We start from the raw sequence: 72,089 nt of genomic DNA on the forward strand, positions 1-72,089 counted from the left end.
TCTCCTCCCAGTTTAGTGTCATCTGCAAACTTCCTGAGGGTGCAATCCACACCATCCTCCACATCATTAATGAAGATATTGAACAAAACCGGCCCCAGGACCGACCCTTGGGGCACTCCACTTGATACCGGCTGCCAACTAGACATGGAGCCATTGATCACTACCCGTTGAGACTGAAAATCTAGCCAGCTTTCTATCCACCTTATAGTCCATTCATCCAGCCCATACTTCTTTAACTTGCTGGCAAGAATACTGTGGGAGACAGTGTCAAAAGCTTTGCTAAAGTCAAGGAACAACACGTCCACTGCTTTCCCCTCATTCACAGAGCCAGTTATCTCATCATAGAAGGCAATTAGATTAGTCAGGCATGACTTGCCCTTGGTGAATCCATGCTGACTGTTCCTGATCACTTTCCTCCCATGTAAGTGCTTCAGAATTGATTCCTTGAGGACCTGCTCCATGATTTTTCCAGGGACTGAGGTGAGGCTGACTGGCCTGTAGTTCCCAGGATCCTCCTCCTTCCCTTTTTTAAAGATGGGCACTACGTTAGCTTTTTCCAGTCGTCCGGGACTTCCCCCTATCGCCATGAATTTTGAAAGATAATGGCCAATGGCTCTGCAATCACATCCGCCAACTCCTTTAGCACTCTCGGATGCAGCACATCCAGCCCCATGGACTTGTGCTTGTCCAGCTTTTCTCAATAGTCCTGAACCACTTCTTTCTCCACAGAGAGCTGGTCACTTCCTCCCCATGCTGTGCTGCCCAGTGCAGTAGTCTGGGAGCTGACCTTGTTCATGAAGACAGAGGCAAAAAAAGCATTGAGTACATTAGCTTTTTCCACATCGTCTGCCACTAGGTTGCCTCCCTCAGTCAGTAAGGGGCCCACACTTTCCTTGACTTTCTTCTTGTTGCTAACATACCTGAAGAAACCCTTCCTGTTACTCTTAACATCTCTTGCTAGCTGCACCTCCAGGTGTGATTTGGCCTTCCTGATTTCACTTCTGCATGCTTGAGCAATATTTTTATACTCTTCCCTGGTCATTTGTCCAATCTTCCACTTCTTGTCAGCTTCTTTTTTGTGTTTAAGATCAGCAAGGATTTCACTGTTAAGCCAAGCTGATCGCCTGCCATATTTACTATTCTTTCTACACGTCGGGATGGTTTGTCCCTGTAACCTCAATAAGGATTCTTTAAAATACAGCCAGCTCTCCTGGACTCCTTTCCCCCTCATGTTATTCTCCCAGAGGATCCTGCCCATCAGTTCCCTGAGGGAGTCAAAGTCTGCTTTTCTGAAGTCCATGGCTGTATTCTGCTGCTCTCCTTTCTTCCTTGTGTCAGGATCCTGAACTCTACCATCTCATGGTCACTGCCTCCCAGGTTCCCATGCACTTTAGCTTCCCCTACTAATTCTTCCCTGTTTGTGAGCAGCAGGTCAAGAAGAGCTCTGACCCTAGTTCGTTCCTCCAGTGCTTGCACCAGGAAATTTTCCCCTATCCTTTCCAAAAACTTCCTGGATTGTCTGTGCACCGCTGTATTGCTCTCCCAGCAGATATCAGGGTGATTGAAATCTCCCATGAGATCCAGGGCCTGCGATCTAGTAACTTCTGTGAGTTGCCGGAAGAAAGCCTCGTCCACCTCATCCCCTTGGTCCAGTGGTCTATAGCAGACTCCCACCACGACATCACCCTTGTTGCTCACACTTCTAAACTTAATCCAGAGACACACAGGTTTTTCTGCAGTTTCATACTGGAGCTCTGAGCAGTCATACTGCTCCCTTACATACAGTGCAACTCCCCCACCTTTTCTGCCCTGCCTGTCCTTCCTGAACCGTTTATATCCATCCATGACAGTACTCCAGTCATGGGAGTTATCCCACCAAGTCTCTGTGATTCCAATCACATCATAATTCATTGACTGTGCCAGGACTTCCAGTTCTCCCTGCTTGTTTCCCAGGCTTCTTGCATTTGTGTAAAGGCACTTGAGAACTCGCTGATTGTCCCTCTTTCTCAGTATGAGGCAGGAGCCCTCCCCTCTCGCGCGCTCCTGCTCGTGCTTCCTCCCGGTATCCCCCTTCCCCACTTACCTCAGGCCTTTGGTCTCCTTCCCCTGGTGAACCTAGTTTAAAGCTCTCCTCACTAGGTTACCCAGCCTGCTTGTGAAGATGCTCTTCCCTCTCTTCATTAGGTGGAGCCTGTCTCTCCCTAGCACTCCTCCTTCTTGGAACACCATCCCATTGTCAAAGAATCCAAAGCTTTCTCTCCGACAGCACCTGCGTAGCCATTCGTTGACTTCCACGATTCGACGGTCTCTACCCAGTCCTTTTCCTTCCACGGGGAGGATGGACGAGAAGACCACTTGCGCCTCAAACTCCTTTATCCTTCTTCCCAGAGCCACGTAGTCCACAGTGATCCGCTCAAGGTCATTCTTGGCAGTGTCATTGGTGCCCACGTGGAGAAGCAGGAAGGGGTAGTGATCCAAGGGCTTGATCAGTCTCGGCAGTCTCTCCGTCACATCGTGAATCCTAGCTCCTGGCAAGCAGCAGACTTCTCGGTTTTCCCAGTCAGGGCGGCAGATAGATGACTCAGTCCCCCTAAGGACAGAGTCCTCGACCACCACCACCACCCGCCTCCTTCTCTTGGTAGTGGTGGTCGTGGAACCCCGAACCCTAGGACAGTGCATCTCATGCCTTCCAATCAGCGGAGTCTCCTTCTGTTCCCTTCCCTCAGATGTATCATCTAGTCCACTCTCCGCATTAGTACCTGTGGAGAGAACATGAAAATGGTTACTTACCTGTATCTGCGTTGCTGGTACATGGACGCTCCCCTTTCTTCTTCTGGAGGTCACATGCTGCCAAATTTCTTCCCCATCCTCCTGTCCTCGCTGCACAGCCTGCTCTGAATCTTCAGAACGTTGTGCCCATAGAAGCATATCCTGATGTCTGTCCAGGAAATCTTCAGTTTCTCTTATGCAACGCAGGGTCGATACCTGTTGCTCCAGACCTTGAACCTTCTCTTCCAATATGGAGACCAGCTTGCACTTTGTACAGACAAAGTCACTTCTGTCCTGTGGAAGAAAGACAAACATGGCACATCCAGTGCAGATCACAACAGCTGAACACCCCCCGTCCATATTACCTTCCTTCTACGAGCTTCCTCAGGAGTTGTAGTAACTACTCAGAGAAGCCGGCAAGATGTAAGCCTCAGCTGGCTGTTCCCAGGTAAACTCCCAGGCAAACTCCCTCTGTTAGCTGCTCTGCTGTTTGCCGCTCAGCTGGTTTGCAGCTGACTGGCGTTTTATACAGTCAGGCCCACTCAAGGCTCATCTGGAACAAAGCACTCCCAATTCACACTTTTCAAACCACCAATCAAGCATGAGGATGATGGTGTTGTCCACAGTGATTGAGAAAGGAAGTAGCGGGTTGGGGCTGGAGCAGGGAAGGGGAAGTTTAGCACTTGAACACTCTAGGGGGTTCAAAGATGCACTCTGAACATGCCATTCATGTCTCCTTTTGGCCATAGGTCAGGCTTCCTGTTAGGCTGACAATTGACATGAACCAAAGACCTGCCCGAGAGCACTGGCTACCAAAAGGGAGAAGATCACCCTTATCTAAGGACACCTGTTGTGCTGTGCTATAAAGTCGAAGCCCTGGTCTACACTAGGAGTTTAGGTCGAATTTAGCAGCGTTAAATCAATGTAAACCTGCACCCGTCCACACGATGAAGCCCTTTTTTTCGACTTAAAGGGCTCTTAAAATCGATTTCCTTAATCCACCTCTGACAAGTGGATTAGCGCTTAAATTGGCCATGCCGGGTCGAATTTGGGGTACTGTGGACGCAATTAGACGGTATTGGCCTCCGGGAGCTATCCCAGAGTGCTCTATTGTGACCGCTCTGGACAGCACTCTCAACTCAGATGCACTTGCCAGGTAGACAAGAAAAGGCCTGCAAACTTTTGAATTTCAATTTCCTGTTTGGATGGTCACCTACAGCTTGCCACACTGGCCAGAGCTTATCAGAAGAGGTGACCATGCAGAGCTCATCAGCAGAGGTGGCCATGATGGAGTCCCAGAATTGCAAAAGAGCTCCAGCATGGACCAAACGGGAGGTACGGGATCTGATCGCTGTATGGGGAGAGGAATCCGTGCTATCAGAACTCCGTTCCAGTTTTCGAAATGCCAAAACATTTGTCAAAATCTCCCAGGGCATGAAGGACAGAGGCCATAACAGGGACCCGAAGCAATGCCGCGTGAAATTTAAGGAGCTGAGGCAAGCCTACCAGAAAACCAGAGAGGCAAACAGCCGCTCCGGGTCAGAGCCCCAAACATGCTGCTTCTACAATGAGCTGCATGCCATTTTAGGGGGTCCAGCCACCACTACCCCAGCCATGTTGTTCGACTCCTTCAATGGAGATGGAGGCAACACAGAAGCAGGTTTTGGGGACGAGGAAGATGATGATGATGATGAAGTTGTAGATAGCTCACTGCAAGCAAGCGGAGAAACCGGTTTTTCCAACAGGCAGGAACTGTTTCTCACCCTGGACCTGGAACAGTACCCCCCGAATCCACCCAAGGCTGCCTCCCGGACCCGCCAGGCGGAGAAGGGACCTCTCGTGAGTGTACCTTTTCAAATACTATACATGGTTTAAAAGCAAGCATGTTTAATGATTAATTTGCCCTGGCATTTGCGGCTCTCCTGGATGTACTCCCAAAGCCTTTGCAAAAGGTTTCTGGGTGGGGGTGGGGGCAACCTTATTCCACCCACCATGGTAGGACACTTTACCACACCAGGCCAGTAGCACGTACTCGGGAATCATTGTAGAACAAAGCATTGCAGTGTATGTTTGCTGGCGTTCAAACAACATCCATTCTTTATCTCTCTGTTATCCTCAGGAGAGTGATATCATTCATGGTCACCTGGTTGAAATAGGGTGCTTTTCTTAAGGGGACATTCAGAGGTGCCCGTTCCTGCTGGGCTGTTTGCCTGTGGCTGAACAGAAATGTTCTCTGCTGTTAGCCATGGGGGGGGGGGCAGGGGGAGGGGCTAGCCACGTGGTGGGGGGAGGCAAAATGAGACCTTGGAACGAAAGCACATGTGCTGTGTATGTAATGTTAACAGCAAGGTTTACCGTGAAAGAGTGTAGCCATTGTTCTAGAAAATGTGTCTTTTTAAATACCACTGCCTCTTTTTTTTTTTTTTTTCTCCACCAGCTGCATGTGTTTCGATGATCACAGGATCTTCTCCTTCCCAGAGGCTAGTGAAGATTAGAAGGTGAATAAAACGCACTCGTGATGAAATGTTCTCTGAGCTCATGCTGTCCTCCCACACTGACATAGCACAGATGAATGCATGGAGGCAGACAATGTCAGAATGCAGGAAAGCTAATGTACTCAATGATTTTTTTGCCTCTGTCTTCACGAACAAGGTCAGCTCCCAGACTACTGCACTGGGCAGCACAGCATGGGGAGGAGGTGACCAGCTCTCTGTGGAGAAAGAAGTGGTTCGGGACTATTTAGAAAAGCTGGACAAGAACAAGTCCATGGGGCCAGATGCATTGCATCCAAGAGTGCTAAAGGAGTTGGTGGATGTGATTGCAGCGCCATTGGCCATTATCTTTGAAAACTCATGGCGATCGGGGGAAGTCCCAGACGACTGGAAAAAGGCTAATGTAGTGCCCATCTTTAAAAAAGGGAAGAATCTGACTAATCTAATTGCCTTCTATGATGAGATAACTGGTTCTGTGGATGAAGGGAAAGCAGCGGACGTGTTGTTCCTTGACTTTAGCAAAGCTTTTGACACTGTCTCCCACAGTATTCTTGCCAGCAAATTAAAGAAGTATGGGCTGGATGAATGGACTATAAGGTGGATAGAAAGCTGGCTAGATTGTCGATCTCAACGGGTAGTGACCAGTGGCTCCATGTCTAGCTGGCAGCCGGTATCAAGTGGAATGTCTCAAGGGTCGGTCCTCGGGCCGGTTTTGTTCAGAATCTTCAAAAATGATCTGGAGGATGGTGTGGATTGCACCCTCAGGAAGTCTGCAGATGACACTAAACTGGGAGGAGAGGTAGATACGCTGGAGGGTAGGGGTAGGATACAGAGGGCCCTAGACAAATTGGAGGATTGGGCCAAAAGAAATCTGATGAGGTTCAACAAGGACAAGTGCAGAGTCCTGCACTTAGGACGGAAGAACCCCATGCACCGCTACAGACTAGGGACCGAATGGCTCGGCAGCAGTTCTGCAGAAAAGGACCTAGGGGTTACAGTAGACGAGAAGCTGGATGTGAGTCAACAGTGTGCCCTTGTTGCCAAGAAGGCCAATGGCATTTTGGGCTGTATAAGTAGGGGCGTTGCCAGCAGATCGAGGGATGTGATCGTTCCCCTCTATTCGACACTGGTGAGGCCTCATCTGGAGTACTGTGTCCAGTTTTGGGCCCCACACTACAAGAAGGCTGTGGAAAAATTGGAAAGAGTCCAGCGGAGGGCAACAAAAATGATTAGGGGGCTGGAGCACATGACTTATGAGGAGAAGCTGAGGGAACTGGGATTGTTTAGTCTGCAGAAGAGAAGAATGAGGGGGGATTTGATAGCTGCTTTCAACTACCTAAAAGGGGGTTCCAAAGAGGATGGATCTAGACTGTTCTCAGTGGTTCCAAATGATAGAACAAGGAGTAATGGTCTCAAGTTGCAGTGGGGGAGGTTTAGGTTGGATATTAGGAAAAACTTTTTCACTAGGAGGGTGGTGAAGCACTGGAATGCGTTACCTAGGGAGGTGGTGGAATCTCCATCCTTAGATGTTTTTGAGGCCGGACTTTACAAAACCCTGGCTGGGATGATTTAATTGCAGATCGGTCCTGCTTTGAGCAGGGGGTTGGACTAGATGACCTCCTGAGGTCCCTTCTAACCCTGATATTCTATGAAAGCACAATATGACTGGGAGGAGAGGTGGCGGGCTGAAGAGAGTAAGTGGCGGGCTGAAGAGAGTAAGTGGTGGGCTGAAGCTCAAATGTGGCAGCAGCGTGATGAGAGGAGGCAGGATTCAATGCTGAGGCTGCTGGAGGATCAAACCAATATGCTCCAGCGTATGGCTGAGCTGCAGGAAAGGCAGCTGGAGCACAGACCGCCGCTACAGCCCTTGTGTAACCAACCACCCTCCTCCCCAAGTTCCATAGCCTCCTCACTCAGACACCCAGGAACGTGGTGGGGGGACCTCCGGCCACCCGTCCACTCTACCCCAGAGGATTGCCCAAGCAGCAGAAGGCTGGCATTCAATAAGTTTAAAGTTTTAAACTTTTAAAGTGCTGTGTGGCCTTGTCCTTCCCTCTTCCACCACCTCTCCTGGTGCTTCTCTCCTCCACCACCCCTCCTGGGCTACCTTGGTAGTTATCCCCCTATTTGTGTGATGAATGTCTAAAGAATGCATGAATGTGAAGCAACAATGAGTTTATTGCCTCTGCAAGTGGTGATCAAAGGGAGGAGGGGAGGGTGGTTAGCTTACAGGGAAGTAGAGTGAACCAAGGGGGGATGGGTTTCATCAAGGAGAAACAAACAGAACTTTCACACAGTAGCCTGTCCAGTCATGAAAATGGTTTTCAAAGCTTCTCTGATGCGCACTGCGCCCTCCTGTACTCTTCTAACTGCTCTGGTATCTGGCTTTGAGAAACCAGCAGCCATGCGATTTGCCTCAACCTCCCACCCCACCATAAACGTCTCCCCCTTACTCTCACAGATATTGTGGAGCGCACAGCAAGCAGTAATAACAGTGGGAATATTGGTTTTGCTGAGGTCTAACCAAGTTAGTAAACTAAAAGCACGCTGGCACAAACGTCCAAATGCACATTCTACCACCATTCTGCACTTGCTCAGCCTGTATCTGAACAGCTCCTGACTACTGTCCAGGCCGCCTGTGTATGGCTTCCTGATCCATGGCATTAAGGGGTAGGCCGGGTCCCCAAGGATACATATAGGCATTTCAACATCCCCAACGGTTATCTTCTGGTCTGGGAATAAAGTCCCTTCTTGCAGCTTTTGAAACAGACCAGAGTTCCTGAAGATGCGAGCGTCATGTACCTTTTCCGGCCATCCCACGTTGATGTTGGTGAAATGTCCCTTGTGATCCACCAGTGCTTGCAGCACTATTGAAAAGTGTCCCTTGTGGTTTATGTACTCGCCGGCTTGGTGCTCCGGTGCCAAGATAGAGATATGGGTTCCGCCTATGGCCCCACCACAGTTAGGGAATCCCATTGCAGCAAAGCCATCCACTATGACCTGCACATTTCCCAGAGTCACTACCTTTGATTGCGTTGGCTACTTGCATCACAGCAGCCCCCACAGTAGATTTGCCCACTCCAAATTGATTTCCGACTGACTGGTAGCTATCTGGCGTTGCAAGCTTCCACAGGGCTATTGCCACTCGCTTGTGAACTATGAGGGCTGCTCTCATCTTGGTATTCTTGCGCCTCAGGGCAGGGGAAAGCAAGTCACAAAGTTCCATGAAAGTGCCCTTACGCATGCGAAAGTTTTGCAACCACTGGGAATCGTCCCAGACCTGCAACACTATGAGGTCCCACCACTCTGTGCTTGTTTCCCGAGCCCAGAATCGGCGTTCCACCACATGAACCTGCCCCATTAGCACCATGATGCCCACATTGCCAGGGCCCCTGCTTTGAGAGAAGTCTGTGTCCATGTCCTCATTACTCACATCACCACGCTGACGTCGCCTACGCACCCGGTATCACTTTGCCAGGTTCTGGAGCTGCATATACTGCTGGATAATGCGTGTGGTGTTTAATGTGCTCCTAATTGCCAAAGTGATCTGAGCGGGCTCCATGCTTGCCATGGTATGGCGCCTGCACAGAAAAAAGGCGTGGAACGATTGTCTGCCATTGCCCTGATGGAGGGAGGGGCGACTGATGACAAGGCTTACAGGGAATTAAAATCAACAAAGGGGGTGGCTTTGCGAGAAACTGAATGGCCCCCTCAAGGATAGATCTCAAAACCTTAAGGATAGAACTCAAAACTGGGTTTAGCAGGCCGTTGATTTCACAGAGGGAGGGAGGGAGGAGAAAATGAATACAAAACAAATCTGGTCTATTTCTTGTTTTGAGCCACTTCATCTAACTTTATACATCTTGCTGGCAGCAGACTGTGCAGTACGACCGCTAGGCGTCATCATCTACTGGGTGCTCGGCAGAGGACGGTGCAGTATGACAACTAGCCATCATCTTCTGCTGGCTGGAGGTTAAAAGACAGTGCACTGCCAGTAGGACTCAATCGCCACGAGACGAAACAAGGGAAATGACCTGGCTGAGTCACTCCCATGTTTACCCAGGCGCCTGGTTAAAAGAGCACCCAGGACGATGTCAATGACGGCTACCAGTCATACTGCACTGTCTGCTGCCAAAAGGCAATTAACTGCTGCTGTGTAGCAATGCAGTACCACGTCTGCCAGCACCCAGGAGACACACGGTGATGGTTAGCTGAGCGGGCTCCATGTTTGCCGTGGTATGGCGTCTGCACAGGTAACTCAAGAAAAAAGGCGCGAAACGATTGTCTGCCCTTGCTTTCATGGAGGGAGTGAGGCAACGGGGGCCTGATGATATGTACCCAGAATCACCCGCGACAATGTTTTAGCTTCATCAGGCACTGGGATTTCTACCCAGAATTCAAATGGGCAGCGGAGACTGCGGGAACTGTGGGATAGCCACCCACAGTCCAACGCTCCGGAAGTCAACGGTTGCCTCAGTACTGTGGACACACTCCGCCAACTACATGCACTTAGAGCACTTGTGTGTGGACACACACAATCAACTGTATAAAACCGCTTTCTACAAAACTGACTTCTATAAATTTGACCTAATTTCGTAGTGTAGACATACCCCTAAAGGTCATTACAAACTGGGAAGCCCAAGTCTGCGAAAGATGGGTGATGGGCATGGCTGTTTGGCTGATGAAGTTTGCTTGACTCTGCAAGGAGACTGGTGAGCAAAGAGCAGGCTGGGCGGATACAGCATGAACACTTTCTAGCCTGGGTCTCCCAAGCTTGCAGAGTTCTTGAATGGTGCTTTTATTCAGCTGCTGTCTCAGAGTTAATCACGCAACTCTAGTTATGAAAAGTGAGGACTGCAGAGCTCTTTGGGCCGTTCAGGTACCGAAACACAGTACTGCTGAGATCCCTAAGGCATCCTTGATAGTAGCTGAGCTGGTCATGACTTGATGGTGAGACAGCTGGCTGGCAGGCTGCATGTCATCTCCTGGTCCCTTCAGTAAAAGAAAACATGCCCTCAGCCTAGACGAGCTTAGCTCCTGGTTGCCCTGGGGCTCAGGGAAGGAGTGGCAAAGAGCCATTTTTCGTCCCCCCCCAGCAGCACCAAGAATTAGCCTCAAGAGATCAGAAACCATGTGTCAGATGTTAAAAATAAACAAGCATAAGACTGGCTTAAAATAAAAAAAATAAAAAATATAAAGTGTCTCCTGTTATTTTTGAGCCTTTAGGGTAGAGGTCAGGGAGCAGGGGGGGTTGGATAGAAGGCAGTGGAGTTGGGGGTGGTGGGCAGGGGGTGGGGGTGTGGATAGGGGACGGGGCGGTCAGAGGGCAGGGAACAGGGGGGTTGGATGGGGCAGGGGTCCCGGGAGGCAAGTCAGGAATGAGAGGTGTGTTGGATGGGACGGGAGGGGGCAGTCAGAGGTGGAGAGTCTGCGGGTGGTCAGGGGACAGGGAGCAGGGGGTGGTTGATGGGGTAGGAGTCCTGGGGGGGGCCGTCAGGGGACGAGGGAGTTAGATGGGGCAGGAGTCCCGGGGGAGCCTTCAGGAGGCAAGAAGTGGGGGGGCATCGGATAGGAGGCGGGTCATGCCTGGCTGTTTGGGGAGACACAGCCTCCCCTAACCAGCCCTCCATAAAATTTTGGAAACCCGATGTGGCCCTCAGGCCAAAAAGTTTGCCCGCCCCTGCTTTAGGGGAATGCCCCCGCGCACACTCCACTTTGTGTGATTCTTTTAGGTTAAAAAATAAACAACCTTGAATGCACATACATAAAGGAGGGCCTCCCCTCTAGCTGCTTGTAGTGGGCCTCCACGTACCTGCTCCTAACCCCTGGGGTGGGGGGGCTCTGCCATTCTATAGGCTCCATACTCTTCCCTTATCACAGTCCTGTCTCCATATCCATCTCAGGGCATGACTATACTGCAATTACAGGGTATAATTCAAGCTCGATTAGGCATACCTGAGTCAGTTTAATTTAGCTGGCTTGTGTCCTGGAGCAGTGAAGCAGCATGGGATTCAGTGTAGGGTGCCCTGACGATAATTACCAAGGGTTATGGGTGGGCTTGTGTAGCCCAAGCTGAAGCACAAACTGCTGCAACTTCACTACTCTGGAACGCAAGCTAGCTATGTCTACTCAAATTGCAGCCACATTCTGAGATTGCACTATAGACATACCTAGGGTGACCAGATGTCCCATTTTCAAAGGGACAGTCCCATATTTAAGCCTCCCTGCAGATGTCCTGACTTTTTCTTAAAAACAGACAAATTGTCCCTTATTTTCAGTCTCCCCCATCAGTACTGGTGGGTCCTGCTACTAGCCAGATCCCTACTCGCCAACTGCCTGCCCACCAGCGGTGAATGGGGGGTCCAGTGGCCAGTGATGGGGGTAGGTGCCCCATCCCTTTTCTGGTTGGCATTGGCTGTGTGCTGCAAGCTGTGGTAGCTGGTGAGTGCGGGCAGGTGACAGACGGCGGCCAGTTAAGTGTCGTCTCTGCTGTCCACCCATCGACCCATTACGTGCTTTCCCTCTTGCTGTCTTCTCCATGCTTTGCCCCTTCACCCCCCTAGCCCCACTGCTCCCCCATCTCTTCCGCCCCCCACACCCCGTGTAGGGCGCATCCCGCTCCCAGCGCTGTGCGGAGAACCAGCTCCTGATTGGAGCACTCAGCTCACCAGCAGTCTGACTGGCAGGCTCCCTCCTTCCCAAACTGCCTCTGGCTCTGCTGGTGCCCTGGGAAAGCCCAAGACCCTGCAGCCCAGGGTGCTGGCCAGGAGGAGCTGAACCCTACATGTGCCAAAGCACCACACAGTGATGGCATGGGGCAGCCTCTCCGCTCCTCAGCTAAGCTCTGGAATGTGTGGGGGAAGCAATTTCCAGACTGATCACGCCCTGAACCTGCAAAATTCACAGCTGCCCCCCCCATCCCGGACAGGGGCTTATCACCCTCTTCACCTGCCCTGGCCCTGTCCTAGGTCCTGCCCCCAAGGACTGCAGGCTGCTCTGTCCCCTAGGCACTCTCCCCTGCAGAGCCACCTCTCTAGCCAGGTTTGCTGAAGCCCCTGCAGTCAGGTTGCCTGGGCCCTGGTGCACAATGAATCCTTAGGGCTTAACCCCTTCCTGCCCACCCTGTAGCCCGGTGACAGAAGGCAGCTAGGTTATGTTGGTTGCCAGCAGCAGCCTGGAGGAATTAGCTGCCTTTCAACACTGTGCGGGTAGGAAGGGACAAGTTGCTTCCAGCCACAGGGAAGTGGTGGGGAGGGGGGGAATAGGAAAGAGATGAACTCTGCAAAGACATGGGCCAGGTCATCCCTTCCCTCCCCCTCCCCTGTGGCTGCAAGCAGCTCCCACCCCTTCACTCCCACACAGTGCCTAAAGGGAAAGGCTGCTGCTGCTGGCCACACTGAGGTCTGAACCCTGGCAGAAATCTGGGGAGGGGGGTCATGTGACCCTGTATGTCCCTCCCCACATGTGTTGCCTCGGGAAGATGCAGTGCCAGGTACCAGGAGAGGCTTTTATGTCCTAGGGGCCCAGCCAGGCATGGAGGATGGTGAGCGCTGGGCAGGGAGGGAGGGTTGGTCAGTCAGCCCCCCCCCCATGTGAGAGAGGTGTATGGGAGTGTGTGTGTGTGTCACCCCTCTCCATGTGAACCCTAAAGCCTTAAAGACAAGAAGGTAAATAAAAAGAATCCAACTACGCACTATTTCTTTTTAACAGGGGCTCACTCAACATGCCGTTAATTTGAACGTTTCAATTGCATAGTTCTGATTGATTGCCATTGAATATGAGTATTTTTACCAGGTGTCCTGAATTCAGCACTGGGAAATATGGTCACCCTAGTCATATCCTAGTCTCCTGCCCACACCTCTTCCTTTGTTCCTTCAGTCCCCTGTCTCTGTGTCCTCCCTCCTTGCCTCCTCAGGCCTGGCCTGCACTATGAAAATTACCTCATGTGGATGATATGTGTTTTGAAGCCCCAGCACCTAGAGTCATATGATTAGGAGAGAATCTCAACATTCTTTTCTTTAAAAAAAAAACAAATTTTCCAGCCTTCATGGTTGAGGAGACAAGTGATCCCTCTATGATCCCACCAGAAAGCAATTAAAAAGCATCACATCCTTAAACCATGGATACGGAGGAAGGCTGAAGCGTACTGGATTGACCTTTTTCATTCCTGTCATCTTCGTCAACTGCTCCACACTGAGTGCAGGACAAGATCAGCAATGAGGATATCCAAAGTCGAACCCAGCAACCACCACTATCAGCTCTGGTTCAATTTCAGCAGTTTTCTTGTACAGGCATATTATTAGGCTGGAAGACAAACAAAATACACAGCACGTTTATCAGGGAATGCTGATATGGGGCTGGCAATCACACGGTTGCCAAAAGCTTTGGGGCCATGAAAAGACTGCCAGTGACAGATGTAAACTGAATATCCAGCCAGACCACCTGAAGGATCTAGACAGAGATGGCTCTGAGTGGCACTTGAACTGCAAGGAGGCTATATCCCTTTGGGATTTGCCATGATGATACTGACCCCCTTAAAGTCTCTGCAAAAGAAATGGAACCATTTGGCTGGGGGCAGTGCCTGCAATCCTGAAATCTCCCGCTGGAGACAGGGAGCTGGGGTGGGGAGGATAAGAGTTTGACTCATAATGCCAGAGCCTCCTGCTGGTGACTGCCATCTTGCTGAAAAGTGACAACGTTAGGTCTTTTCCTCTCCACTGCACAAGGTTTGTGAAATATTCAGCTGGCTTCATCCTCCTTTGGGATTCGTAACAACTCTTTGTGATTCCTTTTCTTTCCAAAAAACAACAAGGAGTCTGGTGGCACCTTAAAGACTAACAGATTTATGTGGGCATAAGCTTTCATGGGTAAAACACCAGTTCTTCAGATGCATGGAGTGAAAATTACAGATGCAGGCATTATATAATGACACATGAAGGGAAGGGAGTTACCTCACAAGTGGACAACCAGTGCTTACAGAGCCAATTCGATCAGGGTGGATATAGTCCACTCCCAATAATAGATGAGGAGGTGTCAGTTCCAGGAGAGTGTGGTGGAAAATTAACCACGCTTTGTATTTGAAATCAGAAATGCCTGAGGATCTTTATTCAAGTATACGTATACAGGGAGACTCAGCCATAGCTGCTCTGCTTAAGCAGAAAATACAGGAGTTTATATAGCTGAAAACCACAATTTGTTAAGCACACTTCCTTTAACAGCATTTTCCTTATTCAGCATATAGTGCAAGCTCTAACAATAGTTTTCCTTATTTGGGATATAGCAAAACAAGCTTTTCCTGTTATTGACAGATTGTTCTTTGCGGTTAATGGGTCTTTCCTAATTTCTAACTGTTAGGGTCATATTTCTTAAGATGTTCTGTTGCAACTGCCCCACAATGGAATTTTCCTCAGCCTCTAGTTATGCTTTTACACACACAGTTAGCTTGACCAAAGTTTTAGGCCTACTTGGGAAGCTTAGGCCTACTGGATTTTTCCTCCACAAGAGGCAAAGCTGCTTTTGTAATGAGCCAGCCACTCCCAGTCCCTATTCAAGCCCAAATTAATGGTGTTAAATTTGCAAATGAATTTTAGTTCTGCTGTTTCTCTTTGAAGTCTGTTTCTGAAGTTTTTTGTTCAAGTATAGCTACTTTTAAATCTGTTATAGAATGTCCAGGGAGATTGAAGTATTCTCCTACTGGCTTTTGTATGTTACCATTCCTGATGTCTGATTTGTGTCCATTTATTCTTTTACATAGAGACTGTCTGGTTTGGCCAATGTACATGGCAGAGGGGCATTGCTGGCACATGATGGCATATATCACATTAGTAGATGTGCAGGTGAATGAGCCCTTGATGGTGTGGCTGATGTGGTTGGGTCCTCTGATGGTGTTGCTAGAGTAGATATGCGGACAGAGTAGGCAACGAGGTTTGCTACAGGGATTGGTTCCTGGGTTAGTGTTTCTGTGGTGTGGTGTGTAGTTGCGGGTGAGTATTTGCTTCAGGTTGGGGGCCTGTCTGTAAGCGAGGAATGGCCTGCCTCCCAAGGTCTGTGAGAGTGAGGGATCGTTTTCCAGGGTAGGTTGTAGATCACTGATAATGTGCTGGAGAGGTTTTAGCTGGGGACTGTACGTGATGGCCAGTGGTGTTCTGTTATTTTCCTTGTTTGGCCTGTCCTGTAGTAGGTGATTTCTGGGTACCCGTCTCACTCTGTCAATCTGTTTCCTCACTTCCCCAGGTGGGTGTTGTAGTTTTAAGAATACTTGATAAAGATCTTGTAGGTGTTTGTCTCTGTCTGAGGGATTGGAACAAATGCGGTTGTACCTCAGGGCTTGGCTGTAGACAATGGATCGTGTGATGTGTCCTTGAAGGAAGCATGTAGGTAAGTATAGCGATCAGCAGGTTTCCTGTATAGGGTGGTGTTTATGTGACCATCACTTACTTGCACTGTAGTGTCCAGGAAGTGGATCTCTTGTGTGGACTGGTCCAGGCTGAGGTTGATGGTGGAGTGGAAATTGTTGAAATCCAGGTGGAATTCTTCAACGGCCTCCTTCCAATGGGTCCATATGATGAAGATATCATCAATGTAGCGCAAGTAGAGGAGGGGCGCTAGGGGACGAGAGCTGAGGAAGCGTTGTTCTAAGTCAGCCATAAAAATGGTGGCATACTGTGGGGCCAAGAGGGTACCCATAGCAGTGCTACTGACTTGAAGTCAAGTCGTATAAGTATAAGTCGTCCCAAAATCTGAAAAGGTAGTGGGTGAGGACACAGTCACAAAGGTCAGCCATCAGGTGTGCCGCGGCCTCATCAGGGGTACTGTTTCTGACAGCTTGTAGTCCATCCTCATGTGGAATATTGGTGTAAAAAGCTTCTATATCCATGGTGGCCAGGATGGTGTTTTCAGGAAGATCACCAATGCATTGTAGTTTCCTCAGGAAACAACCTATCCTACACCCTATCCTGGAAAACGATCCCTCACTCTCACATAATCTTGGGAGGTAGGCCAGTCCTCGCTTACAGACAGCTCCCCAACCTGAAGCAAATACTCACCAGCAACCACATACCACACAACAGAAACACTAACCCAGGAACCAATCCCTGTAGCAAACCTCGTTGCCTACTCTGTTCGCATATCTACTCTAGCAACACCATCAGAGGACCCAACCACATCAGCCACACCATCAAGGGCTCATTCACCTGCACATCTACTAATGTGATATATGCCATCATGTGCCAGCAATGCCCCTCTGCCATGTACATTGGCCAAACCAGACAGTCTCTATGTAAAAGAATAAATGGACACAAATCAGACATCAGGAATGGTAACATACAAAAGCCAGTAGGAGAATACTTCAATCTCCCTGGACATTCTATAACAGATTTAAAAGTAGCTATACTTGAACAAAAAAACTTCAGAAACAGACTTCAAAGAGAAACAGCAGAACTAAAATTCATTTGCAAATTTAACACCATTAATTTGGGCTTGAATAGGGACTGGGAGTGGCTGGCTCATTACAAAAGCAGCTTTGCCTCTCCTGGAATTGACACCTCCTTATCTATTATAGGGATTGGACTACATCCACCCTGATCAAATTGGCCCTGTAAACACTGGTTCTCCACTTGTGAGGTAATTCCCTTCCCTTCATGTGTCATTATATAATGCCTGCATCTGTAATTTTCACTCTATGCATCTGAAGAAATGGTGTTTTACCCATGAAAGCTTATGCCCAAATAAATCTGTTAGTCTTTAAGGTGACACCAACTCCTTGTTGTTTTTGTGGATACAGACTAACATGGGTACCCCCTGATACTTTTCTTTCCAAGGTTTCCTGTGTTCCCACCACAGGGAATCAATCATGCCTGGATTCTCTCTTCAGTTCCAGCACATGATGAGTTTTGGAATCAAACCGAGGAGGAAAATCTTGAGGAAGAAGGGCCTGAGCAAGTGGCTCAGCATGGGGTGTTGACATTATTCCTGATCTGGGAAAAGTCTGTGAGATTCTGCACAGGTATGACGGGCAGAGAAGAAACCCTTCAGGGATAGACAAGGTAAATTTTTTTAGTGTGATTGCTGTTCTAGGAAACCCAGAGACAACATTTGGGGGGGAAGGATAGCTCAGTGGTTTGAGCATTGGCCTGCTAAACCCAGGGTTGTGAGTTCAATCCTTGAGGGGGCCATTTGGGATCTGGGGCAAAAATTGGGGATTGGTCCTGCTTTGAGCAGGGGGTTGGACTAGATGACCTCCTGAGGTCCCTTCCAACCTTGATATTCTATGATTCTAAGGAAAACCTCATGGAAGGAAAACTGACTATATGTCCGTCCAGAGAGTGGTTGAGCTTCAACCAGAACTCATTCCTTGTTAGACATCAGTGACCCAACCCCTCGTCCCACAAACACAGAAGAGGAATTGTATAAATTCTTTAAGGATCAAGTAGTAACTCAGATCTTATCAGACAAAGGAGAATCTCCTCGAGAGAGAGAGAGAGAGAAGCCCCCTTAAATCTTCATCTAGTGCTCAGACCTTACTGAGCACCAAAGAATCCACATGGAGAGAAACTCTATAAACATTGGAGAAGCTTCAGACAGAACTCTACCCTTGTTAGCAGCTCTGCGCAGAGCATAGACATTCCATTGCATGAAGGATTTCAAAATCTGCCTTTGTTTTGAATCAGAACAAAACCTGAACATTTCCAACTTCTCCATGAAGGAAAATCTCAATCTACCAAATTTTTGTTTTGGATTGAGCAAAATGTTTCATTCTGACAAAATTGAAATGTTTCATTTTGATTTCATCAAACAAAATGTTTTGATTGATTTGAAATTATTGGGGTTTTATGGACTTTTCCTTTATGGAGAAATTTGAAATTTTCAGGTTCTATTCAGATTCAAAGCAAAGCTAACCTTTGATTTTGACTTATTTTATATGATAGTATAGGATATAAAAAAATCAAAATGACAAATCAATTTGAAATGTTTTAATTTTTTGTTATATGAAACAAAATGAGAGAGTAATTTTGAAATGAAAAATCTAATGTATTTCCAAAAATGTTGAAATGGGATGTTTCAAATTTTTCAGAACTTTTTGTTTGTTTGTTTATTTTGTTTCCCACAAAACAAATTTTTTGCAAAATGGAGATAATTTTGCAAAGCATTTTGGTTTTGACAGAACGGCATTTTCCAAGAGAAAATGGTTCCATCAAATTTTTTTCTGACCAGCTCTGCTTATTACCCATAAGAAAAACTATATGGAATAAGAAGTAGTGTTGGTTCTTTCCTAGGGTATGTGGGATTCTGATCAATTTATACAAACTATGCCTGTCATTTGAAGATTGCAATCTTGCGGTGGGAGGTGGAGTACAAGGTGGGAGCAGCATGCTCCATTGAGGGATTGATCATTTGGGGATCATGGACTCATGAGATGGTGAATGGTCCAGGGGAAACAGATGAGTAGAGGACACATGGGGGCTGGAAGAAGTGATTGCTTAAGAATCATGGAGTTGGGGTAGTTGTATAGTGGGAGCCAGAAGTTGTGAGCTAGGTTCTGAATATAGAAGTACGATGGGAATTGAGCATGGGTCATTGATAATTGGGGGAGTGTATGGTGATTCTGGATGTGTGAAGCACGTAGGAGGGCATAAGACCTGGGAGATGGTGTGAAGCAGGGGTGGGTGGGTGGAACCAAACTGGGAGGAACAGGGTGTTGGCAGAGGGTTTGTGTGAATAAAAATGCGGGAGTTGGAAGTCAAAGGGATTTATTGAGTTTTGGGAATTATCAACATGTCACATTTTCTGGCAGAATTAACAGAGACATTAAAGGACTTGTCCTCCTGCGGTAAAGTCCCTGTTGTTTGTGCCAGTGGTGGCCTCACCATCTCACATTCTCTATGAGCATTAGATTTGGAGGCTAATTAGTCTCCAGAGGGGGTATAAGCATCACCATGGAAGATCCATGACAGGTTGAGTTACAGCATTGAATCCACCTCTTCCCATGTCCGTGCTTGGCCTGTCCATAGCCTGGGGAGAATATGAGCTCTGCACTGGAGCCCCTGGTTAAGATGGGTTAATGTGTTTTATTTCCAATGGCACCATCAGCTCACCTGATGAAAACCAAGTCAGCAGTTTGAGCTGTTTGTCCCTTGTGGGTTTCTCCATTGTTTGGGTTTATGCTCTAAAACAACCAGTGCTGGAAAAGATGGAAGCCTCCTCTGGTCAGCCCCCAGTTGTGTCTCCTGAATCCCAGAGCATTTGATATCTTATTTAAGCATCCAGTAGGACATTTTGCTTGCTAGGTGCTAAATAATCCTGGCTCACCCTCTGCAAATATCTGAAGCTGTCCAGAAGAGAAGGCAGCTCAATATGCAAATGCACTAATTAAATTGATTCACATAATTCTACTCCATTCACAAGACGAGATGATCCTTCTGATAACACTCACTGACAGCTTGACAAAGCTCTGTGAGTCATTTACTCAGGAGAAATGCCCACTGGCTTCAGAGAGGGTGGGTGAGACTTAGGAGCTCAATTAAATGCTTGTTGGACATTTAACAGACTGTAAAATGGATCCTATAAACATATAAGAAGGAGCATTTCACATCTTAACAGCAAAACAATATAAACTTGAAGGAACAAATTCTGGTCCCAGTTAAACAAAATGCAACTGCACTGCAGTGGCATAGTTAGGAGTAGAAATTTGGGTGGGCCCCAGCTTATGGTGGATGAGCAATGACCAGAGGTCTGAAGTCACAGAAAATCGTTCATAGCGCATATTATTATATTATTGCATATTTTTGGCTGCTGGGGTCAGGATTGTAGTTGAGGGCAGCTGCATACAGAGAAGGGATTTGAGCACAGGGATCCTGGGGACTGGGTTGGTCAATTGAAAGGTTGATCCCTGCAGACCCACAGGTGGGCACAGGTTAAGCCAGGGCAAGGTGGGCTGATCGGCACCTGCATGAGACCTGGCTCTCATCAAAGTTTTCCAGGGCCGGGAGAAATTTGCGGTCCTGGGCGAAGGTGGTGGCATGGCTGGCCAGACAGTTCCATTCCCTGCTGGCTATAACATTCTGCCAGTGGGTCAAGCACCACCTGCCTTTCAGCCAAGAATTCCTGACCAATAATCATGTGGACATCAGCTTCTGCATTCACACAGGCTCAAATCTGGGTAGGCCTGGGAGCTAACTGAGTGGGCTACTGTTGTATCAATCAGGCAAGGTACTAACAAGCTTCAACAGGACTCTATTTTCAAAGTGGAAACCTCTTTAGCAAGCTGCTACTGCACCTCTGTAGCTTTCTCCCAGCCTCTCAACTCCTCCCCACTCCTTCCTGTTTCCTGTCCTTTCAGACTCCCAACAGTCAGTGCTTCCAATTCTAATAATTACAAGCAACATCTAAACACCACATTCCCTCCTCTTTTAAGTGTAAGCAGTGTCAGGATGAGCTCCACCCTGACATCTGGTGGTGAGGTGTGGCAAGTTGTGGAAAAGAACTTCAGGGGCCAATCTCATTTGCATAGGCACACCCACCCCGCCTAGAATGAGGCCATAGCTGCCCAAATGGTCACTTTGGCTGCTGTGGGATCCCTAGTGTCTCTGTTATTGGGGCAGGAAGAATAAATTGTTATTACCCTGATTATGGGAACTGTGCTGGGAACTGTACTTGGCCTTTTGTTATGATGGAGGGACTCACCATCAACTAAGTAGCACTCGCTAGGCAAGGGTCATGGGTTCCAAAACTCTGTGAATTGAGAGAGGTTGGGGATAAGTATTAATACTTGGTGGTATGGGCCCCTTGGTGAGGGCCTTACATGCTAATTGCACCTCTGTCTCTCTCCACTGTGGAATATCAGAGCTAATTTTGATTTCATGAGAAGTCTAGTTACAGGCTGCTGAGCTCACTTTGGGCTAATAGTGCACCAGCAGTGAGGCTCCCCTACTACAAGCTGAATTCACCAAAGAGCTGAACTGACTAAGAGCTGAAATCACTGAGCATTGTGTAAAGTAGTGGGGGAGCCTGAAGATATATTGTGGAGCAGTTTGCGGGACGGCTGGAGTGCCTTGTGGACAGGCTGGTGGAACAGTTCGTAGGACGGCGGGAGCTGCTTGTGGGCCGCGGAGCGGAGCCGAGCGAAGGAGTTTGTGGGGCGGCTGGCAGAGCAGAGCGGAGTGAAGGCCTATGGAGCTGTAGGGCGGTCAGCTTCAGATCATGTAAGGTGCCTCTTACCCCCGTCCCATCTCCACCCAGGTTGGGAGGTAAAGCTCCGCAGATAAACTTTCGAACTCTGGGGCTGCCCTGACCAGGGACAGAGACTTTTGGGTCATTGGACTTTTGGGACTTTGGGTGATTTGGGGTTGCTGGACTCAAGAACCAAAGGGAAAGGGGCTTCCCCCAATTTGCTTGGGGTGGGTTTTTTTTGCTCATGGATTGTGTTATGAATCCTGTTGGTGGTGTTTCCCCAACATAATGCCACATTGTTTCTCTCTGTTATTTAAAAGGCTTTTTGCTACACTCAGACTATGTGCTTGTGAGAGGGGAAGTATTGCCTCTTGGAGGTGCCCAGCGGGGGTGGTATATATTTGTCCCAGGTCACTGGGTGGGGGCTCGAGCCGGTTTGCATTGTGTTATTGGAATGGATCCCCTAGATATTGAACCCGGCCCTTGTTGCTGCCAACTCTGACGGGCAGAAGGGTTACATAAGAAACTCTCCCAATTAAAATAAACATTATTGTTCTAACCACAGGAACAAATATGAAACAAGACACTATACTGTTGGCAGAAATATTACATTGAAAACACTGCAGATACTACATAACATAGTCTCTAGTCCAGACAGGTGATCATCTGGGTCTGACAGGCCATCTCTCAAGCCCCGGTTCTAGTGCAATGTCTTGTTGTGTTAGTACTACGGTGAAGTCATTCAATGGAGACTGGGTGTTGGCATAATCTCCTCTTGGTGCATAGGCAGATGCAAGATAAGAAGCATTCCATACCCACCCATCAGAAAGTCGATAGGTGTAAGGTCCCTTCTTCTCTATGATTTTAAGAGGAGCTGTGAATTATTGGTCCCCTTTGCGTAAAATTCCAGGTTTTCATATTCTAACGAAGGAACCACACTCAAACTTTAGTTCCTTAGCACCCCGCCGCTTGTCTGTGAAAGCCTTAGACTTTGCTTGGTTCTGTTCAACTGTTTTTCTCACATCAGCCTTGTTTGGGGCATCAAGTCATGCCTTTAACAACCCAGCAATGTTCAGTTTAGTATTCATCTGTTTCCCATGCAGTAGCTCTGCGGGTGATCTTTGTGTTGTGGCATGTCATGTAGCCTGGTATGCTTGCAAGAAATCAGTAGTGAAGGGTATCCACAATCGCCCTTCCAGTTTAGCCATTTGCAAACTCTCTTTCAAACTTCTGTTAAACCGTTCAATTTCCCCATTGGCTTGAGGGTAATATAGGGATGACCTTCTGTGTAAAATGTTCCTCTGTGCTAGAAAAGTTTCAAACTCCAGGGAAGTAAATTGACTACCATTATCTGAAACCAGTTCTTTGGGGTTACCTTCCCTGCTAAAAACTGAAGAGAGGAACTTAATTACTGTAGCAGAAGAGATTTGCGATGTAAACACTACCTCAGGCCATTTACTGAAATAGTTGATGAAAGTGATGGCATAACGGCAGTCAATTGGAGCAGTATCAAAGGGTCCTACAATGTTAATCGCCACTTTTTCCCATGCAGATTCAGGAAGAGGAACAGGCTGTAATGGAGGGGTACATGTCACTGCTGTCTTATCATGCATTTGGCAAGTGGCACAGGATTTTATGAGTGCTTCAGTTTGAGGCCTGGTCTACACTACGAGTTTATGTCGGATTTAGCAGCATTAAATTCGAATTAACCCTGCACCCGTCCACACAACGAAGCCATTTTTTCGACATAAAGGGCTCTTAAAACTGATTTCTGTACTCCTCCCCAACGAGGGGATTAGCACTGAAATCGACATCGCCGTTTCGAATTAGGGTTAGTGTGGATGCAATTCGAAGGTATTGGCCTCCGGCAGCTACCCCACAGTGCACCATTGTGACCGCTCTGGACAGCACTCTGAACTTGGATGCACTGGCCAGGTGTACAGGAAAAGCCCCGGGAACTTTTGAATCTCATTTCTTGTTTGGCCAGGCGAGCTCATCAGCACAGGTGACCATGTAGAGCTCATCAGCACAGGTGATTATGCAGTCCCAGAATTGAAAAAGAGCTCCAGCATGGACCAAACAGGAGGTACTGGATCCGATCGCTATGTGGGGAGAGGAATCCATGCTATCAGAACTATGTTCCAAAAGACAAAATGCCAAAACATTTCAAAAAATCTCCGAGGCCATGAGGGACAGAGGCTACATCAGGGACGCAACACAGTGCCACGTGAAACTTAAGGAGCTCAGACAAGCGTACCAGAAAACCAAAGAATCAAACAGACACTCAGGGACAGAGCCCCAGACATGCCACTTCTACGCTGAGCTGCATGCAATTCTAGGGGAGGCCGCCACCACTACACCACCCCTGTCCGTGAACTCCGAGGATGGGATACTTTCCGCCATGGCTGATGATTTTGCAGATGGGGAAGATGAGGAGGAGGACGTGCTTGGAAAGAGCACACAGCACACCATTTTCCCCAACAGCCAGGATCTTTTTATCACCCTGACTGAAATACCCTCCCAACCCAATGAAGCCGGAGAAGGGACCTCTGGTGAGTGTACCTTTTAAAATATAATACATGTTATGAAAGTAAGCGATTTTAATGATTAAGTAGCCCTGAGGACTTGGGATGCATTCGTGGCCAGTACTGCTGCTGGAAAAGTCTGTTAACATGTCTGGGGATGGAGCGGAAATCTTCCAGGGACATCTCCATGAAGCTCTCCTGGAGGTACTCTAAAAACCTTTGCAGAAGGTTTCTGGGGAGAGCAGCCTTATTCCGTCCTTCATGGTAGGACACTTTACCACGCCATGCTAGTAGCAAGTAATCTGGTATCATTGCATGACAAAGCCTGGCAGCGTATGGTCCCAGTGTTTGCTGGCATTCAAGCAACATCCGTTCTTTATCTCTCTGTGTTATCCTCAGGAGAGTGATATCATTCATGGTAACCTGGTTGAAATAGGGGAATTTGATTAAGGGGACATTCAGAGGTGCCCGTTCCTATTGGGCTGTTTGCCTGTGACGGAAAAGAAATCCTCCCCACAATTAGCCACGCGGTGGGAGGGGAGCCATTGGCGCTGAGCTGTTCGCGTTTGGCTAGCAGGGATCTTCCTTGATACCAGCCACACGGTGAGGGGAGGGTAAAAGTGATCATCCCAGCGAATTGGATGGGGGGAGGGGGTTAGTTTGGTTTCTGCTGCTGCACGTTAACAGGAAAACTGCAGCAGTAAATGGCCAACTCAACGGGCTTTGCTTGGTATGGGAAAGGAGGGGGCTGCTGTTATGAAGGTTGCAGAAGCCAAAAGACTATGGCTTACCGTGGCCGCCTGCAAGCCGAATTCTGTTGCCCGGCCCTACGTGTGTGATCTCTAACACCAAAGCCGTAGACACTCAATATAAGATGCAAAATGCGACCTTGTACCAAAATCCCATGTGCTATGTAATGTGAATAGTGTTGTTCACTGTGAAAGAGTATAGCCATTGTTCTGTAAAATGTATCTTTTTAAATACTTCACTCCCTTTTTTTCCTCCCGCAGCTGCAAATGTTTCAAGCCTCCCTCCTCCATCCCAGAGGCTATCTCAGATAAGGCGGCAAAAAAAACGCATGCGCGATGACATGTTCTCTGAGCTCATGCAGTCATCCAGCACTGACAGAGCTGTGTGGAGGGACACAATAGCAGAGTACAGGATGGTGGCCAATGAACGTGAGGAGAGGTGGCGGCAGGAAGATCAGAGGAGGCATGAGGAAATGCTGGGGATACTGTGGGATCAAACGGACATGCTCTGGCATCTGGTGGAGGATCATGAACGGCAGCAGGATCACAGACTGCCGCTGCAGCCCCTGCTTAACCGCCCTCCCTCCTCCCCAAGTTCCATAGCCTCCCCAACCAGATGCCCAAGAACACGGGGTGGGAGGCTCCGGGCACCCAACAACTCCACCCCAGTGGACAGCCCAAGCAACAGAAGGCTGGCATTCAACAAGTTTTAAAGTGGCCTTTTCCTTCCCTCCTACCCTCCTCCCACACCCCACCCAGGCTACTTTGTGAGTTATCTCCCTCTTTTTATAATCAATTAATAAAGAATACATGTTTTTTAAATGATAGTGACTATTTCCTTTGCAAGCAAGCTGTGATTGAAGGCGGGAGGGTGGGTGGCTTACAGAGAATTAGAGTCAACCAAGGGCGTGGGTTTTCATCAAGGAGAAACAAACAGAAGTGTAACACAGTACCCTGGCCAGTCATGAAACTGGTTTTCAAAGCTTCTCTGATGTGCACTACTTCCTGATGTGCTCTTCTAACTGCCCTGGTGTCTGTCTGCGCGTATTCAGCGGCCAGACGATGTGCATCAACCTCCCACCCCACCATAAACGTCTCCCCCTTACTCTCACAGAGATTGTGGAGCACACAACAATCAGCAATAACAATGGGAATATTGGTTTCGCTGAGATCTCAGTAAACTGCACCAGCGACCCTTTAAACTTCCAAATGCACACTCTACCACCATTCTGCACTTGCTCAGCCTATAGTTGAACAGCTCCTTACTACTGTCCAGGGTGCCTGTGTATGGCTTCATGACCCGGGGCATTAAGGGGTAGGCTGGGTACCCAAGGATAACTATTGGCATTTCAACATTCTGGTCTGGGAAGTAAATCCCTTGCTGCAGCCATTTAAACAGACCAGAGTTCCTGAAGATGTGAGCGTCATGAACCTTTCCAGGCCACCCCATGTTGATGTTGGTGAAACGTCCCTTGTGATCCACCAGTGCTTGCAGCACCATTGAAAAGGACCCCTTGCGGTTTATGTACTGGCTGCCCTGGTGGTCCAGTCCCAAGATAGGGATATGCGTTCCGTCTATAGCCCACCACAGTTAGGGAATCCCATTGCAGCAAAGCCATCTAGTATGACCTGTACATTTCCCAGAGTCACTACCTTTGATAGCAGCAGCTCAGTGAGTGCGTCGGCTACTTGCATCACAGAAACACCTACTGTAGATTTGCCTACTTCAAATTGATTCCCGACTGACTGGTAGCTGTCTGGCGTTGCAAGCTTCCACAGGGCTATTGCCACTCACTTGTGAACTGTGAGGGCTGCTCCCATCTTGGTATTCTTGCATCTCAGGGCAGGGGAAAGCAAGTCACAAAGTTCCATGAAAGTGCTCTTACGCATGCGAAAGTTTTGGAGCCACTGGGAATCATCCCAGACCTGCAACACTATGCGGTCTCACCACTCTGTGCTTGTTTCCCGGGCCCAGAATTGGCGTTCCACAGCATGAGCCTGCCCCATTAACACCATGATCTCCAAATTGCTGGGGAATGTGGTTTCAGAGAAAAGTGTGTTCATGTCCTCATCACCGTGCTGCCGTTGCCTCCCTGCCTGGTTTTTCAGGTGCTGGTTCTGCATGCACTGCACGATAATGCGCAAGCTGTTTACAATCATCATAACTGTTAGGGTGAGCTGAACGGGCTCCATGCTTGCTGTGCTATGGCATCTGCTCCTGCTCGGGCAATCCAGGGAAAACGGCGTGAAACGATTGTTTGCCGTTGCTCTGGTGGAGGGAGGGGCGACTGACAACATGGCTTACAGGGTTGGCTTACAGGGGATTAAAATCAACAAAGGGGGTGGCTTTGCGAGAAACAGAATGGCCCCCTCAAGGATAGAACTCAAAACTGGGTTTAGCAGGCCGTTGATTTCACAAAGGGAGGGAGGAGAAAATGAATACAAAACAAATCTGGTCTATTTCTTGTTTTGATCCACTTCATCTATCTTTATACATCTTGCTGGCAGCAGACTGTGCAGTATGACCGCTAGCCATCGTCATCACCTGGGTGCTCGGCAGAAGATGGTGCAGTATGACTGCTGGCCATCGTCTTCTGCTGGCTGCAGATTAAAAGGGTGCCGGTAGGACTGAATCGCCATGAGACGAAACTTAAAAGGGAAATGATCTGGCTGAGTCACTCCCATGTTTACCCAGGCGCCCCTGACCTCATCGAGGTAGGTTAAAAGAGCACCCTGGACTACATCGATGACGGCTACCAGTCATACTGCACTGTCTGCTGCCAAAAGGCAATAAACTGTTGCTGTGTAGCAATGCAGTACCACATCTGCCAATGCCCAGGAGATGTACGGTGACAGTGAGCTGAGCAGGTTCCATGCTTGCCATGGTATGGTGTCTGCACAGGTAACTCAAGAAAAAAGGCGCAAAACGATTGTCTGCCCTTGCTTTCACGGAGGGAGGGAGGGAGGGAAGGCGGGCCTGATGATATGTACCCAGAACCACCTGTGAAATGTTTTAGCTCCATCAGGCACTGGGATTTCTACCCAGAATTCAAATGGGAGGCGGAGACTGCGGGAACTGTGGGATAGCTACCCACAGTGCAACGCTCCGGAAGTCGACGGTTGCCTCAGTACTGTGGACACACTCCACCGACTACATGCACTTAGAGCATTTGTGTGGGGACACACACAATCAACTGTATAAAAACGCTTTCTACAAAACCGACTTCTATAAATTTGACCTAATTTCGTAGTGTAGACAAGGCCTGAGAATCCATCCCTGGCCACCAATACAGATCCCATAGTCGTTGTTTGCTTCGAACAATTCCTTGATGAGTATCGTGTGCCAGGTGTATGAGTTTTGACTGTAATTCTTCTGGCACAAGGAGCCGGTGTGTACCTTGTAGCACACAGCCAACAAACAAAGAAAAGTTCATCCTGAACTCTAAAATAAGGCAGCAAAACTGGGTCAAGGTTTTTAGGGTGACTGGGCCATCTCTTTGTTAGAAATTCCCACAGTTTTTGTTGAATTGGACACGCTGAACAAGCAGCTTGAAATTGTTCTCTTGTAACTGCAGTAAGAGTGCTTGTAATAAGCTCAACCACTACATCCTCATCCTCCGGTGGACTAGCTGGTGAAGGCAAAGGCAGGCGAGAAAGGCAATCAGTGACCACATTTTGGTTTTCAGGCTTATATTCCAGTTCATAATTGAAAGAGAGTAGTCTTGCAGACCATTGAGCAATATGGTATCACCAGTCCTTTCATGGTGAGCAACATCAAAGGGCTGTGGTCTGTGTGCAACTTGAATGTGCAGCCCCACAGGTAAGTTCTCCATTTTTTGAATAGCCCAGACAGAAGCAAGTGCTTCTTTTTCGACTGTAGAATATTTTCTCTCAGCATTACTTAGTGTCCTTGAAGCAAATGCAACAGTCCTCTCTGTGTTGTCCTCAAGCAGTTGTGTGAGAACAGCCCCAAGTCCATAATCAGAAGCATCAGTAGTTACAATTGTGGGCAATGCAGGACTGAATAGTGCAAGTACTGGACTATGTACAATCAAGTCTTTCACCCTTTTGAAACTAGCTCGTGCATCCGTTGTCCACACTAAGGGTATGTCTACACTACGGAATAAGGTCGAATTTATAGAAGTCGGTTTTTTAGAAATCGGTTTTATATATTCGAGTGTGTGTGTCCCCACAGAAGTGCATTAAGTGCATTAACTCGGCGGAGTGCTTCCACAGTACCAAGGCTAGAGTCGACTTCCGGAGCGTTGCACTGTGGGTAGCTATCCCACAGTTCCCGCAGTCTCCGCTGCCCATTGGAATTCTGGGTTGAGATCCCAATGCCTGATGGGGCTGAAACATTGTCGCGGGTGGTTCTGGGTACATATCATCAGTCCCCCCTTCCCTCCCTCCCTCCCTCCGTGAAAGCAAGGGCAGACAATCATTTCGTGCCTTTTTTCCTGAGTTACCTGTGCGGACGCCATACCACCGCAAGCATGGAGCCCGCTCAGGTAACCATCACCGTATGTCTCCTGGGTGCTGGAAGACGCGGTACGGCATTGCTACACAGTAGCAGCAACCCATTGCCTTCTGGCAGCAGATGGTGCAGTATGACTGTTACCCGTCCTCGTCGTGTCCGAGGTGCTCCTGGCCACGTCGGCTGGGAGCACCTGGGCAGACATTGGCGCAGGGACAAAATTTTTGGTGACTTGACCAGGTCATTCTCTTTAGTCCTGCAGTCAGTCCTATTGAACCGTCTTATGGTGATCAGGCAGGCAATACGGATTGCTAGCAGTCGTATTGTACTGTCTTCTGCCGGGCAGGCAAGAGATGACGATGGCTAGCAGTCATATTGCACCATCTTCTGCCAGGCAGGCAAGAGATGAGGATGGCTAGCAGTCATATTGCACCATCTTCTGCCAGGCAGGCAAGAGATGAGGATGGCTAGCAGTCGTACTGTACCATCTTCTGCCGAGCAGCCATGAGATGTGGATGGCATGCAGTCCTTCTGCACCGTCTGCTGCCAGCCAAAGATGTAAAAGATAGATGGAGTGGATCAAAACAAGAAATAGACCAGATTTGTTTTGTACTCATTTGCCTCTTCCCCTGTCTAGGGGACTCATTCCTCTAGGTCACACTGCAGTCACTCACAGAGAAGGTGCAGCGAGCTAAATCTAGCCATGTATCAATCAGAGGCCAGGCTAACCTCCTTGTTCCAATAAGAATAGTAACTTAGGTGCACCATTTCTTATTGGAACCCTCCATGAACTCCTGCCTGAACTACTCCTTGATTTAAAGCCACCCCCTTTGTGGATTTTAGCTCCCTGAAGCCAACCCTGTAAGCCCTGTCGTCAGTCGCCCCTCCCTCCATCAGAGCAACGGCAGACAATCATTCCGCGCCTTTTTTCTGTGCGGACGCCATACCAAGGCAAGCATGGAGTCCGCTCAGCTCACTTTGGCAATTAGGAGCACATTAAACACCACACGCATTATCCAGCAGTATATGCAGCACCAGAACCTGGCAAAGCGCTACCGGGTGAGGAGGCGACGTCAGCGCGGTCACGTGAGTGATCAGGACATGGACACAGATTTCTGTGAAAGCATGGGCCCTGCCAATGCATGCATCATGGTGCTAATGGGGCAGGTTCATGCTGTGGAACGCCGATTCTGGGCTCGGGAAACAAGCACAGACTGGTGGGACCGCATAGTGTTGCGGGTCTGGGACGATTCCCAGTGGCTGCGAAACTTTCGCATGCGTAAGGGCACTTTCATGGAACTCTGTGACTTGCTTTCCCCTGCCCTGAAGCGCATGAATACCAAGATGAGAGCAGCCCTCACAGTTGAGAAGCGAGTGGCGATAGCCCTGTGGAAGCTTGCAACGCCAGACAGCTACCGGTCAGTTGGGAATCAATTTGGAGTGGGCAAATCTACTGTTGGGGCTGCTGTGATGCAAGTAGCTCACGCAATCAAAGATCTGCTGATATCAAGGGTAGTGACCCTGGGAAATGTGCAGGTCATAGTGGATGGCTTTGCTGCAATGGGATTCCCTAACTGTGGTGGGGCCATAGACGGAACCCATATCCCTATCTTGGCACCGGAGCACCAAGCCGGCGAGTACATAAACTGCAAGGGGAACTTTTCAATGGTGCTGCAAGCTCTGGTGGATCACAAGGGACGTTTCACCAACATCAACGTGGGATGGCTGGGAAAGGTACATGACGCTCGCATCTTCAGGAACTCTGGCCTGTTTCAAAAGCTGCAAGAAGGGACTTTATTCCCAGACCAGAAAATAACTGTTGGGGATGTTGAAATGCCTATATGTATCCTTGGGGACCCAGCCTACCCCTTAATGCCATGGCTCATGAAGCCATACACAGGCAGCCTGGACAGTAGTCAGGAGCTGTTCAACTACAGGCTGAGCAAGTGCAGAATGGTGGTAGAATGTGCATTTGGACGTTTAAAGGCACGCTGGCGCAGTTTACTGACTCGCTTAGACCTCAGCGAAACCAATATTCCCACTGTTATTACTGCTTGCTGTGTGCTCCACAATATCTGTGAGAGTAAGGGGGAGACGTTTATGGCGGGGTGGGAGGTTGAGGCAAATCGCCTGGCTGCTGGTTACGCGCAGCCAGACACCAGGGCGGTTAGAAGAGCACAGGAGGGCGCGGTACGCATCAGAGAGGCTTTGAAAACCAGTTTCATGACTGGCCAGGCTACGGTGTGAAAGTTCTGTTTGTTTCTCCTTGATGAAACCCCCCGCCCCTTGGTTCACTCTACTTCCCTGTAAGCTAACCACCCTCCCCTCCTCCCTTCGATCACCGCTTGCAGAGGCAATAAAGTCATTGTTACTTCACATTCATGCATTCTTCATTCATTCATCACACAAACAGGGGGATGACTACCAAGGTAGCCCAGGAGGGGTGGTGGAGGAGGGAAGGAAAATGCCACACAGCACTTTAAAAGTTAACAACTTTAAAATTTATTGAATGACAGCCTTCTTTTTTTGGGGCAATCCTCTGTGGTGGAGTGGCTGGTTGGCCGGAGGCCCCCCCACCGCGTTCTTGGGCATCTGGGTGTGGAGGCTATGGAACTTGGGGAGGAGGGCGGTTGGTTACACAGGGGCTGTAGTGGCAGTCTGTTCTCCAGCTGCCTTTGCTGCAGCTCAACCATACACTGGAGCATACTGGTTTGGTCCTCCAGCAGCCTCAGCATTGAATCCTGCCTCCTCTCATCACGCTGCCGCCACATTCGAGCTTCAGCCCTCTCTTCAGCCCGCCACTTACTCTCTTCAGCCCGCCACCTCTCCTCCCGGTCATTTTGTGCTTTCCTGCACTCTGACATTATTTGCCTCCACGCATTCGTCTGTGCTCTGTCAGTGTGGGAGGACAGCATCAGCTCGGAGAACATTTCATCTCGAGTGCTTTTTTTTTTCTTTCTAATCTTCACTAGCCTCTGGGAAGGAGAAGATCCTGTGATCATTGAAACACATGCAGCTGGTGGAGAAAAAAAAAAGGGACAGCGGTATTTAAAAAGACACATTTTATAAAACACTGGCTACACTCTTTCAGGGTAAACCTTGCTGTTAACATTACATACATAGCACATGTGCTTTCGTTACAAGGTCGCATTTTGCCTCCCCCCACCGCGTGGCTACCCCCTCAACCCTCCCCCCTCCCTGTGGCTAACAGCGGGGAACATTTCTGTTCAGCCGCAGGCAAACAGCCCAGCAGGAATGGGCTCCTCTGAGTGTCCCCTGAAGAAAAGCACCCTATTTCAACCAGGTGACCATGGATTATATCTCACTCTCCTGAGGATAACACAGAGAGATAAAGAACGGATGTTGCTTGAACGCCAGCAAACATACACTGCAATGCTTTGTTGTACAATGATTCCCGAGTACGTGTTACTGGCCTGGAGTGGTAAAGTGTCCTACCATGAAGGACGCAATAAGTCTGCCCTCCCCAGAAACCTTTTGCAAAGGCTTTGGGAGTATATCCAGGAGAGCCGCGAATGCCAGGGCAAAGTAATCCTTTCACATGCTTGCTTTTACACCATGTATAGTATTTTAAAAGGTACACTCACCGGAGGTCCCTTCTCCGCCTGCTGGGTCCAGGAGGCAGCCTTGGGTGGGTTCGGGGGGTACTGGCTCCAGGTCCAGGGTGAGAAACAGTTCCTGGCTGTCGGGAAAACCGGTTTCTCCGCTTGCTTGCTGTGAGCTATCTACAACCTCCTCCTCATCATCATCTTCTTCGTCCCCAAAACCTGCTTCCGTATTGCCTCCATCTCCATTGAAGGAGTCAAACAACACGGCTGGGGTAGTGGTGGCTGAACCCCCTAAAATGGCATGCAGCTCATCATAGAAGCGGCATGTTTGGGGCTCTGACCCGGAGCGGCCGTTCGCCTCTCTGGTTTTCTGGTAGGCTTGCCTCAGCTCCTTCAGTTTCACGCAGCACTGCTTCGGGTCCCTGTTATGGCCTCTGTCCTTCATGCCCTGGGAGATTTTGACAAAGGTTTTGGCATTTCGAAAACTGGAACGGAGTTCTGATAGCACGGATTCCTCTCCCCATACAGCAATCAGATCCCGTACCTCCCGTTCGGTCCATGCTGGAGCTCTTTTGCGATTCTAAGACTCCATCATGGTCACCTCTGCTGATGAGCTCTGCATGGTCACCTGCAGCTTGCCACGCTGGCCAAACAGGAAATGAGATTCAAAAGTTCGCGGTTCTTTTCCTGTCTACCTGGCCAGTGCATCTGAGTTGAGAGTGCTGTCCAGAGCGGTCAAAATGGAGCACTCTGGGATAGCTCCCGGAGGCCAATACCGTCGAATTGTGTCCACAGTACCCCAAATTTGACCCGGCAAGGCCGATTTAAGCGCTAATCCACTTGTCAGGGGTGGAGTAAGGAAATCGATTTTAAGAGCCCTTTAAGTCGAAATAAATGGCTTCATCGTGTGGACAGGTACGGGTTTACATCGATTTAACGCTGCTAAATTCGACCTAAAGTCCTAGTGTAGACCAGGGCTAAGGTTGAATTTCTCCGTAGTAATTCCTGTAATGGTTCAATGACAGAAGCATAATTGGGAATGAATTTTGCATACCAGGAGGTAAGACCCAAAAAGGAACGTAAGGTTTGCAAATCTGTTGAAGGAGGAGCATTTGAAATTGCCAGTATATAATCTGGATCAGGTTTTAGTCCAGCCTATGAAATTGTATGTCCCAGAAAGGAGAGTTCAGTTTGTCTAAATTTGCATTTGGAACTATTGAGCTGGAGGCCTGCTGTGCTGATGCAGTTTAGTACAGACTGCAGGTTATTGTCATGCTCCTCAGAAGTATTTCCAAACATGATAATATCATCCAGATAGCACTGAACTTCATGTTGATTCTTCAGAATCAATTACATCATTTTTTGAAAGGCACTTGGGGCAGATGTGAGACGATATGGAACATGTTTAAAACGAAAGAGTCCCTCATGTGTAATAAATGCTGTGAGGTCTCTGCTATCTTCATGCAACATAACCTGGTGGTATGCGCTCTGCAAATCAAGAATAGAAAACATCTTTGCTCCATGGAGTTCTGCAAATACTTCTTCTATGTGAGGAAGAGGATGGCTGCCAATCACAATAGCTTTATTTGGCTCCCTTAAGTCCACACAAAGGCGAATGCCTCCACCCTTCTTCTGCGTCACTACTATATGTGAAACCCATTCCGAGGAGTCGATCTCTTCAATAATGTCCTTTTGAATAAGTTTTCTAAATTCCTCTGAAACAGCTTCCCTGACTGAAAATGGTAAGCACCATAATTTCTGTCGTACAGGCATCACATTATTCTGCATTTTAAGTTTATGCAGAAACCCATAAGCACAACCGAGTTTCTCCTCAACCTGGTGTTGGGTCCCAGCTGAAACTGGTGAAGCAAGAGTGCTTTGCTGAGGAAGATCAATTCGTCCATTAACTACCCTGAGATTTAAATCAGCCAATAAATCTCTGCCAAGGATAGGAGTGCCTTTGTGGACAATGTAGAACTATGCAGTTACACAGCAATTACCAAAAGTAACTATTGCTGGCAGGCAGCCATGTACTGGAATATGGTTTTTCAAATAGCACCTCAAGTGAAGTTTGGGTTCAGTAAGAGGCACATCTTTCAAGTAATGCAGATAGAGGGAATCAGGTAGTATAGATACTGCTGAGCCAGCGTCCAACATTAGCTGAATAGAGAGTGTGGTTTGCCTGAGCGTATGGTGGAAATGTTTACAGTGCACTTTATCTGTTCTGGAATATGTGCAGTAGTGATTTTGTCCACACTCAGCATAGTAACATAGAATCATAGAATTATAGAATATCAGGGTTGGAAGGGACCTCAGGAGGTCATCTAGTCCAACCCCCTATTCAAAGCAGGACCAATCCCCAACTAAATCATCCCAGCCAGGGCTTTGTCAAGCCTGATCTTAAAAACTTCTAAGGAAGGAGATTCCACCACCTCCCTAGATAACGCATTCCAGTGTTTCACTACCCTCCTAGTGAAAAAGTTTTTCCTCATATCCAACCTACATCTCCCCCACTGCAACTTGAGACCATTACTCCTTGTTTTGTCATCTGCTACCCCTGAGAACAGTCTAGAGCCATCCTCTTTGGAACCCCCTTTCAGGTAGTTGAAAGCAGCTATCATATCCCCCCTCATTCTTCTCTTCTGCAGACTAAACAATCCCAGTTCCCTCAGCCTCTCCTCATAAGTCATGTGTTCCAGTCCCCTAATCATTTTTGTTGCCCTCTGCTGGATGCTTTCCAATTTTTCCACATCCTTCTTGTAGCGTGGGGCCCAAAACTGGACACAGTACTCCAGATGAAGCCTCACCAATATCGAATAGAGTGGAACGATCACGTCCCTTGATCTGCTGGAAATGCCCCTACTTATACATCCCAAAATGCCATTGGCCTTCTTGGCAACAATGGCACACTGTTCACTCATATCTAGCTTCTCGTCCACTGTAACCCCTAGGTCCTTTTCTGCAGAACAGCTGCCGAGCCATTCGGTCCCTAGTCTGTAGCAGTGCATGGGATTCTTCCGTCCTAAGTGCAGGACTCTGCAGTTGTCCTTGTTGAACCTCATCAGATTTCTTTTGGCCCAATCCTCCAATTTGTCTAGGTCCCTCTGTATCCTATCCCTACCATCCAGAGTATCTACCTCTCCTCCCAGTTTAGTGTCATCTGCAAACTTGCTGAGGGTGCAATCCACACCATCCTCCAGATCATTAGTGAAGATATTGAACAAAACCGGCCCGAGGACCGATCCTGGGGGCACTCCACTTGATACCAGCTGCCAACTAGACATGGAGCCATTGATCACTACCCGTTGAGACCGACAATATAGCCAACTTTCTATCCACCTTATCGTCCATTCATCCAGCCCATACGTCTTTAACTTACTGGCAAGAATACTGAGGGACACCGTGTCAAAAGCTTTGCTAAAGTCAAGGAACAACACGTCCACTGCTTTCCTCTCATCCACAGAGCCAGTTATCTCGTGATAGAAGGCAATTAGATTAGTCAGGCATGACTTGCCCTTGGTGAATCCATACTGACTGTTCCTGATCCCTTTCCTCTCCTCAAAGTGCTTCAGAATTGATTCCTTGAGGACCTGTTCCATGATTTTTCCAGGGACTGAGGTGAGGCTGACTGGCCTGTAGTTCCCAGAATCCTCCTTCTTCCCTTTTTTAAAGATGGGCACTACATTAGCCTTTTTCCAGTCATCCGGGACTTCGCCTGATCGCCATGAGTTTTCAAAGACAATGGCCTATAGCTCTGCAATCACATTTGCCAACTCCTTTAGCACTCTCGGATGCAGCGCATCCGGCCCCATGGATTTGTGCTCATCCAGCTTTTCTAAATAGTCCTGAACCACTTCTTCCTCCACAGAGGGCTGGTCACCTCCTCCCCATGCTGTGCTGCCCAGTGCAGTAGTCTGGGAACTGACCTTGCTCGTGAAGACAGAGGCAAAAAAAGCATTGAGTACATTAGCTTTTTCCACATCCTCTGTCACTCGGTTGCCTCCCTCATTCAATAAGGGTCCCACACTTTTCTTGACTTTCTTTTTGTTGCTAACATACCTGAAGAAACCCTTCTTGTTACTCTTAATATCTCTTGCTAGTTGCACCTCCAGGTGTGATTTGGCCTTCCTGATTTCACTCCTGCATGACCAAGCAATATTTTTATACTCTTCCCTGGTCATTTGTCCAGTCTTCCACTTCTTGTAAGCTTCCTTTTTGTGTTTAAGGTCAGCAAGGATTTCACTGTTAAGCCAAGCTGATCGCCTGCCATATTTACTATTCTTTCTACACATCGGGATGGTTTGTCCCTGTAATCTCAATAAGGATTCTTTAAAATACAGCCAGCTCTCCTGGACTCCTTTCCCCCTCATGTTGTTCTCCCAGGGGATCTTGCCCATCATTTCCCTGAGGTTGTCAAAGTTTGCTTTTCTGAAGTCCAGGGTCTGTATTCTGCTGCTCTCCTTTCTTCCCTGTGTCAGGATCCTGAACTCTACCATCTCATGGTCACTGCCTCCCAGGTTCCCATCCACTTTAGCTTCCCCTACTAATTCTTCCCTGTTTGTGAGCAGCAGGTCAAGAAGAGCTCTGCCCCTAGTTGGTTCCTCCAGCACTTGCACCAGGAAATTGTCCCCTACACTTTCGAAAAGCTTCCTGGATTGTCTGTGCACCCCTGTACTGCTCTCCGAGGAGATATCAGGGTGATTGAAGTCTCCCATGAGAACCAGGGCCTGCAATCTAGTAACTTCCATTTGTTGCCGGAAGAAAGCCTTGTCCACCTCATCCCCCTGATCTGGTGGTCTATAGCAGACTCCCACCACAACATCACCCTTGTTGCTCATGCTTCTAAACTTAATCCAGAAAGTCTCAGGTTTTTCTGCAGTTTCATACTGGAGCTCTGAGCAGTCATACTGCTCCCTTACATACAGTGCAACTCCCCCACCTTTTCTGCCCTGCCTGTCCTTCCTGAACAGTTTATTTCCATCCATGACAGTACTCCAGTCATGGGAGTTATCCCACCAAGTCTCTGTGATTCCAATCACATCATAATTCGTTGACTGTGCCAGGACTTCCAGTTCTCCCTGCTTGTTTCCCAGCCTTCTTGCATTTGTGTAAAGGCACTTGAGATAACTCGCTGATTGTCCCTCTTTCTCAGTATGAGGCAGGAGCCCTCCCCTCTCGCACGCTCCTGCTCGTGCTTCCTCCCAGTATCCCACTTCCCCACTTACCTCAGGGCTTTGGTCTCCTTCCCCCGGTGAACCTAGGTTAAAGCCCTCCTCACTAGGCTACCCAGCCTGCTTGTGAAGATGCTCTTCCCTCTCTTCGTTAGGTGGAGCCCGTCTCTTCCTAGCACTCCTCCTTCTTGGAACACCATCCCATGGTCTAAGAATCCAAAGCCTTCTCTCCGACACCACCTGCGTAGCCATTCATTGACTTCCACGATTCGACGGTCTCTACCCAGTCCTTTTCCTTCCATGGGGTGGATGGACGAGAACATCACTTGCTCCTCAAACTCCTTTATCCTTCTTCCCAGAGCCACGTAGTCTGCAGTGATCCACTCAAGGTCATTCTTGGCAGTATCATTGGTGCCCACATGGAGAAGCAGGAAGGGGTAGCGATCCGAGGGATTGATGAGTCTCTGCAGTCTCTCCGTCGTATCGTGAATCCTAGCTCCTGGCAAGCAGCAGACTTCTCGGTTTTCCCAGTCGGGTCGGCAGATAGATGACTCAGTCCCCCTGAGGAGAGAGTCCCTGACCACCACCACCCGCCTCCTTCTCTTGGGAGCGGTGGTCGTGGAACCCCCATCCCTAGGACAGTGCATCTCATGCCTTCCAATCGGCAGAGTCTCCTTCTGTTCCCTTCCCTCAGATGTATCATCTAGTCCACTCTCCGCATTAGTACCTGTGGAGAGAACATGAAAATGGTTACTTACCTGTATCTGCGTTGCTGGTACATGGACGCTCCCCTTTCTTCTTCTGGAGGTCATATGCTGCCAAATTTCTTCACCGTCCTTCTGTCCCCGCTGCGCAGCTTGCTCTGAATCTTCAGAACATTGTGTCCTTAGAAGCATATCCTGACGTCTGTCCAGGAAATCTTCAGTTTCTCTTATGCAATGCAGGGTCGATACCTGTTGCTCCAGACCTTGAACCTTCTCTTCCAATATGGAGACCAGCCTGCACTTTGTACAGACAAAGTCACTTCTGTCCTGTGGAAGAAAGACAAACATGGCACATCCAGTGCAGGTCACAATAGCTGAACGCTCCCCATCCATATTACCTTCCTTCTACGAGCTTCTTCAGGAGTTGTAGTAACTACTCAGAGAAGCTGGCAAGATGTAAGCCCCAGTGGGCTCTCCGCAGGCGAACTCCCCAGGCGAACTCCTCCCTCTTTAGCTGCTCTGCTGTTTGCCACTCAGCTGGTTCACAGGTGACTGGCTTTTTATAACAGTCAGGCCCACTCAAGGCTCACCTGGAACAAAGCACAGTGGTAACCAGTCACTCAATGAATATCAAATTAGAAAAATTGACTACTCCAGACAATAGCCATGGTGAGCCGCTGATGAGCAGCTCGCAGGCTGAAATACATTTACAGGAAAAGTTCATTGGATAATTTCAAACAACAAGCATATTTGTAACAACGTCTCTGGCTAATTCACAAACAGAAAAAGGGACCAGTCACATGGTTCCAGTGTGCCCTGCCCCAAATGTTCAAAAATCATGAGTCAGGCTTACCAAAAATCATGAGATTGGCTTTAAAATCATGAGATTAAGTAAAAATAATAGAGTTGGCATTCTTTTTTTTGCCTTCCACTTTTGGAGCCTTTAGGGTGCCCTAGGGTCACATTTTGAAGCTTTCTTCGCAGCCATGAGGGCTAGAAACTTAATTTTTCTTTAAGAATGAAGGCTGAAATCATCACATATCCACTTGACTCCAGGAGTTGGGGCTTTAAGGAAAAAAAATATTATCATGAGTCTTGTAGCCACTAATTTTATAGGCTGTTCTATCAGAAGCTGCAGGGGCTCTCTGCTGGTATATATTGTGAATTTCCATACAGGGCCAAATCCACCCCACCCCTATTGGAGTCAATAGATTTGTCAATGAGTTCAGGGACCCCAGGATTTAGCCCCTTGTTTTCTTTCCATTACATTTTTTCACTCTTTCTATCTCTCTTCACTGCCTTTTCCTTTCCCATTCACCTTGTCAGGTACTGGCTGATTTATTTTAGATAGCAAAGAAACCTTCCTTAAACTCTAGCAGCAGTGCAGAGAATATAAACGTGCACCCTGTCCAGGTGCTGCCACACCAACAAGATTTCAGCAATAGTACAGAAATCTTTGCAAGACAGAGCTCCTGAAACATACCACCTCACCCCCAAGTTAAGCCTCCATCAAAATCTAAGTTGTAATTCGGGTTGCCAACAGTCCCATATTACAAGGGATGTCCCTTATTTAAATAGAAAATTGCCTGTCCCATATTAAATCAGCATGGGACGCCTTTTATCTTGTATTTCAACATATTACAAATATTCTTATATTGCAAAGCCAGTTTTATTTTTCCCTTGCCTTCCAGTGATCTCAAGTTTGTAACATTAGACTATGTAATAATGCAAAATCAGTCCTATGGTTTAATGAGCCATGTACCTATAGCACAGAGGTTCCCAAAAGAGGGGGTGCGGCACAATAAGGTTATCGGGGGGCAGGAAGATCTGAAGGGGGAGACAGAAGGGGGCTCTGTTTGGCATGGGGAAGTGGATGGGGCTCTGTTGTAGCTTATCTTGGCTGCCAGGACCAGGCTTCCTGCCCACCTCGCTCCCGCACTGCTGCAGCTGCAGCAGCCACCAACCAGTAGTTATTCTCCTCTGCTGGGGATGCTGGCACAGACTCTGCAAGATGGGAATGGAAGGCTACACCCCAGGAGTACTGACACCACCACCACCCCATCAGACAGAGCCCCTCCTGACCCTGGGCCTTCAGTGCTGTCCTGTTCACTTCCGGAGCTGGGTCGCAATAGCCAGACTGCTGGACTGATGCAGGGAGTGGAAAATTTCCTTAACTGACACATGGTTAGCACCCCCACAACCTATAGTAGTGGGCATCCCACCCCTGGCCCCCATGGCACAGGGCACTCTTCTCCCATAGGAGTGCTAAGAAAACAGTCCCATATTTTTGAAATATAAATGTTAGCAACCCAAGTTTGTCATCTTAATGGCCACCAGCCTCAGGTCCCATTCAAACCTTAGTAGCTAGCCTTCAGCCCCATGCATAACCTTGACGACCAGCCTGAAGGTCCCACTCACAACCCTGGTAACATTTGCCAAGACAGGCAGTGTGAAATCAGCCCCTTCACCCATGGTGAGTCAAATGATCAGGGTTTGCTAAGGGCCCCCCTGGAGGCTTTTCATTACGGGCAAGAAAAACTTAAATACTACTAATGATTAAAAATGTGAGTTTCCCTATAAATCAAGGATGATTTGTGGGCATTAGCTGGTCATGCATGTTAGAGCTGACTGGCTTCATGTGAGGCTCCTCAATAGCATCTCTGTGTTCTAGAGACACTGAGCCCTCTGTGGAGGTGACTATGTCCAATGAGTGCTGCTGGGTCACAAGCCGAGCATGTGACTGGAGAACCATGGGCCTTAGTGAGAGGCCAAACAGAGAGAGTGCCTTGCCTATAAATGCTGGGGCTGGCATTGAGGATGGTGTCTGCTATCCTGTCTTGGGAGTCTCTCCTGCAGCCTCGCCAGTCTTGCCAGCAGGAGATGGTTTTGGGTGCCCTGCGAAATGATTGTAACAATTTTGCTGAGGACCAGAGCGATTTTGACTTTCTTTGGTGCTTTTCATGCTCAGATGCTGCAAGCTTCCTTTTGCAGTGAGCTACCCATGGGGTGGATAGATTTCTCCAATCAGAGAGACTGTCTGACACTTCCCTTCCCCCTGGCCATCACAGGGCATCTCTGTGGCAACCACAGCAATTGCTTAGGTGGAAAAGTAGCATTAAGGAGATTTCAAGTGTCCACTTAGCTGGCCTTTTCTTTCCATTTAACAGCTGGAAACCAAGATAGCAGCCAGCACTTTGTACTTAGACATTTCTCCACAGACTGCCAGCAGTTTGCTTTGTGAACCCTGGCCCACAGACAGCTCTGACTTCTGTGCTGTTCTGTGGTCAGATGGGGTGGCCATGCTGTGCTCACTACGAAACTTCATTTGTATAAAGAAGTATCTCAGAGAGCAAGGGCATTTATGTTCCCTACTGCTTCCAATAGGCCATGGGCACTTAGCATCATTTGCACTGGCTCAAAGGATGGCCAGGAAAGAAAAGCACAAACTTCTAACCATGCAGAGAGCTGGCAGAAAGAGGGGCGCCACCAGCCAGTGGCAGGGGCAGCAGGTAAAAGACCACAGAAAGAGCCACTTCCTTCTAACACTGAACCAAGCAACTTTGTTAAAGTAAGGCAGACAGTACAATGCCTACAGCTCCCGTTTCTCTCTGCTTCACTGCAAATCACTATTACGAGTGTTACTCAGAGCACATCAGCTTTTACATTCCTTTAATAGATGAAAAATAAAGATGTGTTATTTTTCTCCTGCGGAAAGGCACAGAGAGGAAACCACATGTGACAGTGATTAGCCATTTGTTTATTTCTTATTGGAAGGGTAGGTATAAGAACATACCTAGAGTAGAGTAAACGAGAATTGCTTCTGTCTAGAACTAGCCCCAGGCCTCCTGCCACAGATTTAAAGAAACAGTAGACACATGCCTCACAGAAGAGCATCTAAGGTTGTCAACAGGGATACCGGTAAAGCAAGAATGGCACCACGCAGCCAGGAGGAGGATAAGGCAGCAGGAGAGTAACCTGACAATTGTCAGGAGACAAGACAGTGAGAGACAAATGTGGGCTCTTAGCAGGACCTTCAGCACAGAACCTGTAGCAAGGAGTGAGCAATGCAAGTTGCCTTCTCTAGCAAAACCTCCTGGTTGAGTAGCACTGTGTGTGCAGTGACTTGTTTTCAGCCCTGTGCAGTGTGGCAAATTGCCGGCACTACTTTGATGGGTCTCATGCTTTCTCTTCTTGGGGAGAGTTCAGGGCACCATTTCTTGCCCCCTGAACTGGGTATTAACTGCCCCGCTAGTGTCCTAGAGGAAGGGGAGTGGAGATGGAGGAAACCGGGCCTGCCCTCTACTCCGGGTTCCAGCCCAGGGGCCCTAGGGATAGCGGTAAACCGCTTGAACTAGCGGTTCCTTCCCCTGGGCTACTTCCCTCTCCTGCCCTTCAGCTTGTGGGGCTTCCTGCCCTCCCTCTGCACAAACCAGGTGTCCCTTTACCTAGGGTCTTCATCTTCTTAACCCACCGCAGCACTTCTCCAAACTCTCCTCTGCTTCCCTCCAAACTGCTCTCTGCTCCAACACCAATCCACTCTGCTTCAACTCCTCCAAACTGCTCTTTGCTCCAATGCCAATCCACTCTGCTTCAACTCCGCCAAACTGCTCTCTGCTCCAGCATCAATCCATTCTGCTTCAACTCCTTTCCTGGTGTGATTGAAGCAGGGGGGTTTTATCAGGTGACTGGCTTCAGGTGCTTTAATTGGATTCAGGTGCTTTAATTAACCTACAGCAAATTTTCTTCCCTCTACAGGGAATAAGACTCCCTTCTAGTACTCTCCTGCTGCCCTCTGGCCTGGGCTTTCCTTGCTTTTTGCCCCTGCTTTAGTTCCCCCCCCCCGCGACCAGGCCAGATGCTTTTTCTTCGTTTTGTTTTTTGTTGTTGTTTTTTTTTTTTTTTGCTGAAGTTCGAGTGCTGGTCGGCTGCCAACTTGCCTGCCAGCCCCCCCATGCCTGCCCTCGGACACTGCTACTGCTTCAGCTGCAACCCCCAGAGGAGGGGGGGAGGACTGCCGACCCGCTCCCCAGAGGAGGGGGGTGGATGCCCCCAGACCCAACCGTTTTGCTGTTCGTTTGTGGATTCGTAATTAATCACCTTCTTATCTTTGCTTGGCATTTTTGGAATGCTCCACAAAGTCCGGGAGAGAAGACAGCTGACAGAGACATCGCCAGGGAAGCTAAAATCATCGTGGAGGGGGGCCGTAAGACTGAGTAACTTTTGAACTGTACTCTCGTGTGGGGGGAGTTTGACTGTGTCTTAACTGCGTTTGTAGGGGCACAGGGGGTGTGGCATGGAGCTGTCCCCCGCTCCATCGGTGCCCCCCCCAACACTACTACAACCGTCACGGCCTCCCTGCCGTCCGTCCCTGCTGGCAACTTGCCATCTGCCTGTAACCTCAACTGCTTGCTTTGAATTCCATCATCCAGACCAGACACAACAGCCGACCAAACGAGACTCTTTGGATAAACGCGCGTGGGTCCGCGTTCCCCCCCCCCCCCCGGACTGCCCACCCCACAGTTTGCCTCACTAACTGACCCCAACTCCTATTTCCTTCCCCTGTCCATCCGACCCAATTGGCCCCCGCATGCCTGCAGCCCCAACAGGGAGAAGTGGTTAATCTGTTTCCCCCTCCCCCCTCCTCCTTCTGGTGTCTCCCTGTCTCTCCCTGCTCACAATGGCGGGGAATGAGAGGGTGAGGCCCCTCTAACAAGCTCAGTTGCCCCCCCCACCCAGCCCCCTGCCCAACCCCCAAGCCTCCCCCCCATCACTGCTTCCAAAACACCTGCCACCGCACCTGCTGGGGCATCGGCAGCCGGAGGCACCGGGCGACTATTGCCGCTGCTACGCCCCACCGCCCCCCCAGATTCTAGGGAAAGCCCCCCCTGGTTTAGCCGGAAAGGCCAGGGTGCGAAGAAGGGGAAGGGCCCTGCCACAACCACCAAGCCATCCATGGCAGGGGCTGCCCCCACCGCTGTGGCCTCGTCATCGACCATGGCGTCCCTCCCCGCTGTTCCCTCCACCAGCTCTGCGAGCGTCCCCTCCCCTGGCCCCCAGGGCGTATGCCCGGGCGGTGGCAGCTGCCCCCCGCCTGCCGCCTCGTCATCTCGCCTACCCACCACCTCCATTACCATCAATAGCGGCTGGGGCCCCTTTCCTACCATGACCAGGAAGCATGGCGTCCGTTGCCTCCTGGTGCCCTCCTCGCCCCACGTGGAGACATACGTGCAGGCGTTGGCGAGGGTGGTAGGACCCACGGCTATTGTGGCGGCCTCCAAAATGTATGGGAAGGTCGTCTTTTTCTTAGCATCGGAGGCTGCCACCCAGGAGGCGGTGGAGAAGAGCCACCGGGGGGGGGGTGTTTGTCCCCCTGGAGCCGCTAGAAGACCTGGGTGTCCGCCTCATCCTGACCTCTGTCCCTCCTTTTCTACCCAATGCCGCCCTGTTACCCTGTCTCTCCATCCTGGGGAAACCCGTTTCTGTCATCAGCCCTCTCCCGTTGGGCTGCAAGGACCCCACCCTCCGTCACGTCCTCTCGTTCTGCCGGCAAGTGCAGCTTCTACCGCTGCCAGCGGCACGTGATGGAGAGGCGCTCGAGGGGTCCTTCCTAGTCCCCTACCAGGGAGCCCGCTATCGGGTCTACTATTCCACAGGAGAGGCCCGGTGCTACCTCTGCCGATCAGCGGGGCATGTCCGAAGAGACTGCCCCTTGGCCCGGCGGGGAGGGGCACCCGAGACCCCCCGAGACCCGGCAGGACATCGGCTCCGTCGTTGCCGACGCCCTGGCAGCCCGACATCTGAAACCACCTCTCCCTCCTGCTCGATCCACCGCTGCTCCTGCCCGGGCCCAAGAGACACCTCCCCTACACCGCCCAGATGAGTGAGGGAGCCCCGCCCTTGCTGTTAACAATCCAGCAGAGCCTATGGAGGAGGGTGCAGCAAAGATATTACCGGGCATAGGAGAGGGCCCGCTGCAAGGAGAACCGCCCCCCCCATGCTGCCTCACCGTTACCCCCCCGAGTTCCCCGAACCATCGCCTCTGCCCCCCAACACGACCCCTGCTAACCAGCCCCCAGACGATGCTATGGAGGGCTGGACCCTAGTCCAGGGAAAGCGAGGCAAGCAGAAGGCTCGAGCTCCGCTGCACCTATCCGATGCGGAGGCCCCCCTGAAGACCAGGAAGGGAGGCACTGACACTGAGCCTTCCGCTATGCCCACGAGTGAGATCCATCCGCGGGTGTTGGGAGGGGAAGACAAAATAGCACTGGAAGGTAGAATCTCCCCTCTACGGGAGACCCTCCCCTCCGAGACCCTGAGGAAAACCCCTTTCTGCCCGAATATCACCCGAACCCCCCTCAAACCCCGAAGCGACCGTTGTAGTGGGCGCCAGAGGGGAGACCCCTGGGGTGGCAGAAGATGACCTCTCCTCCATGTATGAGGAGATCGAGGCCCTAGGTTTGACCCCGGTCACCCAGGGAGAGAATGATCTACTGCCGGCTGGCCCTTGATCTAGGCAACCTTACCCCAGTCCCCCTTCTTCCCATGCTCCCTCCCCCTAACCGCCTTCCCGGGCGAGCACCCTGCAGAAGGTGGTCCACCACCTGATGCCATGGCTGCCAAATCTGCCACAGAGCCTGCGCCTAGCATCACTGGGAGCCCCCTCCCCACCCCCTTAACCCTCGAATCTGTTCGGGAGGCACCACCTCTCAGCTGCTTGCCTCCCGAAGCCCAGAGCCTCGCCTCTGCCCCCGCCCCCACCCCCACCCCTGTCCCTGCCCAATCCACCTCCTCCTGTAATGCTATTGCCGCCCCTGGGGTTATTTCTTTCCCGTTTTTTGAGGATTCCCCCCAAGGAGCAGCCTTTGCATTTTCCTGCCGCAACCCATTAGGAGCTGCAATTTTCCTTCCGCCATTCCATTCTACCCCAAGGCTTGAGACGGACCTAATAACTTTAGCCTGTCAGATGCCCCATCGGTGGTCTGCACCCTGCCTGCCCGCCACAGCGGACCACGAGGCTGCACCAAGAGCACCACCAGGGAATAACCCGGAAATCGCAACCCCACCCCCCCATGAGCTGCGAAAAGCATTGAGAGAGTTTTTAGAAGACTTCTGTGGCTCCCGCAACAGGGTACAGCTAGCTCTCCAGCTATGGGGGGACTTTGATCAAATCCTCCAGGCCACAAGCGCCCTTATAAAGGAGGGTAAAGGGAAAGGAAGGCACGGTGGCCTACGGGTGGGCCCGCAGCTTCTGTGGTGATTTACTCACTTACGGGATGGGTCACGGATTGTTGCGCGACCCGCCGGGGGCTGCGAACACCCCCGCCAACAAGGAACCCCCCCCCCCCCAGCCCTCCGCATGACGCCCCTCATTATTGCAACTTTGAACACCAGGAGCTGTAGGATGGCTCTCAGCAGGTCCCAAGTGCTCTCTTACCTTCAGGAAGGGGGGTACTCTGTGGTTTTCCTGCAGGAGACCCATACGGATCCGACTGCCGAGGACAGCTGGGGGCTGGAGTAGGGGGACGGGGTCTACTTCAGCCACTTCACGATTCGACAAGCTGGAGTGGCGACCCTGTTCTCCCCCAACCTACGGCCCGAGGTGCTAGGGGTCACTGAGGCCATGCCGAGCCACGTGCTGCATCTCCGAGTCCGTATGGAGGGGCTCGTGGTCAACCTCGTTAACATCTATGCCCCGACAACAAGCCCGAAGCGGCCGCAATTCTATCAGCTGGAGTCCGACTTCCTCAGCACCCTAGATTCTCACGAGTGCTTAGTCCTGGGAGGGGACTTTAACACCACCCTCGAGGAACAGGACTGCTCAGGGGCCGAGGTGAGCCTGGCCGCTGCGAACATTGTCCGAGAAATAGTTGAACATCACTCCCTAGTAGACATCTGGCGTGACCACCACCCAGATGACACTTCCACGTTTACCTTTGTCTGGGTGGAGGCCCATCAGTCACACCACTCTCGGTTGGACCGTATTTATTTATCCCGTTTCCATCTTTCACAGGCCCACTCCTCCAACATTCGGCCAGCCCCATTTTCCTACCATCATCTAGCCACCATAACAGCCTCCCTCCGTGCAGAGAGGCCGGGGCCGGCCTATTGGCACTTTAACAACAGCCTGTTGGAGGATGAGGGCTTTGTGACTTTCTTCTGGGAGTTTTGGCTGGCCTGGCAAGAGCAGCGGTGTGCCTTTCCCTCGGCGCGGCGATGGTGGGATCTAGGGAAGGTGCGTGCCAAGCTCTTCTGTTGTGACTACACCCGGGGCACCAGCCGACGGAGAAATGCAGCTATAGAGCAGTTGGAACCGGAAGTCTTAGAGATGGAGAGGTGTCTGGCCGCCAGCCCAGAGGACCCGTTCCTCTGCGGAGCATGCCGGGAGAAGCGGGAGGAGCTCCGGGCCCTCGAGGACCATCGGGCCCGAGGTACCTTTGTTCGATCCCGCATCCGCCTCCTTCGGGAGATGGATCGCGGCTCCCGTTTCTTGTACACCCTGGAGAAAATGAGGGGGGCCAAGAAACAAGTCACCTGCCTTCTAGCAGAAGGCGGCGCCCCCCTCACGGATCCGGTGGAGATGTGTGGGAGGGCCTGTGACTTCTACACAAGCCTTTTCTCCCCGGATCCGACCGATCCTGGTGCTTGCAGAGTGCTCTGGGAGGAACTCCCCACGGTCAGCGTGGGCGACCGAGACCGACTAGAGCTGCCTCTCACCCTGGCCGAGTTCTCGGAAGCCCTCCGTTGCATGCCCACCAATAAATCGCCAGGCATGGACGGGCTGACCGTGGAGTTCTACTGCGCGTTCTGGGACATCCTTGGCCCAGACCTAGCCACTGTCTGGGCCGAGTCTTTGCAGGGCGGGGTCCTCCCTCTTTTGTGCAGGTGAGCAGTGCTCGCCTTGTTGCCGAAGAAGGGGGACCTCCACAATTTACGAAACTGGCGTCCCGTCTCGCTCCTTAGCATGGCCTACAAAATCGTAGCGAAAGCAATCTCGCTGCGGCTAGGGTCCGTGATGGCGGACGTGAGCCACCCAGACCAGACCTATACTGTCCCGGGTCGCAGCATTTTTGACAACCTATTTCTAGTCCGAGACCTTTTGGAACTCGGGCGTAGAGACGGTCTGTCGTTCGCCCTCCTGTCTCTTGATCAGGAGAAGGCGTTCAATTGAGTTGACCATGGGTACCTCCTGGGCACTCTGCAGGCGTTTGGATTCAGACCTCAGTTTGTGAGTTTTCTGCAGGTGCTGTATGCTTCTGCGGAGTGTCTGATTTGGCTCAACTGGACCCTGACCGAACCGGTCAGCTTCGGGCGAGGAGTATGGCAGGGATGCCCCCTCTTGGGCCAGCTGTATGCTCTGGCGATTGAGCCCTTCCTCTGTCTCCTCTGCAGGAGGTTGACGGGGTTGGTGCTGCGGGAGCCGGAGCTGCGGCTGGTCCTGTCGGTGTACGCCGATGACGTGCTTCTCGTGGTCCAGGACCCGGGGGACTTGGCGCAGGTGGAGGCTTGCCAGGCCATCTATTCGGCAGCCTCCTCCTCCTGAGTCAACTGGGTCAAGAGCTCTGGCTTGGCAGCGGGGGAATGGCGGCGGGTGAGCTCCCTCCCACCCTCGCTTCAGACCATCCGGTGGAGCGCGGGTCCACTGCTCTACCTAGGCGTTTACCTTTCTGCCACGCACCCTTCTCCGCCAGAGAACTGGCAAAATTTAGAAGGCGGGGTGATAGAGCGGCTCCGGAAATGGACGAGGCTACTCCGATGTCTATCCCTCCAAGGGAGAGCATTGGTGCTTAACCAACTAATCCTGTCCACGCTCTGGTACCGGCTCAACACCCTGGTCCCGGCTCCGGGTTTCCTGACCGACCTCCGGACATCGATTCTAGAGTTCTTTTGGTCAGGAATGCACTGGGCCCCTGTTGGGGTTCTCCATCTACCCCTGAAGGAAGTAGGGCAGGGCCTGAAGTGTCTGTACACTCAGGTCCGTGTCTTCCGCCTCCAGGCCCTGCAAAGGCTCCTTTATAGTGCAGGTAGTTCGACGTGGAGCATATTGGCACATGCCTTCCTGCGCCACTTCCTAGGGCTCTGATATGACTGGCAGCTCTTTTATCTTTGTCCGAGAGGTTTTCCGTGAGACCTCTCCGGGCTGCCGGTCTTCTACCAGGACCTCCTCCGGACCTGGAAACTGTTTTCAATGACCAGGTCCATGGCGGCCACCGTGGGGGCAGATCGCCTCGTGGAGCCCCTGCTACACAACCCCCAGCTCAGTGTGCAGGTGGCGGAGTCCCGCTCGGTGCGCCAGAGTTTGGTCCTGGAGGAAGTCATGAGAGTCGGAGACCTCCTGGATTACGACTGGGGAGACTGGCTGGATCCCCTGATGCTCGCTCGGCGCATGGGGTTCTCCAGACCTCGTACCCCCTGGCACGTACTTCAGGAGGTGAAGGCCGCCTTGACGCCCATTGCTCGGGCTTATCTCAACAGAGCCCTGCGCGAGGGCGCACCCTGCCCACCCTCTATCCCAGGCCCGCCGGACCTTTCAATTGGGCCCCTACCCCGTAGATCCCAACAAACCCCTCACCCTTTCACTGCGAACCGGCTGGATGAACTGCAGCCGGTCAGCTTTCAAATTGCTCCACGGAAATATCTATACACACTCACGCTTCACACCCTTCATGCCCACACCCTGATGTCCCGCCCCGATACAAAGTGGTGGGACCTCCTGCCATCTTTGGAGTGTGAGCAACCCCGGTGGGCCAGCCTGTATTCCACCTTGGTCCCAAGGTCCGTCGGGGAAATTAGTTGGTGGCTCCTTCACGGAGCTGTGAGCACGGGCATGTTTTTGACGCGGTTCACCCCCATCCCGGATACTTGCCCCTTTTTGCAACGTGAGGGAAACCCTGGCGCACGTATATTTAGAGTGTGCCAGGCTGCAGCCCCTTTTCCGGCTCCTTACGAATATTTTATTACTCTTTTGGCTACACTTTTCCCCTCACCTTTTTACCTACACACTCCCCATCTGTGGCCCCACAAAATTGAGAGATCTCCTGGTTAACCTCCTCCTAGCCCTAGCTAAAACAGCCATTTATAAAACCAGAGAGGGGAGGTTGGCTAATGAAGCGTCCTGCGATTGTAGGGCCGTTTTCCGATCCTCAGTACATTCACGTAGCCGGGCGGAGTTCCTCTGGGCAGCATCCACCGACTCCCTTGACGCCTTCGAGGAGCAGTGGGCGCTGTCCAAGGTTCTCTGCTCGGTGACCCCATCCGGTTCCCTCCGTCTGACCCTTTGATTGATGGGAAGAGCGAGAGACCCCAGCCCCAGCCGTTGCCGCTGTGGATACCATCATTACTGTCACCTAGGAGGGGTCCTATCACACGTGGGTGTACGTCCCCCCCACCCCCAAACCGCCCACCCCACAGCCGTGCCCATCTTGTCGGGCACTCTCAGGAGAGGAATAATCGGTGACACTGGGCGTGGCACTAGGTAACTCGAAGGGGTGGAAGACCATGACTGTCGAGGAAGCCCCCCCGCTCTAGGCCACCAGGTGACTCAGGAGGGTGGAAGACCACGAGTATCGAGGAAGCCCCCCGGCTCTGGGCCCAGGCTAGCCCGAACACTTCTCCGTCCTTAAGGCTGCTGTGTTATACCTTGTGTTTGCCTTTGTTTTGTTGCATAGTTTTGCTTTATTTTTTTTGGTGATTCTTTGTAAGTGTTACACAAATAAAATTCTTTTCTGCTTTAAAAAAAAACACTCTCCTGCTGCCCTCTGGCCATGCTGTATCACAGCAGTCAGAGGGAATGACTCCATCACACAGGACTTTGGAGAAAGGGGTAGAGCAGAAAACTGGAGATCTTCTTCTTACCATCTCTTCATCAAATGCTTATAGCCACTTCATATCCATCTCCCGAATTGTTTCACTGCTGCAGTACAGTCGCAATGGGTCATCTACAGCGTCGGAAGCCAGGATGTTCAGGCCTGAAAGCATGGACCTCTACCACATAAGCTAACAGAATAAATCCTGTAGCTGGGAGAATTAGTGGGCTCTTATCATCTTATTAGGACCAGCCACCGGAGGAGAATGTAACACACACTGTCAGGGATTTATGCTATGAACATGCTCGCAACTCTTCCTGTTCTTCCCAGCTAGGGTTGCCAGGTGTCCAGTTTTCGACCTGAACGCCCGGTCAAAAACTGACTCTGGCGGCTTCGGTCAGTGGTGCAGCTGCCTGCCTTGGCTCTGCATAGCTCCCAGAAGCAGCCACCAGATCCTTGTGGCCCCTAGGCACAGGGAATCTCCACATGCTGCCCCCGCCCAAGTGCTGGGTCCCCAGCTCCCATTGGCTGGGAACCATGACCAATAGGAGCTGTGGGTACACCGCCTGTGGGCACGAGGGTGGCACCGCATAGTGTCCCTGGCCGCCCATGTGTCTAGGGTCTGTAGGGCCCTGGTGGCTGCCTCCTGGGAACCCCGCACTCCCTCATGCACCCCAACCCCCGCCCCAGCCCGGATCCCCTCATGCACCCAAACTTCCCTCCTGGAGCCCTCACCCCCTCCTGTACCCCAAACCCCGCATCTCCTGCCCCGAGCCCCCTCCTGCACCCCAAATCCCTCATCCTGGCCCCATCCCAGAGTCCACACCTCCAGCCAGAGCCCTCACCCCCTTTACCCCACCCTCGCTCACTTTTGCTAGCCTGGGGCAGGGGGTTGGGGTATGAGTAAGCGACAGAGGGAGGGGGGATGGAGTGAGTGGTGGAGGGGCCTCAGAGAAGGGGTGGGGCATGGGCATGGCCTATGGGAAAGGGCAGGGGTGTTTGGTTTTGTGCTATTAGAAAGTTAGCAACCCTATAATCCCAGCTCATCAATAAAACCTCTCCCTTTTCTAGGGCCTTCTAGGTTTTTTGCCTCCTTTGATCCTAGACTTAGCCTTGAGGAACATACTGCATTGTAGCCTGGATGGAGCCACCTGTTGTTACCTTAACTTCTTGAAGCTGAATACCCGAGAGCCTGTCTTATATGTAAAAACAATGAGGAGTCCTTGTGGTACCTTAGAGACTAACAAATGTATTTGGGCATAAGCTTTCACGGGCTAAAACCCACTTAATCAGATGCATTAAGCTTATGCCCAAATAAATTTGTTAGTCTCTAAGGTGCTACAAGGACTTCTCATTGTTTTTGCTGATACAGACTAACACAGCTACCACTCTAAAACCTGTCTTATTTGTGGAATTGTTTTACCTTTGCTGGGGTTCATAACAATCCTCCTTTACAGCCTCCTTTGATTTTACATTCAGACAGGTAACAATACTGATCTGAACAGGGAAACTGAGTCACACATATTATAAAGATAAGATAATACAGACACTTTCCCAGTTTGTCTCACACAGATTCATAGATTATAAAGCCATAAGGAGCCACTGTGATTATCTAGTCTGATCTTCTGTAAATCACAGGCCATAAGACTTCCCTGAATTAATTGCTGTTTGAACTAGAGCATATCTTTGAAAAAAAATCCAGTCTTGATTTAAAACAGGATACCAAGGGATATCTTCCCTGTTTTGCTTAGAAGACCAGAGAACTGAAATAGAAGCTTTCCTACCCCTCGCTTGAAAGGGCAGATATGTTGAATCTTAAAGAGAATTTTTCTTCAAACTGTTCAGCAGGCATTTGAGATAAATTTCTGTTTGTAATGAAAACCCAAACAAACAAAAACGAAAGAGTTTGCAGTGCTCAACTTTCATTTCCTGTTGTCACTTCTGATATCACAATCCTATCAGTTCTCCAGTCATTCAGAGAGTCTTCCCGGAACACAGAGGGGACAACAGCTGGATTTCTAACATCAAAACAAGCAGAAACTTCCCTGCTCCCTAATCATCATCATCTTCTCTTAGGTCTTCTTTAAGCAAAAAATGGCACAGACTCAATTATTTTTTCCTCTTTGCAGATCTATCTATCTATCCACCATTGGCCCCAGGGAAGCTAAGTGGCAGACCCAATGAGAGTAAAGCCATAGTTAATAACAATATTACTGATCATCATAACATGCATGTTCCAGGCTCTCACTTCCCACCGTGAAAGCCTATGTATTCCAATTATGGGCACTATGCATGTCTCATAAAGGCCTTCATGCCAAGGCCATTTAAGTCTTTGATTTAGATGGACTTTGAATCAGAAGGGCCCGGTGAGGAAGTACAGCACATTTGCAGCATTGAACAGCCAATGCAATATGTGATGCATGATAGCTTCATTGCCACGTTCGATGGTGAAACCATCACCTGCCTACATCTCAGGGCTCCACAGGCAGAACTGTGGCTGTGAGATTTGGTGAAGAACTCATTTTCTATCTGTGACATAAACTGATCTTGTGCCCAATGAAGCCACTAGCAAAATGCCGATTGATGTCAAAAATAGAGGATCAGTACCTAAGTGCTGATTTCTATGGCACCTCCCACAGCCATGTATTTAATTTCAAACTATGCAGGCTGATGCAGAACCCTAGAGAGTTGACACCGTTAGGAGACAGTTGTAGGGCCACATGGCTTAGAACCTTCCTAGTCGCATTCAGTTTCTGGAATCAGAGGCTAAAGTCAAAAATAAAAGCCAGGGGCCTGATTCATTCAGGTTGTAACCCCACTGACTGCAATGAGTTAGGCTGAGGACAAGTTGTGTCGCAGATTTTATTTTTTAATTGAAAGCCAGACAATCATGATGATCACTGAAAGGAAGAAGTTTGTTTGCCATTGTTTCTGTGCCTTGCTAATTAACAGCCTTGAGAGTCACCAAGGAACCTTCTCTGGGGCCCAGAGTGCTGCAGAAACATGGGGAGGTTAATTGAAGGCAATGAGAAAAAAAGAACTCAGGCTTTAACCTTCTCAATCTGTGCTTGTTATGCTAACTGAATTGTTCAGGCTGATTTAATGACTCCGCATTACCCTGCTACCTAATTAACCTACTGCCCTGAAACACAGAGTGTCTAAACAAGAACCTCCTGGTATAGGAGCTCCCTCTGTCTACAGGCCCCAAGGTTAAAGAAGATGCTTCCCTCTTTGCCATGTTCAAATCCCTGGGTTGTTTCCAAATGATTCCTATTAAACACAGAAAGGTGACAGCAATTTGGGTATTTCACTTAATTACAACAGAAAAATAGAGCTAACTTTAGCACATTGTACTGATGACAGGATAATATGACTGTAATACCTTTATCCAGTCAGTACTAGGACTAAGACACTTGTAGTGTAATTCACAAGTACAAAGACTCTGCCCATGGCTTTCTTTGGATCAAGTTCTACTTCACTGCACACAGTCTACTCCAGTCATGTTAATGGGGCTGTGTAAACAAGGGCACAATTTGGATCTATAGGCCAGATTTTCACAAGATGGATTCTATTTGTGAGACACGGTGGGTGAATTAATCTCTGTTATTGGACCAACTTCTTCTGGTGAAAAAGACAAGCTTTTGAGCTTACGTATTGCTCTTTGGCCTGAAGGAGAGTTCTGTGTAGCTCGGAAGCTTGTTTGTTTCACCAAAAGAAGTCGGTCCAATAAAAGATGTAATATCTCACCCACCTTGTCTCTCTAATATTTTGGGACCAACACAGCTACAACAATACTCTACTATTAGTGCCAGGCACAAATAATTGTGGGTGAAATTCTGCAGCTACACTTATCTTTGGGTGAAATTTAGGTAATTTATATGTCTAATTAGATTACTTACAGGCCCAGTCAGATACACAGATATCTATGTGACATTAATTGTGCTCAACGATAATTACTGCCCCAACTCTTTGCTCCCAGAAAATTCAAGGCACAAAAATGTCTGTATTGAGAGATGACATTGTAAGGAACCCCATTCCCCTGCTAGCGGATATGACTTGCACCCATTGACTTCAATGGGAGCTGTATCCTGCAGTGAGAGAAACAGTGCAAATGCTGCTGGAATACTGTGTCCAATTCTGGTGTCCACAGTTCAATAAGGATGTTGATAAATTAGAGAGGGTTCAGAGAAGAGCCACCAGAATGATTAAAGGGTTAGAAAGACTCAAGGAGCTCAATTATTTATCTTAACAAAGAGAAAGGTGCTATTACAATCTTTAGTACCTATATGGTGAATAAATATTTAAAAATGGGCTCTTCAAGCTAGCAGAAAAAGGTCTAACCTAATCCAGTGGCTGGAAGTTGAAGCTAGATAAATTCAGACTGGAAATAAGGCGTTTATTTTTAACAGTGCGAGTAATTAACCATTGGAACAATTTACCAAGGGTTGTGTGGGTGCTACATAACTGACAGTTTTTAAATAGAGGCTGGTTGTTTTTCTAAAAGATCTGCTCTAGGAATTATTTTGGGGCAGGTCTCTGGCCTGTGTTATACAAGACATAAGACTAGAAGATCACAATGGTCCCTTCTGGCCTTGGAATCTCTGAATCTATGGCCTGGTCTACACTACAAACTTATGTTGACATAAGCCCCTTTAAGTCAATCTAATAATGTATGTGTCTACGCTACTGAGTCCCTTCCACCGATCTAAGTGGCCTGTAAAGTCAACTTCTGTACTCCACCTCTGCGAGAGGCAAAGCGCTTGATTTGATATCCATGGGTTGACATGGGGATAGTGTAGACACTGCATTGTATAATTCGAATGACTTGGTCTTCAGGAGGTGTCCCACAGAGCTCTGCTGTGACCGCTCTGGAGAGCACTTTCAACTCCACTGCATGTCAGCCAGGTACACAGGAAACAGCTGCTCCCCTGTTAAAGCCCCAGGAACTTTTGATTTTTCATTTCCTGTTTGATCAGCGTGGAGAGCTCGCCAGACCAACTGATCATGGTGACTTAAGGCCGCAAATGTGCTGCAGCCTGGAGTACACAGGAGGTGGTGGATCTTATTGCTGTGTGGGGAGAAGAGTGAAGGCAGAGCTCTGATCCAGCAGAAGAAATGCTGACATCTATGCCAAGATTGCGCATGGCATGGGGGAGAAGGGTACACCAGGGACACACAGCAGTGCTGCGTGAAAATAAAGGAGCTTTGGGAAGCGTACCAGAAGACAAGGGAGGTGAACAGTTGCTCTGGTTCTGCCCCACAGACATGCCGCTTTTATGAGGAGCTGCATGTGATTCATAGAATATCAGGGTTGGAAGGGACCTCAGAAGGTCATCTAGTCCAACCTCCTGCTCAAAGCAGGACCAACCCCCAACTCAGCAGCGACCCAACACCTACCCCAAAATGCTCCTTGGATACCTCCCAGGAGCCCTGGGCGACCTCGAGCAACAACGAGGAGGACATTGTTGACGAGGAAGAGGAGTAGGAGAATGTGAGGCAGGCAAGTGGAGGATCCATTCTCCCTGGCAGCCAAGAACTATTTTTAACACTGGAGCCCATCCCTTCACAGGACCAGTTGGTGGTGAAGCGTGATGCACCTCTGGTGAGTACACATTCCCAATCAAACTGTAGGGCTTACACGCTATTACTTTTTATGTTTAATCTGAACAAAAAAGTAGGTGGAGAGGCTATCGGTGGCCACTCCAGCTCCGCAGAGGGTGCTCTTTGAAAAAGATTGTTTATGTGCATTGGGATAGCCCGGGAATCGTCCATGAAGATCTCTAGGAAGTTTCATAGAGGTACTCTGCAATCCTTTGCAGAAGGTTTCTGGAAAGGTCTGCCTTATTTCGTTCACCGTGGTAGGACACTTTCCCGCACCACTCCAGCATTAACTCTGCTGGCATCATTGCTGCACACAACATTGCAGCATAAGGACGGGTCTGTACCCAGACACTTGCAGCATCTGCTCCCGTGCCACCTCTTTTACCCTCAGGAGAGTGATATTGCGGATGGTCACCTAGGAGAAATGGGGAGATATTCAATGCTAGCTCTTAAACTGCAAACAATTCAACAAGTAATCTGCCCCCCGTATTGTGAAATCTGGGTTGCACAACCACGCTTTCCCAGATGTGCCGTGGTTGTGGTAGGAAGGGATCACCGTGTATTGCAAGCAACATTGAAAAAAAGGGGGAGGGGGGTGGCGGCTTCCTGTTTGTCTCCCACCCGGTGCTGCTTTTGTAAAAAAAACTATTTGGGTGACTAAACTGGTGTCTGTCCTCAAGCACCATCCAGGTTGCTAGGGGACAGGGGGCTGTTCTCAAGGTACAACCTGTGATCCCAAGGATGTCTTCACAAAAGCACAGCACAAAACCTCTCGCCCATGCCTCATGGCCTTACTCACCACAACTGGAGCACAAACTGACTCTTGCAATAGCCAGCGGTTGTGATTACATTGTGACTTGCAGTGAAGTGTATTCAGCAGTGTTTTTTTAATAAACATTTTTTTACTTTGCATCAGAAACAATGTATGCACTTTCAATGCAACCCTTGTGCTCTGCATTCCTTGCAGCTGAAACCTTGTCCGTTGGCGCATCCCCCACACCAGGACAGAGACTTTCCCAGATTAGAAGGCGGAAAAAGAAGACTCTGGAGGATATGTTAATGCGCATCTCTGAAAGTGACAAGACGGAGCTCAGAGCACAGAGGATTGCACTGTGCGAGAACCTGGACATGGACAGGAAGGACAGGAGAGCCAGGGCTGGCCTTACCATGAGGCGAACTGAGGTGGCCGCCTCAGGTGGCAGACTGGGGGCTGGGGAAGGGTGGTGTGTAGAAAATTGTGTCTGCTGCTGGTGCATATGTATTCTCTCTGCTCTAGATGCACAGAGATGGTGGAGCACTGTGCTGGAGGAAGGAGGGCACAAGAGACATAACAGGCAGGCAGGAGAAAAGGTGAGAGGGAATAACAGAAAGCAGCAGGAGCTGCAGGGAGAGAGAGAGGAGGAGGAGCCTCTTATGTACCTCTCTAGCACCCCCAGGAGCCTGGACTGATTAACACCAGCTTCTCAGGGAGCTTCCTGTTTCCTGCTGCTTCTCTGAACCCACTTGAGGAGAACAGGCAGTCAACTGAAGTAGTAGGAGCCAGGTAGGCCCTTAAGATGCTGATATCTTCCCTCACTCAGGCCCTGCTACCAGCCTGCTTATTTGTCCCCTTCAACTGAGCATTGAGAGCCACTATAGCTGGCACAGAACAGCAGTCATGAGTGAAAGAAGAAAACACCCCTCTGGGGCAGCATTCAGAAAAAGAAAGCAAGCAAAGGAAGCTTTTCTATCTAAGCAGGAAGGAGCTCTCCTGAGATACATAGACACAAATGTTCATGATGAGCCTTCCGGCCCCAGGGAGGATGTGAGTAGTGAGGAGATGCCTGATCTTCCAGTTAGTTAGAGTGCAGGTGACCTGGCAGGTACTGCAGCATCGATATCTCCATCTCAAATGGATGGAACCATGCACATTCCTGAAGAAAAGTGTAGATCAGAGAAGAATGTGGTGGAGGCTCAAGAAACAGCTGCTGCCGAGTTTAGTTCCTTAAGTCTAGATGATCCAGGACTGTGAACCCACTTGAGCAGTAGCCTGATGGACTTCCTTGTACTGCATGGGCCACAGCAAGTGAAAAACTTCATGTTCCCCAAAGACAATGAAAATAGAAGTTTCCATCCAACACATTACTGGCGTGAAATGCCCAATGGTAATGAAGTGGAGAGGCCATGGCTTATGTACTCAAAACCCCAGAATGCTGCATACTATTTTTGTTGCAAACTCTTCCAGTCTAATGTTCCAGACACATTGGGTTCTACAGGAACAAATGACTGGAAAAATCTGGCTAGAAATCTGGCATGCCATGAGAAGGCAGCAAATCACCATTCCATAGGTGAAAAGAGCTTGAAATGAGACTAAGGTTAAAGGCCACCATAGATGATCAGCATCAAGAGAAGATTGCATCAGAGTCTCTTTACTGGCAAAATGTTCTGAAAAGGCTCATTGCTATTGTGAGAATGCTTGCTACCCAAAATCTAATACCGCATGGCACTTCAGATCAGCTGTATGTGCCAAACAATGGAAACTTCCTTAACATTGTGGAACTGATGGCGGAGTTTGATGCTGTACTCCAGGAGCATCTAAGAAGAGTCACCACCCAAGAAATGTACACACACCACTACCTGGAAAAACCATTCAAAATGAGATCATATAGTTACTGGCAACAAAAGTTAAACAGAAGATTGTGGCAGATCTGAAGCCAGCAAGATATTACTCTGTTATTCTGGACTGCACACCTGACATCAGCCATTTGGAACAAATGACTTTAATGGTGCGTTTTGTAACAACAACAGAACCTAGTGAAAATGTTCTTGCAATGGTGACTGTCAGAGAGCATTTTCTAGAATTTATTGACATGGATGATACTACAGGAGCTGGTATGACAAATGTGCTTCTTAAAAAGCTGGAAGATACGGGAATTGCGATAGCTGACATGAGAGGTCAGGGCTATGATAATGGTGCCAACATGAGAGGAAAGAACAGAGGAGTGCAGATACAGATCCGAGAGTTAAACTTTTAACTTGAGCTTTTTTTGTCCCATGCAGTTCTCATTAATTGAACTTGGTGGTCGGTGATACAGCACCAGCTTCTAGTAAGGCTGCTGAATTTTTTAATGTAATTCAAAGCATCTATGTATTTTTCTCTGCATTAACTCATCGATGGCAAATTTTGAAGCAACATCTGGGAACATCCTCTCTGACACTGATACCACTGAGTGCCACATGATGGAAAAGTCAAGTGGAGGCGATAAAACCTATAAACACCAAACTGGGAAGATAGATGATGCCATAGTTGCCATGATGGAGGATAATTCTATGAGAGGAACTGTTCGTGGGAGAACAGTGGCAGAGGGAAATGGAATCACCAGAAACATACATCACTTAAAATTTCTGTGTGGCTTAGTGTTGTGGCATGACATATTGTTTGAAATAAATGTTGTAAGCAAGAGACTCCAAGGTGTTGACCTTGATATATCTGGAGCAATGGAACAACTGGACAAAGCAAAGTCATTCCTACAGTCTTACCGGTCAGATGAGGGATTTCAAAACTTTCTGAAGAGTGCACAGAAGTTGGCCGAGGAACTTCACACTGAAGCTATTTTTCCACCCACTCAAGAATACAAGAGTCACCGAAGAAGAAGACATTTTGATTACAAAGCATGGGATAATCCCATCAGAGACCCCAAACAACAATTCAAAGTTGAATTCTTTAACCAGGTGCTAGATTGTGCAATACAGTCAGTTGAAGAACTTTTCATGCAGCTCAAGGGAACACAGCAGTATATTTGGGATGTTGTACGATGTTCCAAAACTCCTCACTATACCTGAAGAAGACCTACACCAGCAATGCAGGGCACTAGAGACAGTGTTGACACATGATGACATGGGGGGAAGGGATAGCTCAATGGTTTGAGCATTGGCCTGCTAAACCCAGGGTTGTGAGTTCAATGTTTGAGGGAGCCATTTAGGGATCTGGGGGCAAAAATTGGGGATTGGTCCTGCTTTGAGCAGGAGGGGGTTGGACTAGATGACCTCCTGAGGTCCCTTCCAACCCTGGTATTCTATGATTCTATGACATGTGCAATATTGATGTGAGTGATTTAGGTGATGAACTGAAAGCCCTTTCAAGATACATTTCAGCAGGATCAACTCCAAAGGCTGTTCTGGAATATATGTGCAAAAATAAGATGACCACCCTCTTTCCAAATGCTTTTGTTGCTCTGCACATACTTCTAACACTTCCAGTAACAGTTGCCAGTGGGGAACGTAGCTTCTCCAAGCTGAAGTTAATAAAAACACATCTACACTCCACAATGACACAGGAGAGGCTGGTCAGCCTTGCAATAGAGCATGAACTGGCCCAGACTGTGGACCTTCAGGAAGCAGTTCATATCTTTGCAACCAAGAAGGCACAGAAAGCACCACTTTGGTTATTCAAACAGATAAAAATGCCAGTGTTTACTATGCAGACAAGAAAAGTTACATTTGCTGTTCAGGTGTCTGAAAGTTAAGTGTTCCTTAAAATTTTTGAATAAGGCATTTTAAGTTGTTAGTTCTCCTTTATTGGGGCAGGTAGCAGAGCAGTACCACGAGAGGAGTAGAACAGGAAGAAGGCAGAACTGAGACCTTTTGAAGTTTTGGCCCAAGTGAGGGGACATGGGGGTGTCATTTGCGCTCCCCGCCTCAGGTGCCAAAATCTTGTGGGCTGTCCCTGATGAGAGCATGCGGGGAACAAGAGCGTGCCACACAGGAAGAGATGCTGCAGATTATGAAGGAGCAATCAGAGATGTTGAGGTATCTGGTTGAGGTCCAAGAAAGGCAACTGGATGCTAGAGTCCCTCTGCAGCCTATGCTGAACCTGCTGCCATCATTGCCCAGTTCTACATTATCCTCCCCAAAACGTCTGGGGGGGAAGGGGTGGGAGGGAGTTCAGTATCCCTTGCACTCAACACCAGGCAAGAATACAAGGACCAGAAGGCGCCCATTCCCGCACCTTTGATTGTTATTTCAGTGCATCTGCGCTTGCTCAGCCTATGGTTGAACTGGTCCTTACTGCTGTCCAGGCTGCCTGTGTATGGCTTCATGAGTCATGGGAGCAAGGGGTAGGCTGGGTCTCCCAGGATCACGAGTGTCATTTTAACATCACCAATGGTTATTTTGCAGTGTGGAAAGAAAGTTCCTGCTTGCAGCTTTCTGAACAGACCTGTGTTCCTAAAGATGCATGTGTCATGAACCTTTCCTGACCATCCCATGTTGGTGTCGGTGAAACAGCCCTTGTGATCCACCAGCGCTTGCAACACCATTAAGAAGTACCTGTTTTGGTTTATGTACTCTTTGGCAAGGTGGTCTGGTACCAAGATAGGGATATGCGTTTTGTCTATAGCCCCACCACAGCTAGGGAAACCCATCACGGCAAAACCATTCACTACGTCCTGCACATTGCCCAGAGTCCCTAACCTTCTTAGCAGAAGTCTGTTAATGGCCCTGCAATCTTGGATCACAACAGATCCCACAGTAGATTAACTGACTCCAAACTGTTGCCCCACAGACCGGTAGCAGTCTGGCTGTGCAAGCTTCCACAGAGCTATCGCCACTTGCTTCTCCACTGTCAGAGCAGCTCTCATTTTAGTATTGCTGCACTTCAGGGCTAGAGAAAGCTCTTCCCACAGTTCCTGGAAAGTGGCCTTATGCATTTGAAAGTTGTGCAGCCACTGCTCGTCATCCCATAGCTGCATAATGATGCAATCCCACCAGTCAGTGCTTGTTTCCCGGGCCCAGAAGCGGGTCTCAACCGTGTGAAGCAGATGCGTGACTCTCACCAGTAACTGTGATTTGCTCTATGTCTTCCAGCAGGGCTGCATGCGTGGCATCGCATTGTTCCGCACAGTAATTCCTGTATCGGCTGTTTAAATACTGCAGGATAAGGCGCAAGGTGTTTGTAATGCTCACAACAACAGTGTACAGCTGAGCGGAGTCTATGCTTATCGTGCGATGACATCCGTGCGGGTAACCCAGGCTTATGGACAAAAGCATGGTTTGTTTGTCATTGATTTAAGGGAGGGAGGGAGGGAGAGAGGGAAGTAAGTGCATCATGGGAGGCTAACGCCATGTTCCCATAGCCACCTGCGCCAATGTTTTGGCCCCATAAGGCATTGCAAGCCTATCCCAAAATTGCACTCAGCTACATCCACTATGGGATAGCTACCCACAGTGCAGTGCTCCATGCGTTTATGCAAGCCCTGCTAGTGAGGATGAACTCTGCTGACTCAATGAGTGTAGTGTGGACATGCAAGATCGACTTGCTTAAATCAGCGGCTCAATTCGACTTACATGAAATCGACTTAACTTTATAGTGTAGACATGGCCTATGTTTGTTATGAGTAGGATTAGACAACATAATGGTTTACATTAGCACTTACACCATCGGTGGATGAATCATAGAAATGGTGAGGAATTTTAGGGTAAGAAAGACAAGCAACGACCCAGCCAGAGAGATGGACTAGGAACACATGATGGGAGAGGAAGGTATATGCCAGAAATCAAATGAGCTAATGAGTCCCTGTTTGAAGAGGGATGATCTGTAAGATTTAAGTAGGCTTTATTAGCAGGGCATGAAGCACTTCTTTTGATGTGCTGATGAACCAGAGGAGAGAAAAGGACCTTTCCAATTACTCTCCAAAACACACAGAGAGAGGTTGATGTCTCTTGGATGAGTGGCTGGTTTGGTCATGTCCTGTTTGGACTCTAAGGGTCAATAACACAGACTGCCCTGGCAACTCTTATAATCCCACATGACCTGAGTGGTATGTGCCCTGGGTCAGGGCTGGGGGAATGAGCCCACCCACTGTGTGCTCAGGGAGCCAGGCTGTGTCACAGATCAGTTTGCATTCACAGGTTTCCCATCCATTTCCTGGAAGCTGTTGATCTTGATGCTGCTAATGTTACTGGTGGGAAAATGACTTCTAGGGTCAATCGCTCAGAGAAGAGGGTGGAGAAGCAGCAGCAAACACAAGGTGTTAGGGCAATCTTTCATTCTCGGGGTTGGTATATGTGCAGGATGGTGGCTGACAATGACATGGTGCAAGTGGTCACTCTCCGTATGCACTTCACGATCTTGAGTGTAAGTCCCGATGGGCACTGGCAATGTGACAGGGAGGACAGTGGTGGACAGGGAGGACAGGGGATGAATGCGTAACGGTGCTGCCTGTGATGGAATGTGTAATGAAAGTACTATACTGTGGCCTGGCCTGGATCACAGTGAATACCAGATAGCTGGCCTTGGAGATACTTGGCATTTTGAGACTGGCAAAACTAAAGGTAGCCTAAATTCTGGAAAATCAATACCCAACTCCTGGAAGTTCAGAGCACATTCCCATTTTATCTGAACTGCCAACATTCAGGGGAGAGAGGACAGGTTGCAGTTTTGGCCTATATTCTGTCTGATCTAACTGAGTATTTATGTTGTGTTCACCACCACAGCATCTGTATTATGGGCACAGCTGGTTCACATGAATTCTCTTTAGGTCTCATCAGTGTTGAGGGATGCTGGCTCTCCTGGTTTCTGTTACATTAGTCAGTACTGACTTATGGAGCCCAGAAAGAGCTCTGTAGCATGCAGCACAGAATAACTAGAGACAGCTCTGCTGGAAGATAGAATGGTTTATTTCAGCAACAAGAGAAGAACTAGGCTAGGACCCGGGCCATCAAGTTCCATTTTGGTTCTCAAGCCTCCCAACGTTTGCAGGTGTTTGTATCCAAGTCTTCAGTTCAGGCCCATCTCAGCTATAAATCTCCTGTTAAAATGTCACAATAATAGTGGGGTTTGGCGATGCCAGAGTGCCTGTAGCTTTAATCACTCAGGGAGGTAAGGATGCAATGTATTCCCTGGAGTGTGCTGTGTGAATCAAATATCTGTGCTTTTTTTGTAGGTCACTTATTCCAGTTTCCCCTCCATTTCCTTACACAGTTTGATTTGTTTCCAGTTTGGAATTAAAGCAAAGGAGAATTGAAAGTGGAGATCAAGGGGGCAAGTCTGGGTCCAAGTGGTTACCCATATCCCCACCAGGCTTGGAGCCTGACTCATAATGGACCAATCCCAGCTCTTCATTTCTTTTAGTCTGTGATGCTCCTACTTGCACTTCAAGCCCAAACTTAGGCACAACCAAACAAAAATCAGTCCTTGAAGAATCTAACCCACATTTTATGTGAGAACTAGTGAACACTACAACTGGATACTTCGGCAGTGGCCAGTCATTTCAAGCTAGTCCTCCGCTCAGGCTGGGTGTGCTTGCTAGAGAAGACAGTTCTTTCCTGATAACAGCACCGTGAACACATGCACCTATGTAGCAGTTAAGAGAACATCACTTGAAGGGTATATCTGTTGGCGTGTTTTCCTGTGTTTCACAAAACTCTTCATAACACTCCCAGACAGCTGCTCCATTATTCAGCGGCAGAGCTGTCCCCAGGCTGGATCAGGGCAACTGTCCCAGGCCCCCCGCTTTGGGGGGCCCCATGCTTCAGAGGGATGCGGGGGAGCCCCTATTGTGGGGCCTGGCACTGGCAGGTGGGGGTTGGGCCTGTGCCCCGCACTCACCGGCCTGGGCATTTATTTCTTTTTCTTACCTGAAGCCCCCTGGGCTCAGACTCAGTCTCTTTGGAAGCAGCAGTGAGTGATCCAGCCCCAGCTCACTCTGCTCCGTGGGCTCCCGGCATGCCCATAGGCTGGGCTGCCGCCGCAGGGTCCTAGCACCCCCCCCCCAACCACTAGTGCCAGGGCAGACTGACCCAGGCTGACTCTGCCCCTGCCCTTCTGCCTCAGACGGACCCTTCCCTTTTCCAGTGGGACCCTCCACCAGCACAGGTAGCTCCCTAGCCCATAGCACAGGTGAGTGCCAGCCAGTAGTCTCCATCGTCCCTCGATGGTCGCCCAGCACTGGTGTCATAGAATCATAGAATCATAGAATATCAGGGTTGGAAGGGACCTCAGGAGGTCATCTAGTCCAACCCCCTGCTCAAAGCAGGACCAGTCCCCAATCAAATCATCCCAGCAAGGGCTTTGTCAAGCCTGACCTTAAAAACTTCCAAGGAAGGAGATTCTACCACCTCCTTAGGTAACGCATTCCAGTGTTTCACCACCCTCCTAGTGAAAAAGTTTTTCCTAATATCCAACCTAAACCTCCCTCTCTGCAACTTGAGACCATTACTCCTTGTCCTGTCCTCTTCTACCACTGAGAATAGTCTAGAACCATCTTCTCTGGAACCACCTCTCAGGTAGTTGAAAGCAGCTATCAAATCCCCCCTCATTCTTCTCTTCTGCAGACTAAACAATCCCAGTTCCCTCAGCCTCTCCTCATAAGTCATGTGTTCCAGACCCCTAATCATTTTTGTTGCCCTTCGCTGGACTCTCTCCAATTTATCCACATCCTTCTTGTAGTGTGGGACCCAAAACTGGACACAGTACTCCAGATGAGGCCTCACCAATGTCGAATAGAGGGGAACGATCACGTCCCTCGATCTGCTCGCTATGCCCCTACTTATACATCCCAAAATGCCATTGGCCTTCTTGGCAACAAGGGCACACTGCTGACTCATATCCAGCTTCTCGTCCACTGTAACCCCTAGGTCCTTTTCCGCAGAACTGCTGCCTAGCCATTCGGTCCCTAGTCTGTAGCTGTGCATTGGGTTCTTCCGTCCTAAGTGCAGGACTCTGCAGTTGTCCTTGTTGAACCTCATCAGATTTCTTTTGGCCCAATCCTCCAATTTGTCTAGGTCCCTCTGTATCCTATCCCTGCCCTCCAGCGTATCTACCACTCTTCCCAGTTTAGTATCATCCGCAAATTTGCTGAGAGTGCAATCCACACCATCCTCCAGATCATTTATGAAGATATTGAACAAAACCGGCCCCAGGACCGACCCCTGGGGCACTCCACTTGACACCGGCTGCCACCTAGACATGGAGCCATTGATCACTACCCATTGAGCCCGACAATCTAGCCAACTTTCTACCCACCTTATAGTGCATTCATCCAGCCCATACTTCTTTAACTTGCTGACAAGAATACTGTGGGAGACCGTGTCAAAAGCTTTGCTAAAGTCAAGAAACAATACATCCACTGCTTTCCCTTCATCCACAGAACCAGTAATCTCATCATAGAAGGCTATTAGATTAGTCAGGCATGACCTACCCTTGGTGAATCGATGCTGACTGTTCCTGATCACTTTTTTCTCGTGTAAGTGCTTCAGGATTGATTCCTTGAGGACCTGCTCCATGATTTTTCCGGGGACTGAGGTGAGGCTGACTGGCCTGTAGTTCCCAGGATCCTCCTTCTTCCCTTTTTTAAAGATTGGCACTACATTAGCCTTTTTCCAGTCATCTGGGACTTCCCCCGTTCGCCACAAGTTTTCAAAGATAATGGCCAATGGCTCTGCAATCACATTCGCCAATTTCTTTAGCACTCTCGGATGCAACTCGTCCGGCCCCACGGACTTGTGCACGTCCAGCTTTTCTAAATAGTCCCTAACCACCTCTTTCTCCACAGAGGGCTGGCCATCTACTCCCCATGTTGCGATGCCCAGCGCAGCAGTCTGGGAGCTGTCCTTGTTAGTGAAGACAGAGGCAAAAAAAGCATTGAGCACATTAGCTTTTTCCACATCCTCTGTCACTAGGTTGCCTCCCTCATTCAGTAAGGGGCCCACGCTTTCCTTGGCTTTGTCTTGTTGCCAACATACCTGAAGAAACCCTTCTTGTTACTCTTGTCCCCCCAGTGCCCCACACCTCCTGCTTCCACTGCCCTTTCTCCCCTCTCCCAGCACTGGGTGGGATCCTCCAATGCCACCTCCAGGCCAGGGCCAGCCCTTATCACCCCCTGCCTCAGTGTCCTCTTTGCCTTTCAACTCTCCAGTCTTGGGGTTCCCCTCCCCACAGTACCAGGACCTGGGGTCCCACAACTCTGCTCTCTCCACCACCCACCAGGACTGGGATCCTCCATCCATCTGCTTTTCCTCCTCCCCTCCCGCTCCAGCCCCCAGAGAAAACAGATCTTAGAGCCCCTTCTCCATGCTGGAGGGTCCTGGGGTCCCCCAGCACCAGGGCACATATAGGCACTCCAAGAGCCACCCAGTTCTGGAGACATGGGCTCTCAGTGTTGCGAATGTGAAATTACATTTTAAAAAAAAATCCACTGAGGGTAGCGAGACCATATGCACCTATGTCAAGGTTCCTTCCCCACCTCTGAACTTTGGGATACAGATGTGGGGACCTGCATGAAAGATCCCCTAAGCTTATTTCTACCAGCTTAGGTTAAAAACTTCCCCAAGGCACAAAATCTTTGCCCTTGGACTAGGGTATGCTGCCACCACCAAGTGCTTTAACAAAGAACCAGGAAAAGGACCACTTGGAGTTCCTCTTCCCCCAGCTATCCCCCCAAGCCCTTACACCCCCTTTCCTGGGGAGGCTTGAGAATAAAGAAGTTGAGCACAGACCAGCTTGGGTTTCTTAGGACCCTAAAAACCCAATCAGATTCTTAAAAAAACCAGAACTTTATCAGAAGAACAAAACAAAGATAAAAGAAACACTCTGTAAGATTAGAATGGAAGATAATCTCACAGGCAGTCAGATTCAAAACATAGAGAATCCCTCTAGGCAAAACCTTAAGTTACAAAAAGACACAAAAAGCCTAAGAAGGATTGGACCTGTTTCTTTGACTTTGGGACAGGCCACTTTTGGATAGCATCCACTTTGGCCTGTAGGGGGTTGATAGTTCCTTGACCCCCCCTGGTGTCCAAGGTAAGTCACTCTGTTTAGGCCTATTTGATACTTCTTAGCCTTAACAGTTAGTCCTGCCTCTCTTATGCATTCAAAGACTTTTTGTAGATGTTCCAGGTGTTCTACCCAGGAATCCGAAAATATGGCCACATCATCAAGGTAGGCGACTGCATATTCTCCCAATCCCACTAGGAGACCATCTACAAGTTTTTGGAAAGTGGCAGGTGCATTCCGCAGCCTGAAAGGGAGCACATTAAATTCATACAGCCTGACATGTGTGAAGAAGGCTGACCTTTCCTTGGTGGATTCATCTAGTGGTACCTGCCAGTACCCCTTGGTTAAGTCCAAGGTAGAGATGAACTGGGCCCGTCCCAATTTCTCCAATAGTTCATCTGTGCGTGGCTTTGGATAGTTGTCTGGGTGAGTTACAGCATTTAGCTTACAGGAGTCCACACAAAAACATATCTCCCCATCTAGTTTGGGAACTAGAACCACTGGAGATGCCCATGCACTGCCAGAGGGGTGGATTACACCCATCTGTAGCATATCCTGGATCTCCCGTTCTATAGCAGTTTTAGCTTGAGGAGACACCCGGTAAGGTTGGGCTATAATTGGGTGAGCATTACCTGTGTCAATGGAGTGGTATGCCCGTTCAGTCAGTCCTGGGGTGGCTGAGAACATCAGCATGTAGCTAGTGCACAGCTCCTTGATCTGCTGTGACTGCATACACCCAAGGGTCATAGAGATGCTCACCTTCAGGCCACTCAGCATCATCTCCTCCCTGGGCTGTAAACTGACCAACCTTTAATTCTCTGGAATAAAAGGGCTTTAGAGAATTAATTTGGTACACCTTAGGCTTTCGGTTTGAGGAGGGGAATGCTATGAGATAATTAACAGCTCCCAGGCGCTCTTGGACCGTGAATGGCCCTTCCCACAACGCTTCCATTTTATGGGCCTGGAGAGCCTTTAAGACCATGACCTGGTCCCCTACTTTGAAGGAACGCTCTCTGGCATGTTTATCATACCAGGTTTTTTGCTCTTTTTGAGCATCTTTTAGGTTTTCTTTAGCAAGGGCTAAAGAGGTTTGGAGGGTGTTTTGTAGGTTGGTTACAGAGTCCAGAAAGTTAGTTCCTGGAGAAGGTGTAAACCCCTCCCATTGCTACTTCACCAGATGTAATGGCCCCTTAACCTCGCGGCCATATACAAATTCAAATGGTGAAAACCCTAAACTGGGATGTGGTACAGCTCTGTAGGCAAAGAGCAACTGCTGCAACACTAGGTCCCAATCATTGGAGTGCTCATTTATGAATTTACGTATCATGGCCCCCAGAGTTCCATTAAACTTCTCCACCAGGCCATTTGTTTGATGGTGGTAAGGGGTGGCAACTGAGTGATTCACCCCGTGAACTTCCCAAAAGCTTTCCATGGTTCCTGCCAGGAAATTAGTTCCTGCATCTGTAAGGATGTCGGAGGGCCAACCTACTCTGGCAAAAATATCTGCTAGTGCCTGGCACACACTTTTAGCCCTGGTGTTGCTTAGAGCTACTGCTTCTGGCCATTGGGTGGCAAAATCCATGAAAGTCAGTATGTACTGCTTTCCTCTGGGTGTCTTTTTTGGAAAAGGACCCAGAATATCCACAGCTACTCACTGAAATGGAACCTTAATGATGGGGAGTGGCTGTAGAGGGGCTTTGACCTGGTCTTGGGGTTTTCCCACTCTTTGGCACACCTGACAAGACCGGACATAGGTAGAAACATCCTTGCCCATTCCCTCCCAGTGGAAGGACTTTCCCAAATGGTTTTTGGTTCTGTTCACCGCAGCATGGCCACTAGGATGATCGTAGGCTAAGCTTAAGAGCTTTACCAGGTACTTAGTTGGAACTACCAACTGTGTTTGAGGATGTCAGTCTTCCTGGTGTCCACCAGAAAGAGTTTCCTTGTATAAAAGTCCTCTTTCTACAACAAACCTGGATCGATTAGAAAAACTAAGAGGCGGTGGGTTGTTCCGTGCTGTCATCCAAGCTCCCTGGAGGCTTTCACCTGCTTCCTGTTAGGTCTGGAACCGTTCCCTTGATGCTGGAGACATCGGTTCCTCATTGGATTGTGGACCTGGGCTTGATCCCTCTGGAAGCGATGCAGGTGATGGGGCTGTTTCCGTAGACTGTGAACCACTCTCCGCTGGTGCACTAAGTTGGGGTTCAGGCTCCGGCTGAGCCTCTTGTGTAGGGTTATCTGCTGTTGCCAGTGCAGGTTTGGTGGGGCCCTCTGGTATTGGGGTTGCAAGCACTGGATTCAGTGCTGGCAATGGTTCTGATGCTGGTTGTTCCACCGGTTCCGGTTCTGGGACTGATTCTGTCTGGGTCTCTGTGACTGGATCCACTACTGCTGTTGCAGATGTTAGCATGGGGTTTGGTTCCATCACCTCTGACTGGATCCTGCTAGAAGTCTCCGGAACAGAGCTAGGTGTGACAGCTTGCTTAGCTTGGCTGCGGGTGACCATTCCCACCCTCTTGGCTAGCTTCACATGATTGGCCAAGTCTTCCCCCAACAGCATGGGGATGGGATAATCATCATAGACTGCAAAAGTCCACATTCCTGACCAGCCCTTGTACTGGACCGGCAACTTGGCTGTAGGCAAGTCAAGAGTTTGACTTGAAGGGTTGAATCGTCACTTGGACCTCCGGGTTGATTAAATTGGGGTCCACTAATGAAGCGTGGATAGCCAACACTTGTGCTCCAGTGTCCCTCCACACTGTAGCCTTCTTCCTGCCCACACTCACAGTTTCCCTCTACTCTGAGGGTATCTGGAAGGCATCTGGGCCTGAGGACCTCTGGTGTGATTCTGGTGCAATGAACTGTAATCTGTTGGGGTTCTTGGGGCAGTTGGCCTTTACATGCCCCGGCTCGTTACATTTAAAACATCGTCCAGCTGACTGGTCACTGGGGCTAGGTGGGTTGCTGGAGAATGGTGTGGTGAGATGATAAGGTGTCTGGGGTTTTTCTTGGGGTGTAGTTGGGGCTTTGGGTTGCCCCCGGTAGTAGGATGTGGTCTGAGGGTGTCCCTTCTGGTATGCTCTCAAACTGTGACCAGGGTTGTTCCTCTCTCCTCCCTCCACCTGTTTTGTTCCGGTTTGCCCCGCCTCTCTGGTGGTCTGGGATGGCTCGTATTGATCAGCATAAGAAGCAAGACTTGCTACTGAGTCCATTTTCTTATCCTATAAACACTGTTTTATATCATCCTTGGACATATTCAGGAATTGCTCCTGTATCATCAAATCCCACATTCCTCCAAAGCTAGTTACATCCCATC

General features: G+C 49.4%; 1 long non-coding RNA gene across 1 annotated transcript in view; it reads right to left on the reverse strand.

Moving 5' to 3' along the window:
• The window catches only part of LOC122461771, a 10,660-nt gene extending 8,969 nt beyond the window's left edge, over window positions 1-1,691 (reverse strand). The window contains exon 1 of the long non-coding RNA XR_006283939.1: window positions 1,681-1,691. This is a non-coding gene — a long non-coding RNA (uncharacterized LOC122461771). The remainder of the gene's footprint in view (window positions 1-1,680) is intronic.
• Window positions 1,692-72,089: the final 70,398 nt, after the last annotated feature.

This window comes from Chelonia mydas, chromosome 9, assembly GCF_015237465.2.
Source record: "Chelonia mydas isolate rCheMyd1 chromosome 9, rCheMyd1.pri.v2, whole genome shotgun sequence".
Taxonomy (NCBI): Eukaryota; Metazoa; Chordata; order Testudines; family Cheloniidae; genus Chelonia; species Chelonia mydas.